The sequence below is a fragment of the Dendrobates tinctorius genome, unplaced genomic scaffold, assembly GCF_039654945.1.
Source record: "Dendrobates tinctorius isolate UK_male_01 unplaced genomic scaffold, ASM3965494v1 ptg000124l, whole genome shotgun sequence".
Lineage (NCBI taxonomy): Eukaryota > Metazoa > Chordata > Amphibia > Anura > Dendrobatidae > Dendrobates > Dendrobates tinctorius.
This window is the reverse complement of record NW_027361792.1, coordinates 412,201-480,191: the sequence shown is the minus strand read 5'-3', so window position 1 is coordinate 480,191 and position 67,991 is coordinate 412,201. Positions and strand designations below refer to the sequence as shown.

Sequence of the window (67,991 nt, the reverse complement as noted above, 5' to 3'; positions counted from 1 at the left end):
GTATTACTGAATGGTAATAGCATAATGGTCGTGGTGGGGCAGTATTATTGGGTGGTAATAGTATAATGGTCGTGGTAGGGCAGTATTACTGGATGGTAATAGTATAATGGTCGTGGTGGGGCAGTATTATTGGGTGGTAATAGTATAATGGTTGTGGTGGGGCAGTATTACTGGATGGTAATAGTATAATGGTCGTGGTGGGGCAGTATTATTAGGTGGTAATAGTATAATGGTCGCGGTAGGGCAGTATTACTGGATGGTAATAGTATAATGGTCGTGGTGGGGCAGTATTATTAGGTGGTAATAGTATAATGGTCGTGGTGGGGCAGTATTATTGGGTGGTAATAGTATAATGGTCGTGGTGGGGCAGTATTATTAGGTGGTAATAGTATAATTGTTGTGGTGGGGCAGTATTATTAGGTGGTAATAGTATAATGGTCGTGGTGGGGCAGTATTACTGGATGGTAATAGTATAATGGTCGTGGTGGGGCAGTATCATTGGGTGGTAAAAGTATAATGGTCGTGGTGGGGCAGAATTATTGGGTGGTAATAGTATAATGGTTGTGGTGGGGCAGTATTATTTTGAGGTAATAGTATAATGGTCATGGTGGGGCAGTATTATTGGGTGGTAATAGTATAATGGTCGTGGTGGGGCTGTATTACTGGATGGTAATAGTATAATGGTTGTGGTGGGGCAGTATTATTGGGTGGTAATAGTATAATGGTCGTGGTGGGGCAGTATTATTAGGTGGTAATAGTATAATGGTCGTGGTGGGGCAGTATTATTGGGTGGTAATAGTATAATGGTCATGGTGGGGCAGTATTACTGGATGGTAATAGTATAATGGCCGTGGTGGGGCAGTATTATTAGGTGGTAATAGTATAATGGTCGTGGTGGGGCAGTATTATTAGGTGGTAATAGTATAATGGTCGTGGTGGGGCAGTATTATTGGGTGGTAATAGTATAATGGTCGTGGTGGGGCAGTATTACTGGATGGTAATAGTATAATGGTCGTGGTGGGGCAGTATTACTGGATGGTAATAGTATAATGGTCGTGGTGGGGCAGTATTATTGGGTGGTAATAGTATAATGGTCGTGGTAGGGCAGTATTACTGGATGGTAATAGTATAATGGTCGTGGTGGGGCTGTATTATTGGGTGGTAATAGTATAATGGTCGTGGTGGGGCAGTATTATTGGGTGGTAATAGTATAATGGTCGTGGTAGGGCAGTATTACTGGATGGTAATAGTATAATGGTCGTGGTGGGGCAGTATTATTGGGTGGTAATAGTATAATGGTCGTGGTGGGGCAGTATTACTGGATGGTAATAGTGTAATGGTCGTGGTGGGGCAGTATTACTGGATGGTAATAGTATAATGGTCGTGGTGGGGCAGTATTATTGGGTGGTAATAGTATAATGGTCGTGGTGGGGCAGTATTATTGGGTGGTAATAGTATAATGGTCGTGGTGGGGCAGTATTACTGGATGGTAATAGTATAATGGTCGTGGTGGGGCAGTAATATTGGGTGGTAATAGTATAATGGTCGTGGTGGGGCAGTATTATTGGGTGGTAATAGTATAATGGTCGTGGTGGGGCAGTATTACTGGGTGGTAATAGTATAATGGTCGTGGTGGGGCAGTATTATTGGGTGGTAATAGTATAATGGTCGCGGTGGGGCAGTATTACTGGATGGTAATAGTATAATGGTCGTGGTGGGGCAGTATTATTAGGTGGTAATAGTATAATGGTCGTGGTGGGGCAGTATTATTAGGTGGTAATAGTATAATGGTCGTGGTGGGGCAGTATTATTGGGTGGTAATAGTATAATGGTCGTGGTGGGGCAGTATTATTAGGTGGTAATAGTATAATGGTCGTGGTGGGGCAGTATTATTGGGTGGTAATAGTATAATGGTCGTGGTGGGGCAGTATTATTAGGTGGCAATAGTATAATGGTCGTGGTGGGGCAGTATTATTAGGTGGTAATAGTATAATGGTCGTGGTGGGGCAGTAATATTGGGTGGTAATAGTATACTGGTCGTGGTGGGGCAGTATTATTAGGTGGTAATAGTATAATGGTCGTGGTGGGGCAGTATTATTGGGTGGTAATAGTATAATGGTCGTGGTGGGGCAGTATTATTGGGTGGTAATCGTATAATGGTCGTGGTGGGGCAGTATTACTGAATGGTAATAGCATAATGGTCGTGATGGGGCAGTATTATTGGGTGGTAATAGTATAGTGGTCATGATAGGGCAATATTATTGGGCCTCATATAATGCTATCTGTGGTAATCTTGGTCTTTATATACTCCATTTTGCTCACTAACAGTAAGGAGGTTACATTTAATGACTGTACTTGAAGTAAAATTCTGAGTTACTCTAGCAGTCATGGTATAGCGGTATTATTTAGGCTTTGTATAGAGGTTTCAGTATCGGTATGGATGAAATAGTTGGTCACTTTATGATGGTAATAATATTGAGTAACTATGTAGTGGTCATTGTGTCGGGGAATTACTTGGGCCTTGTATGGCGGTATAATTGGCAGTATTACTGTAGTTTTGTATAGTGCTTTATGTTCAGTAACAATATGGCGGTGATCCGCTAACACCGTAAGGTAATATTTAGTCCTGATATTTAATAACTATATTTTTGTGTATAGGATATGGTAGTATTATTCGTGGACATTGTATAGCACAATTATTTATGTGCAGTATATGCTTATATGTGATATATACATCTGTGTACAGGTTTGGGAGGGGGCAGCTACACACCTCCATAAAACACAAAGCACCATACAATGGCGGTAGGGGTAAAGTCAGGCTCCCATAGATGTCTGTGGATCCGTCAGCCTTATATGACGGTTGTACTAGACTTGTGCCATGTGTGAAGATCACAGCAGACATGGCGCTTCATCTCCTATAGCGGCGACACGTTATATCGCTGGGTATAAACTGACTCTACAGAATGGACTGAGGACCCGCGTCCATCACTGGCACCTTCATGGCGTGAAATCGATACCGAGGCCTCGTGTAGTACGCCGGGATCCATTACACCGCCGCCTCGGTCCGGGCTCTTTACATTATGATCCATATAATGATATTTTCTATGCAGACCGTGTATAAAATGATCCGACACAAAGGGACGACGACGTCCCGAATTCCTCCATTCACGAAGCCCGCGGCGTCCTCATCCCTTTATCGCTGGAGGTTCGTCTATCGCAGGCTCCGTTTCCACAGCGACCGGAATATCTGGCACAAAAGGAAAAAATGAGAAAAACATAAATAAACCCGCAGGTCGGTGCCCGCTGCCGCCCCTCCGCCAGAGACCTGTCCGTCTTCCATGCGTGCCAGCATTACGTCATCCGTCACCTGGCGCAGAGAGACGGCGTCTCCACCGCCGGCCGGGCAGGGGCTGAACTGGTTAAATAAAAGGGAACCTCCAAATAGACTGGAGGCCTGTCACAACGTGACAATCCATAGACACAACACCCAGAGCACATCTCCATGACTGACAGGCGGCTGAAAAAACACCGCCATGCGCTGTCATTGTGTCACCAACCTGCGCTGCACAGGCAGCCGGCTCCCCTCCCCCACCATCCTGGGCTCAGATATGGGGACAGATGGCACTCTCGCATCTCCACCGCCTCTACGTGGGGGGGGTGGTGGTGGGACGGATGCAGACTGCCCCCCGCCCCCAGACATTTTCCTGCTTAATCATAAATCTGAATTTATTTATTTATTTTTTTTGGGGGGGAGGAGAAATAGGAAAGAAAAGAACATGTGAATAGTGAGCAAAAGCGCAGGCACTACGGGGTTAATGTGGGTCTGGATAGTCCGGACATCCGCCATAGATCGGGGGAGGCCGGGACGTGTATACTGTGCATGTATATATATATATACACCAATGCGGTCCGGCCCACTGATTTGAACCCAGTACCCCAGCGCCGGGTATATATATATATATAAAACACTAAAAACTGCGGAGCAAAAAAAAAAAAACGTAAAAAAAAGTGCAGGTGCAGAAATTGTCCAGAAATTCTTCAGCGTCAAAATCTCACGGTTGTGAACGAAGCCTTAGCGGAATTAGTTTTTTACCTGCATATCTAATACAAGTCTACGGGAAAAATCTGCACCTAAAACTCAGCGCAGCCGCAAGAGAAGCTGACAAGCTGCGGACGCGAAGCGCGCCGTGCAGAGCAAAAACTAAGCACAGCGGGCAGCAGCTCTCCACAAATCCCCCTGGAACTGTAAGGCCACGTTCACACAATGAGTTTTTTAGTGAGTTTTTTAAACTGCATATTTTCAAAAAAAATTGACAGAAACCTCTTTTTACTTAATGGGTCCAGAAAAGATGCAGAATATCTGCAACATCAGAAACTCACCAGCAGCTCATGGCGGGGCGCAGCTTTACATTGTATTAGATACGGGGGAAAACGCATGTCATCCACACAGGACGGTGCCAATAAAGCCGCGTTCACACACTGAGTGTCTGGTGAATTTATTTCCCTCAATATTTGTGTCCCAGAATCAGGAGTGGCTGCAGAACACAGAAGTAGTCAGAGGCGTAGATCGGCGGCGAAACATCTGAGTGGGCCTCTAGCCGGGAACCCAGATTACAACTGTGGTGGCACTGATATTACCGCCATATGGTGAGATATAGTGGTAGATACCAGCGCTGCACAATATACAAGGGCCGTTACATATAGTGACTTACCGCTGACGATCTTTCTGATGGAGTCATTCATTTTTCATGTCTTTTCCATCTGGCCCAGACCGATATGACGACTTCTCCAGCCAGGACTCGTCTGCGGAGATTACAGCACAGACACATCTGACTTCTGCCCCGTCCCCATCTATCCCCGACCTGCACAAACCCCTCATCCTGCTGATACCCCAATACTGAGCCGCTGCCGCCGTATGTGACCCTACTACTGCACCTGCTGTGTGGTACAATAACAGCGCTGCTCTTAGTGCACTGTGTCCCCCACATAATAATGTCCCCACTGTGCCCCCCACAAAATAATGTCCCCACTGTGCCCCCACATAATAATGCCACCGCTGTGCCCCCCACAAAATAATGTCCCCACTGTGCCCCCCACATAATAATGTCCCCACTGTGCCCCCCACATAATAATGCCACCGCTGTGCCCCCCACATAATAATGCCACTGCTGTGCCCCCCACATAATAATGCCACCGCTGTGCCCCTCACATAATAATGCCACCGCTGTGCCCCCCACATAATAGTGCCACTGCTGTGCCCCCCACATAATAATGCCACCGCTGTGCCCCCCACATAATGCCACCGCTGTGCCCCCCACATAATAATGCCACCGCTGTGCCCCGTACATAATAATCTCACCGCTGTGCGCCCAACATAATAATGTCCCCGCTGTGCCCCCCACATAATAATGTCCCCGCTGTGCCCCTCACATAATAATGTCCCCACTGTGCCCCTCACATAATAATGCCACCGCTCTGCCCCCCACATAATAATGCCACCGCTGTGCCCCCCACATAATAATGCCACCGCTGTGCCCCCCACATAATAATGTCCCCACTGTGCCCCCCACAAAATAATGTCCCCACTGTGCCCCCACATAATAATGCCACCGCTGTGCCCCCCACAAAATAATGTCCCCACTGTGCCCCCCACATAATAATGTCCCCACTGTGCCCCCCACATAATAATGCCACCGCTGTGCCCCCCACATAATAATGCCACCGCTGTGCCCCTCACATAATAATGCCACCTCTGTGCCCCCCACATAATAGTGCCACCTCTGTGCCCCCCACATAATAATGCCACCGCTGTGCCCCCCACATAATAATGCCACCGCTGTGCCCCCCACATAATAATGCCACCGCTGTGCCCCGTACATAATAATCTCACCGCTGTGCCCCCCACATAATAATGTCCCCGCTGTGCCCCCCACATAATAATGTCCCCGCTGTGCCCCTCACATAATAATGTCCCCACTGTGCCCCTCACATAATAATGCCACCGCTGTGCCCCCCACATAATAATGCCACCGCTGTGCCCCCCACATAATAATGCCACCGCTGTGCCCCCCACATAATAATGCCACCGCTGTGCCCCCCACATAATAGTGCCACCACTGTGCCCCCCACATAATAATGCCACCGTTGTGCCCCCCACATAATAATGCCACCGCTGTGCCCCGTACATAATAATCTTACCGCTGTGCCCCCCACATAATAATGTCCCCGCTGTGCCCCCCACATAATAATGTCCCCGCTGTGCCCCTCACATAATAATGTCCCCACTGTGCCCCTCACATAATAATGCCACCGCTGTGCCCCCCACATAATAATGCCACCGCTGTGCCCCCCACATAATAATGCCACCGCTGTGCCCCCCCACATAAAAATGGCCCCACTGTGCCCCCCACATAATAATGTCCCCACTGTGCCCCCCACATAATAATGCCACCGCTGTGCCCCATACATAATAATGCCACCGCTGTGCCCCCCACATAATAATGCCACCGCTGTGCCCCCCACATAATAAAGCCAACTCTGTGTCCCCCACATAATAATGCCACTGCTGTGCCCCTTATGTAATAACAATGTCACCATTGTGCCTCTTATATAAAAATACCACGACTGTGCCTCTTACATAATAATATTAATAATAATGCCACCACTGTGCCCCTTAAATAATAGCAATAATGCCACCACTGTTCCCCTTATGTAATAATATTAATGCCCCCACTGTGCCCCATATAATATTAATAATAATAATGTCCCCACTGTGCCCCCCACAAAATAAGGTCCCCACTGTGCCCCCCCATAATAATGTCCCCACTGTGCCTCCCACATAATAATGCCACCGCTGTGCCCCCACATAATAATGCCATCGCTGTGCCCCCACATAATAATGCCACCGCTGTGCCCTGTACATAATGCCACCGCTGTGCCCCCCACATAATAATGCCACCGCTGTGCCCCATACATAATAATGCCATCGCTGTGCCCCCCACATAATAATGCCAACACTGTTCCCCCCCACATAATAATGCCACCACTGTGCCCCCCACATAATAAAGCCAACTCTGTGTCCCCCACATAATAATGCCACTGCTGTGCCCCTTATATAATAACAATGTCACCATTGTGCCTCTTATATGAAAATACCACGACTGTGCCTCTTACATAATAATATTAATAATAATGCCACCACTGTGCCCCTTATATAATATTAATAATAATAATAATAATGCCACCACTGTGCCCCCCACATAATAATGTCCCCACTGTGGTGCCCCCCACGAAATAAGGTCCCCACTGTGCCCCCCCATAATAATGTCCCCACTGTGCCTCCCACATAATAATGCCACCGCTGTGCCCCCACATAATAATGCCATCGCTGTGCCCCCCACATAATAATGCCACCGCTGTGCCCTGTACATAATAATGCCACCGCTGTGCCCCCCACATAATGTCACCGCTGTGCCCCCACAAAATAATGTCCCCACTGTGCCCCCCACATAATAATGCCCCCATTGTGCCTCCCACATAATAATGCCATCGCTGTGCCCCCCACATAATGCCACCGCTGTGCCCTGTACATAATAATGCCACCGCTGTGCCCCCACATAATAATGTCCCCACTGTGCCCCCCCATAATAATGTCCCCACTGTGCCTCCCACATAATAATGCCACCGCTGTGCCCCCACATAATAATGTCCCCACTGTGCCCCCCCATAATAATGTCCCCACTGTGCCTCCCACATAATAATGCCACCGCTGTGCCCCCTACATAATAATGCCACCGCTGTGCCCCGTACATAATAATGTCACCGCTGTGCCCCCCACAAAATAATGTCCCCACTGTGCCCCCCACATAATGCCACCGCTGTGCCCCCCACATAACAATGCCACCGCTGTGCCCCCCACATAATAATGCCACCGCTGTGCCCCTCACATAATGCCACCGCTTTGCCCCCACATAATAAAGCCACCTCTGTGTCCCACACACAATAATGCCACTGCTGTGCCCCTTATATAATAATAATGTCACCACTGTGCCCCTTATGTAATAACAATGTCACCATTGTGCCTCTTATATAATAATACCACGACTGTGCCTCTTACATGATATTAATAATAATGCCACGACTGTGCCCCTTATATAATAACAATAATGCCACCACTGTGCCCCTTATATAATAATAATAATAATAATAATAATAATAATGCCATCACTGTGCCCCATATATAATAACAATAATGCCACCACTGTGCCCCTTATGTAATAATATTAATAATAATAATGCCACCAATGTGCCCCCCACATAATACTGCCACCACTGTGCCCCCCATATAATAATGCCACCACTGTGCCCCTTACATAATATTAATAATAATAATGCCTCCCACATAATAACGTCACCACTGTAACCCCTTATTTAATAATAATGCCACCACTGTGCCCCCCACATATTAACGCCCCCTTATATAAAATAATAATGCCACCACTGTGCCCCTTATGTAATAACAATGTCACCATTGTGCCTCTTATATAATAATACCACGACTGTGCCTCTTACATGATATTAATAATAATGCCACGACTGTGCCCCTTATATAATAACAATAATGCCACCACTGTGCCCCTTATGTAATAATATTAATAATAATAATGCCACCAATGTGCCCCCCACATAATACTGCCACCACTGTGCCCCCCATATAATAATGCCACCACTGTGCCCCTTACATAATATTAATAATAATAATGCCTCCCACATAATAACGTCACCACTGTAACCCCTTATTTAATAATAATGCCACCACTGTGCCCCCACATAATAACGCCCCCTTATATAATAATAATAATGCCACCACTGTGCCCCCCACATAACGCCCCCTTATATAAAATAATAATGCCACCACTGTGCCCCCCACATAATAACGCCCCCTTATATAATAATAATAATAATAATAATGCCACCACTGTGCCCCCCACATAACGCCCCCTTACATAATAATAATAATAATAATGCCACCACTGTGCCCCCCACATAACGCCCCCTTATATAATGATACTAATAATGCCACCACTGTGCCCCCACATAACGCCCCCTTATATAATAATAATAATAATATAATAATGCCACCACTGTGCCCCCCACATAATAACGCCACCTTATATAATAATAATAATGCCACCACTGTGCCCCCCACATAACGCCCCCTTATATAAAATAATAATAATGCCACCACTGTGCCCCCCACATAACGCCCCCTTATATAATAATAATAATAATAATAATAATGCCACCACTGTGCCCCCCACATAACGCCCTCTTATATAATAATAATAATAATAATAATAATAATAATAATAATAATAATGCCACCACTGTGCCCCCCACATAATAACGCCCCCTTATATAATAATAATAATGCCACCACTGTGCCCCCCACATAATAATGCCCCCATATATAATGATACTAATAATGCCACCACTGTGCCCCCACATAATAACGCCCCCTTATATAATAATAATAATAATAATAATAATATAATAATGCCACCACTGTGCCCCCCACATAATAACGCCACCTTATATAATAATAATGCCACCACTGTGCCCCCACATAACGCCCCCTTATATAATAATAATAATAATAATAATAATAATAATAATAATAATAATAATGCCACCACTGTGCCCCCCACATAATAACGCCCCCTTATATAATAATAATAATGCCACCACTGTGCCCCCCACATAATAACGCCCCCTTATATAAAATAATAATAATAATGCCACCACTGTGTCCCCACATAATAACGCCCCTTATATAATAATAATAATGCCACCACTGTGCCCCCCACATAACGCCCCCTTATATAATAATAATAATAATGCCACCACTGTGCCCCCCACATAATAACGCCCCCTTATATACTAATAATAATATTGCCACCACTGTGCCCCCCACATAATAACGCCCCCTTATATAATAATAATAATGCCACCACTGTGCCCCCCACATAATAACTCCCCCTTATATAATAATAACGCCACCACTGTGCCCCCCACATAATAACGCCCCCTTATATAATAATAATAATGCCACCACTGTGCCCCCCACATAATAACGCCCCCTTATATACTAATAATAATATTGCCACCACTGTGCCCCCCACCCCCACATAACTCCCCCTTATATAATAATAATAACGCCACCACTGTGCCCCCCACATAATAACTCCCCCTTATATAATAATAATAACGCCACCACTGTGCCCCCCACATAATAACGCCCCATTGTATAATAATAATATCGCCACCACTGTGCCCCCCACATAATAACGCCCCCTTATATAATAATAATATTGCCACCACTGTGCCCCCCACATAATAACGCCCCCTTATATAATAATAATATTGCCACCACTGTGCCCCCCACATAATAACGCCCCCTTATATAATAATAATTCCACCACTGTGCCCCCACATAATAACGCCCCCTTATATAAAATAATAATAATGCCACCACTGTGCCCCCCACATAACACCCCCTTATATAATAATAATAATATTGCCACCACTGTGCCCCCCACATAATAACGCCCCCTTATATAATAATAATGCCACCACTGTGCCCCTTATATAATAATAGTTATAATGATAATGCTACCACTGTGTACCCCACATAACAACACCACTGTGCCCCGGGGCTGCAGGTGTACACGGCTCGGTGTATGTGGTATCCATGGTTCGGGGCTGCAGGTGTACACGGCTCGGTGTATGCGGCATCCATGGTTCGGGGCTGCAGGTGTACACGGCTCGGTGTATGCGGCATCCATGGTTCGGGGCTGCAGGTGTACACGGCTCGGTGTATGCGGTATCCATGGTTCGGGGCTGCAGGTGTACACGGCTCGGTGTATGCGGTATCCATGGTTCGGGGCTGCAGGTGTATACAGCTCGGTGTATGCGGTATCCATGGTTCGGGGCTGCAGGTGTATACGGCTCGGTGTATGTGGCATCCATGGTTCGGGGCTGCAGGTGTATACGGCTCGGTGTATGCGGTATCCATGTGTATGGGCTGCAGGTGTACACGGCTCGGTGTATGCGGCATCCATGGTTCGGGGCTGCAGGTGTACACGGCTCGGTGTATGTGGCATCCATGGTTCGGGGCTGCAGGTGTACACGGCTCGGTGTATGTGGTATCCATGGTTCGGGGCTGCAGGTGTACACGGCTCGGTGTATGAGACATCCATGGTTCGGGGCTGCAGGTGTACACGGCTTGGTGTATGCGGTATCCATGGTTCGGGGCTGCAAATGTACACGGCTCGGTGTATGCGGTATCCATGGTTCGGGGCTGCAGGTATACACGGCTCGGTGTATGCGGCATCCATGGTTCGGGGCTGCAGGCGTACACGGCTCGGTGTATGCGGCGTCCATGGTTCGGGGCTGCAGGTGTACACGGCTCGGTGTATGTGGTATCCATGTGTCGGGGCTGCAGGTGTACACGGCTCGGTGTATGTGGTATCCATGTGTCGGGGCTGCAGGTGTACACGGCTCGGTGTATGTGGTATCCATGTGTCGGGGCTGCAGGTGTACACGGCTCGGTGTATGCGGCATCCATGGTTCGGGGCTGCAGGTGTACACGGCTCGGTGTATGCGGCGTCCATGGTTCGGGGCTGCAGGTGTACACGGCTCGGTGTATGCGGCGTCCATGGTTCGGGGCTGCAGGTGTACACGGCTCGGTGTATGCGGCGTCCATGGTTCGGGGCTGCAGGTGTACACGGCTCGGTGTATGCGGCGTCCATGGTTCGGGGCTGCAGGTGTACACGGCTCGGTGTATGCGGCGTCCATGGTTCGGGGCTGCAGGTGTACACGGCTCGGTGTATGCGGCATCCATGGTTCGGGGCTGCAGGTGTACACGGCTCGGTGTATGCGGCATCCATGGTTCGGGGCTGCAGGTGTACACGGCTCGGTGTATGCGGCATCCATGGTTCGGCGCTGCAGGTGTACACGGCTCGGTGTATGCGGCATCCATGGTTCGGGGCTGCAGGTGTACACGGCTCGGTGTATGCGGCGTCCATGGTTCGGGGCTGCAGGTGTACACAGCTCGGTGTATGCGGCATCCATGGTTCGGGGCTGCAGGTGTACACGGCTCGGTGTATGCGGCATCCATGGTTCGGCGCTGCAGGTGTACACGGCTCGGTGTATGCGGCATCCATGGTTCGGGGCTGCAGGTGTACACGGCTCGGTGTATGCGGCGTCCATGGTTCGGGGCTGCAGGTGTACACGGCTCGGTGTATGCGGCATCCATGGTTCGGGGCTGCAGGTGTACACGGCTCGGTGTATGCGGCGTCCATGGTTCGGGGCTGCAGGTGTACACGGCTCGGTGTATGCGGCGTCCATGGTTCGGGGCTGCAGGTGTACACGGCTCGGTGTATGCGGCATCCATGGTTCGGGGCTGCAGGTGTACACGGCTCGGTGTATGCGGCGTCCATGGTTCGGGGCTGCAGGTGTACACGGCTCGGTGTATGCGGCATCCATGGTTCGGGGCTGCAGGTGTACACGGCTCGGTGTATGCGGCATCCATGGTTCGGGGCTGCAGGTGTACACGGCTCGGTGTATGCGGTATCCATGTGTATGGGCTGCAGGTGTACACGGCTCGGTGTATGCGGCGTCCATGGTTCGGGGCTGCAGGTGTACACGGCTCGGTGTATGCGGTATCCATGTGTATGGGCTGCAGGTGTACACGGCTCGGTGTATGCGGCGTCCATGGTTCGGGGCTGCAGGTGTACACGGCTCGGTGTATGCGGCGTCCATGGTTCGGGGCTGCAGGTGTACACGGCTCGGTGTATGCGGCATCCATGGTTCGGGGCTGCAGGTGTACACGGCTCGGTGTATGCGGCATCCATGGTTCGGGGCTGCAGGTGTACACGGCTCGGTGTATGCGGTATCCATGTGTATGGGCTGCAGGTGTACACGGCTCGGTGTATGCGGCGTCCATGGTTCGGGGCTGCAGGTGTACACGGCTCGGTGTATGTGGCATCCATGGTTCGGGGCTGCAGGTGTACACGGCTCGGTGTATGCGGCGTCCATGGTTCGGGGCTGCAGGTGTACACGGCTCGGTGTATGCGGCGTCCATGGTTCGGGGCTGCAGGTGTACACGGCTCGGTGTATGTGGCATCCATGGTTCGGGGCTGCAGGTGTACACGGCTCGGTGTATGCGGCATCCATGGTTCGGGGCTGCAGGTGTACACGGCTCGGTGTATGCGGCGTCCATAGTTCGGGGCTGCAGGTGTACACGGCTCGGTGTATGCGGCGTCCATAGTTCGGGGCTGCAGGTGTACATGGCTCGGTGTATGCGGCGTCCATAGTTCGGGGCTGCAGGTGTACACGGCTCGGTGTATGCGGCGTCCATGGTTCGGGGCTGCAGGTGTACACGGCTCGGTGTATGCGGCGTCCATGGTTCGGGGCTGCAGGTGTACACGGCTTGGTGTATGCGGCATCCATGGTTCGGGGCTGCAGGTGTACATGGCTCGGTGTATGCGGCGTCCATGGTTCGGGGCTGCAGGTGTACACGGCTCGGTGTATGTGGCGTCCATGGTTCGGGGCTGCAGGTGTACACGGCTCGGTGTATGCGGCGTCCATGGTTCGGGGCTGCAGGTGTACACGGCTTGGTGTATGCGGCATCCATGGTTCGGGGCTGCAGGTGTACACGGCTCGGTGTATGCGGCGTCCATAGTTCGGGGCTGCAGGTGTACACGGCTCGGTGTATGCGGCGTCCATAGTTCGGGGCTGCAGGTGTACACGGCTCGGTGTATGCGGCGTCCATGGTTCGGGGCTGCAGGTGTACACGGCTCGGTGTATGCGGTATCCATGGTTCGGGGCTGCAGGTGTACACGGCTCGGTGTATGCGGCATCCATGGTTCGGGGCTGCAGGTGTACACGGCTCGGTGTATGCGGCATCCATGGTTCGGGGCTGCAGGTGTACACGGCTCGGTGTATGCGGCGTCCATGGTTCGGGGCTGCAGGTGTACACGGCTCGGTGTATGCGGCGTCCATGGTTCGGGGCTGCAGGTGTACACGGCTCGGTGTATGCGGTATCCATGGTTCGGGGCTGCAGGTGTACACGGCTCGGTGTATGTGGCGTCCATGGTTCGGGGCTGCAGGTGTACACGGCTCGGTGTATGTGGCATCCATGGTTCGGGGCTGCAGGTGTACACGGCTCGGTGTATGTGGCGTCCATGGTTCGGGGCTGCAGGTGTACACGGCTCGGTGTATGTGGCGTCCATGGTTCGGGGCTGCAGGTGTACACGGCTCGGTGTATGCGGTATCCATGGTTCGGGGCTGCAGGTGTACACGGCTCGGTGTATGCGGTATCCATGGTTCGGGGCTGCAGGTGTACACGGCTCGGTGTATGCGGCATCCATGGTTCGGGGCTGCAGGTGTACACGGCTCGGTGTATGCGGCATCCATGGTTCGGGGCTGCAGGTGTACACGGCTCGGTGTATGCGGCGTCCATGGTTGGGGGCTGCAGGTGTACACGGCTCGGTGTATGCGGTATCCATGGTTCGGGGCTGCAGGTGTACACGGCTCGGTGTATGTGGCGTCCATGGTTCGGGGCTGCAGGTGTACACGGCTCGGTGTATGCGGCGTCCATGGTTCGGGGCTGCAGGTGTACACGGCTCGGTGTATGCGGCGTCCATGGTTCGGGGCTGCAGGTGTACACGGCTCGGTGTATGCGGCATCCATGGTTCGGGGCTGCAGGTGTACACGGCTCGGTGTATGCGGCGTCCATAGTTCGGGGCTGCAGGTGTACACGGCTCGGTGTATGCGGCGTCCATGGTTCGGGGCTGCAGGTGTACACGGCTCGGTGTATGCGGCGTCCATGGTTCGGGGCTGCAGGTGTACACGGCTCGGTGTATGCGGCGTCCATGGTTCGGGGCTGCAGGTGTACACGGCTCGGTGTATGCGGCGTCCATGGTTCGGGGCTGCAGGTGTACACGGCTCGGTGTATGCGGCATCCATGGTTCGGGGCTGCAGGTGTACACGGCTCGGTGTATGCGGCGTCCATGGTTCGGGGCTGCAGGTGTACACGGCTCGGTGTATGCGGCATCCATGGTTCGGGGCTGCAGGTGTACACGGCTCGGTGTATGCGGCGTCCATGGTTCGGGGCTGCAGGTGTACACGGCTCGGTGTATGCGGCGTCCATGGTTCGGGGCTGCAGGTGTACACGGCTCGGTGTATGCGGTATCCATGGTTCGGGGCTGCAGGTGTACACGGCTCGGTGTATGTGGCGTCCATGGTTCGGGGCTGCAGGTGTACACGGCTCGGTGTATGTGGCATCCATGGTTCGGGGCTGCAGGTGTACACGGCTCGGTGTATGTGGCGTCCATGGTTCGGGGCTGCAGGTGTACACGGCTCGGTGTATGTGGCGTCCATGGTTCGGGGCTGCAGGTGTACACGGCTCGGTGTATGCGGTATCCATGGTTCGGGGCTGCAGGTGTACACGGCTCGGTGTATGCGGTATCCATGGTTCGGGGCTGCAGGTGTACACGGCTCGGTGTATGCGGCATCCATGGTTCGGGGCTGCAGGTGTACACGGCTCGGTGTATGCGGCATCCATGGTTCGGGGCTGCAGGTGTACACGGCTCGGTGTATGCGGCGTCCATGGTTGGGGGCTGCAGGTGTACACGGCTCGGTGTATGCGGTATCCATGGTTCGGGGCTGCAGGTGTACACGGCTCGGTGTATGTGGCGTCCATGGTTCGGGGCTGCAGGTGTACACGGCTCGGTGTATGCGGCGTCCATGGTTCGGGGCTGCAGGTGTACACGGCTCGGTGTATGCGGCGTCCATGGTTCGGGGCTGCAGGTGTACACGGCTCGGTGTATGCGGCATCCATGGTTCGGGGCTGCAGGTGTACACGGCTCGGTGTATGCGGCGTCCATGGTTCGGGGCTGCAGGTGTACACGGCTCGGTGTATGCGGCGTCCATGGTTCGGGGCTGCAGGTGTACACGGCTCGGTGTATGCGGCGTCCATAGTTCGGGGCTGCAGGTGTACACGGCTCGGTGTATGCGGCGTCCATAGTTCGGGGCTGCAGGTGTACACGGCTCGGTGTATGCGGCATCCATGGTTCGGGGCTGCAGGTGTACACGGCTCGGTGTATGCGGCGTCCATGGTTCGGGGCTGCAGGTGTACACGGCTCGGTGTATGCGGCGTCCATGGTTCGGGGCTGCAGGTGTACACGGCTCGGTGTATGCGGCATCCATGGTTCGGGGCTGCAGGTGTACACGGCTCGGTGTATGCGGCATCCATGGTTCGGGGCTGCAGGTGTACACGGCTCGGTGTATGCGGCGTCCATGGTTCGGGGCTGCAGGTGTACACGGCTCGGTGTATGCGGCGTCCATGGTTCGGGGCTGCAGGTGTACACGGCTCGGTGTATGCGGCGTCCATGGTTCGGGGCTGCAGGTGTACACGGCTCGGTGTATGCGGCGTCCATGGTTCGGGGCTGCAGGTGTACACGGCTCGGTGTATGCGGCGTCCATGGTTCGGGGCTGCAGGTGTACACGGCTCGGTGTATGCGGCGTCCATGGTTCGGGGCTGCAGGTGTACACGGCTCGGTGTATGCGGCGTCCATGGTTCGGGGCTGCAGGTGTACACGGCTCGGTGTATGCGGCGTCCATGGTTCGGGGCTGCAGGTGTACACGGCTCGGTGTATGCGGCGTCCATGGTTCGGGGCTGCAGGTGTACACGGCTCGGTGTATGCGGCGTCCATGGTTCGGGGCTGCAGGTGTACACGGCTCGGTGTATGCGGCGTCCATGGTTCGGGGCTGCAGGTGTACACGGCTCGGTGTATGCGGCGTCCATAGTTCGGGGCTGCAGGTGTACACGGCTCGGTGTATGCGGCGTCCATAGTTCGGGGCTGCAGGTGTACACGGCTCGGTGTATGCGGCATCCATGGTTCGGGGCTGCAGGTGTACACGGCTCGGTGTATGCGGCGTCCATGGTTCGGGGCTGCAGGTGTACACGGCTCGGTGTATGCGGCGTCCATGGTTCGGGGCTGCAGGTGTACACGGCTCGGTGTATGCGGCGTCCATGGTTCGGGGCTGCAGGTGTACACGGCTCGGTGTATGCGGCGTCCATGGTTCGGGGCTGCAGGTGTACACGGCTCGGTGTATGCGGCGTCCATGGTTCGGGGCTGCAGGTGTACACGGCTCGGTGTATGCGGCGTCCATGGTTCGGGGCTGCAGGTGTACACGGCTCGGTGTATGCGGCGTCCATGGTTCGGGGCTGCAGGTGTACACGGCTCGGTGTATGCGGCGTCCATGGTTCGGGGCTGCAGGTGTACACGGCTCGGTGTATGCGGCGTCCATGGTTCGGGGCTGCAGGTGTACACGGCTCGGTGTATGCGGCGTCCATGGTTCGGGGCTGCAGGTGTACACGGCTCGGTGTATGCGGCGTCCATGGTTCGGGGCTGCAGGTGTACACGGCTCGGTGTATGCGGCGTCCATGGTTCGGGGCTGCAGGTGTACACGGCTCGGTGTATGCGGCGTCCATGGTTCGGGGCTGCAGGTGTACACGGCTCGGTGTATGCGGCGTCCATGGTTGGGGGCTGCAGGTGTACACGGCTCGGTGTATGCGGTATCCATGGTTCGGGGCTGCAGGTGTACACGGCTCGGTGTATGCGGTATCCATGGTTCGGGGCTGCAGGTGTACACGGCTCGGTGTATGCGGTATCCATGGTTCGGGGCTGCAGGTGTACACGGCTCGGTGTATGCGGCGTCCATGGTTCGGGGCTGCAGGTGTACACGGCTCGGTGTATGCGGCGTCCATGGTTCGGGGCTGCAGGTGTACACGGCTCGGTGTATGTGGCGTCCATGGTTCGGGGCTGCAGGTGTACACTGCTCGGTGTATGCGGTATCCATGGTTCGGGGCTGCAGGTGTACACGGCTCGGTGTATGTGGCATCCATGGTTCGGGGCTGCAGGTGTACACGGCTCGGTGTATGCGGCATCCATGGTTCGGGGCTGCAGGTGTACACGGCTCGGTGTATGCGGTATCCATGGTTCGGGGCTGCAGGTGTACACGGCTCGGTGTATGCGGTGTCCATGGTTCGGGGCTGCAGGTGTACACGGCTCGGTGTATGCGGTATCCATGGTTCGGGGCTGCAGGTGTACACGGCTCGGTGTATGCGGCGTCCATGGTTCGGGGCTGCAGGTGTACACGGCTCGGTGTATGCGGTGTCCATGGTTCGGGGCTGCAGGTGTACACGGCTCGGTGTATGCGGTATCCATGGTTCGGGGCTGCAGGTGTACACGGCTCGGTGTATGCGGCGTCCATGGTTCGGGGCTGCAGGTGTATACGGCTCGGTGTATGTGGTATCCATGGTTCGGGGCTGCAGGTGTACACGGCTCGGTGTATGCGGTATCCATGGTTCGGGGCTGCAGGTGTACACGGCTCGGTGTATGCGGCGTCCATGGTTCGGGGCTGCAGGTGTACACGGCTCGGTGTATGCGGCGTCCATGGTTCGGGGCTGCAGGTGTACACGGCTCGGTGTATGCGGCGTCCATGGTTCGGGGCTGCAGGTGTACACGGCTCGGTGTATGCGGTGTCCATGGTTCGGGGATGCAGGTGTACACGGCTCGGTGTATGCGGTATCCATGGTTCGGGGCTGCAGGTGTACACGGCTCGGTGTATGCGGCGTCCATGGTTCGGGGCTGCAGGTGTACACGGCTCGGTGTATGCGGCGTCCATGGTTCGGGGCTGCAGGTGTACACGGCTCGGTGTATGCGGCGTCCATGGTTCGGGGCTGCAGGTGTACACAGCTCGGTGTATGCGGTATCCATGGTTCGGGGCTGCAGGTGTACACGGCTCGGTGTATGCGGCGTCCATGGTTCGGGGCTGCAGGTGTACACGGCTCGGTGTATGCGGCGTCCATGGTTCGGGGCTGCAGGTGTACACGGCTCGGTGTATGCGGCGTCCATGGTTCGGGGCTGCAGGTGTACACGGCTCGGTGTATGCGGCGTCCATGGTTCGGGGCTGCAGGTGTACACGGCTCGGTGTATGCGGCGTCCATGGTTCGGGGCTGCAGGTGTACACGGCTCGGTGTATGTGGCGTCCATGGTTCGGGGCTGCAGGTGTACACGGCTCGGTGTATGTGGCGTCCATGGTTCGGGGCTGCAGGTGTACACGGCTCGGTGTATGCGGCGTCCATGGTTCGGGGCTGCAGGTGTACACGGCTCGGTGTATGTGGCGTCCATGGTTCGGGGCTGCAGGTGTACACGGCTCGGTGTATGTGGCGTCCATGGTTCGGGGCTGCAGGTGTACACGGCTCGGTGTATGCGGTGTCCATGGTTCGGGGCTGCAGGTGTACACGGCTCGGTGTATGCGGTATCCATGGTTCGGGGCTGCAGGTGTACACGGCTCGGTGTATGCGGCGTCCATGGTTCGGGGCTGCAGGTGTACACGGCTCGGTGTATGCGGTGTCCATGGTTCGGGGCTGCAGGTGTACACGGCTCGGTGTATGCGGTATCCATGGTTCGGGGCTGCAGGTGTACACGGCTCGGTGTATGCGGCGTCCATGGTTCGGGGCTGCAGGTGTATACGGCTCGGTGTATGTGGTATCCATGGTTCGGGGCTGCAGGTGTACACGGCTCGGTGTATGCGGTATCCATGGTTCGGGGCTGCAGGTGTACACGGCTCGGTGTATGCGGCGTCCATGGTTCGGGGCTGCAGGTGTACACGGCTCGGTGTATGCGGCGTCCATGGTTCGGGGCTGCAGGTGTACACGGCTCGGTGTATGCGGCGTCCATGGTTCGGGGCTGCAGGTGTACACGGCTCGGTGTATGCGGTGTCCATGGTTCGGGGATGCAGGTGTACACGGCTCGGTGTATGCGGTATCCATGGTTCGGGGCTGCAGGTGTACACGGCTCGGTGTATGCGGCGTCCATGGTTCGGGGCTGCAGGTGTACACGGCTCGGTGTATGCGGCGTCCATGGTTCGGGGCTGCAGGTGTACACGGCTCGGTGTATGCGGCGTCCATGGTTCGGGGCTGCAGGTGTACACAGCTCGGTGTATGCGGTATCCATGGTTCGGGGCTGCAGGTGTACACGGCTCGGTGTATGCGGCGTCCATGGTTCGGGGCTGCAGGTGTACACGGCTCGGTGTATGCGGCGTCCATGGTTCGGGGCTGCAGGTGTACACGGCTCGGTGTATGCGGCGTCCATGGTTCGGGGCTGCAGGTGTACACGGCTCGGTGTATGCGGCGTCCATGGTTCGGGGCTGCAGGTGTACACGGCTCGGTGTATGCGGCGTCCATGGTTCGGGGCTGCAGGTGTACACGGCTCGGTGTATGTGGCGTCCATGGTTCGGGGCTGCAGGTGTACACGGCTCGGTGTATGTGGCGTCCATGGTTCGGGGCTGCAGGTGTACACGGCTCGGTGTATGCGGCGTCCATGGTTCGGGGCTGCAGGTGTACACGGCTCGGTGTATGTGGCGTCCATGGTTCGGGGCTGCAGGTGTACACGGCTCGGTGTATGCGGCGTCCATGGTTCGGGGCTGCAGGTGTACACGGCTCGGTGTATGTGGCGTCCATGGTTCGGGGCTGCAGGTGTACACGGCTCGGTGTATGCGGTATCCATGGTTCGGGGCTGCAGGCTCCTCCCCGGCCTCCTCTCCTCTCCTCCACTCTCGGAGCCGTGTCGGTGGCGGGGCTGATGCTGGGGCCGGTGCCCGGGGTGTGATCCCCGGTGTCGCCATGAGGCTGCTGGCCGGTGCCGGGCTGTGTCTCGCCCTGGCCGCTCTCGCTCTTCTGGCCGTAGCTCTGTGCACCGATCACTGGTACGAGACCGACGCCCGGAGACACCGGGACCGCTGCAGGAAACCGGGAGGCAAGCGGAGCGACCCGGGCTACATGTACACCCCCGGGCAGCAGCTGCCGCTGCGGGGAGGCGGAGAGTCCCGGAGCCGGGGAGAGCTGCTGCAGAGGGGGCTGCGGGTCATCTCCAGAGCCGGGGGGCCGGAGCCGGGGAGCCGGGAGGTGGCCGCTCCCCGACACTACCTGGCCGGGGACTCGCACTGCACCCGCCGCTTCAACTCCACCGTGTCCGGGCTGTGGAGGAAATGTCACCGGGAGGGGTTCGACAAGGACACGGAGGAGCTGATCCTGAAAGGTAGGGACCGTCTGTTACCGGGACCCCCAGTGTCATAACTGGGACCCCCCCCTGTCATTACCGGGAGCATCAGTTACCGGGACCCCCATGTGTCATTACTGGGACCCCCTGTGTCATTACCGGGAGCATCAGTTACTGGGACCCCCCATGTGTCATTACCGGCAGCATCAGTTACCGGGACCCCCATGTGTCATTACTGGGACCCCCCGTGTCATTACCGGGAGCATCAGTTACTGGGACCCCCCATGTGTCATTACTGGGACCCCTGTGTCATTACCAGGAGCATCAGTTACTGGGACCCCCCATTGTGTCATTACTGGGACCACCTGTGTCATTACCAGGAGCATCAGTTACTGGGACCCCCCATTGTGTCATTACTGGGACCCCCTGTGTCATTACCAGGAGCATCAGTTACTGGGACCCCCCATGTGTCATTACTGGGACCCCCTGTGTCATTACCAGGAGCATCAGTTACTGGGACCCCCCATGTGTCATTACTGGGACCCCCTGTGTCATTACCAGGAGCATCAGTTACTGGGACCCCCCATTGTGTCATTACTGGGACCCCCTGTGTCATTACCAGGAGCATCAGTTACTGGGACCCCCCATATGTCATTACTGGGACCCCTGTGTCATTACCAGGAGCATCAGTTACTGGGACCCCCCATGTGTCATTACTGGGACCCCCTGTGTCATTACCAGGAGCATCAGTTACTGGGACCCCCCATTGTGTCATTACTGGGACCCCCTGTGTCATTACCAGGAGCATCAGTTACTGGGACCCCCCATGTGTCATTACCGGCAGCATCAGTTACTGGGACCCCCCATGTGTCATTACTGGGACCCCCTGTGTCATTACCGGGAGCATCAGTTACTGGGACCCCCCATGTGTCATTACCGGCAGCATCAGTTACTGGGACCCCCCATGTGTCATTACTGGGACCCCTGTGTCATTACCAGGAGCATCAGTTACTGGGACCCCCCATTGTGTCATTACTGGGACCCCCTGTGTCATTACCAGGAGCATCAGTTACTGGGACCCCCCATGTGTCATTACCGGCAGCATCAGTTACTGGGACCCCCCATGTGTCATTACTGGGACCCCTGTGTCATTACCAGGAGCATCAGTTACTGGGACCCCCCATTGTGTCATTACTGGGACCCCCTGTGTCATTACCGGCAGCATCAGTTACTGGGACCCCCCATGTGTCATTACTGGGACCCCTGTGTCATTACCAGGAGCATCAGTTACTGGGACCCCCCATTGTGTCATTACTGGGACCACCTGTGTCATTACCAGGAGCATCAGTTACTGGGACCCCCCATTGTGTCATTACTGGGACCCCCTGTGTCATTACCAGGAGCATCAGTTACTGGGACCCCCCATTGTGTCATTACTGGGACCCCCTGTGTCATTACCAGGAGCATCAGTTACTGGGACCCCCCATTGTGTCATTACTGGGACCACCTGTGTCATTACCAGGAGCATCAGTTACTGGGACCCCCCATGTGTCATTACTGGGACCCCCTGTGTCATTACCAGGAGCATCAGTTACTGGGACCCCCCATTGTGTCATTACTGGGACCCCCTGTGTCATTACCAGGAGCATCAGTTACTGGGACCCCCCATGTGTCATTACCGGCAGCATCAGTTACTGGGACCCCCCATGTGTCATTTCTGGGACCCCCTGTGTCATTACCGGGAGCATCAGTTACTGGGACCCCCCCATGTGTCATTACCGGCAGCATCAGTTACTGGGACCCCCTATGTGTCATTACTGGGACCCCCTGTGTCATTACCGGGAGCATCAGTTACTGGGACCCCCCATTGTGTCATTACTGGGACCCCCCATTGTGTCATTACTGGGACCCCCTGTGTCATTACCAGGAGCATCAGTTACTGGGACCCCCCATTGTGTCATTACTGGGACCCCCTGTGTCATTACCAGGAGCATCAGTTACTGGGACCCCCCATTGTGTCATTACTGGGACCCCCTGTGTCATTACCAGGAGCATCAGTTACTGGGACCCCCCATGTGTCATTACCGGCAGCATCAGTTACCGGGACCCCCATGTGTCATTACTGGGACCCCCTGTGTCATTACCGGGAGCATCAGTTACTGGGACCCCCCATGTGTCATTACCGGGAGCATCAGTTACCGGGACCCCCCATGTGTCATTACTGGGACCCCCTGTGTCATTACCGGGACCCCCCATGTGTCATTACTGGGACCCCCTGTGTCATTACCGGGAGCATCAGTTACTGGGACCCCCCATGTGTCATTACTGGGACCCCCTGTGTCATTACCGGCAGCATCAGTTACTGGGACCCCCCATTGTGTCATTACTGGGACCCCTGTGTCATTACCAGGAGCATCAGTTACTGGGACCCCCCCATGTGTCATTACTGGGACCCCCTGTGTCATTACCAGGAGCATCAGTTACTGGGACCCCCCATTGTGTCATTACTGGGACCCCCTGTGTCATTACCAGGAGCATCAGTTACTGGGACCCCCCATGTGTCATTACCGGCAGCATCAGTTACTGGGACCCCCCATGTGTCATTACTGGGACCCCCTGTGTCATTACCGGGAGCATCAGTTACTGGGACCCCCCATGTGTCATTACTGGGACCCCCCATTGTGTCATTACTGGGACCCCCTGTGTCATTACCAGGAGCATCAGTTACTGGGACCCCCCATTGTGTCATTACTGGGACCCCCTGTGTCATTACCAGGAGCATCAGTTACTGGGACCCCCCATGTGTCATTACCGGCAGCATCAGTTACCGGGACCCCCATGTGTCATTACTGGGACCCCCTGTGTCATTACCGGGAGCATCAGTTACTGGGACCCCCCATGTGTCATTACCGGCAGCATCAGTTACTGGGACCCCCCATGTGTCATTACTGGGACCCCCTGTGTCATTACCGGGAGCATCAGTTACTGGGACCCCCATGTGTCATTACTGGGACCCCTTGTGTCATTACCGGGAGCATCAGTTACTGAGGCCCCCTGTGTCATTACCGGGAGCATCAGTTACCGGGACCCCCATGTGTCATTACTGGGACCCCTTGTGTCATTACCGGGAGCATCAGTTACCGGGACCCCCATGTGTCATTACTGGGACCCCCCTTGTCATTTCTGGGAGCATCAGTTACTGGGACCCCCCTGTGTCATTACCGGGAGCATCAGTTACCGGGACCCCCGGTGTCATTACTGGGAGCATCAGTTACTGGGACCCCCCGTATCATTACCGGGAGCATCAATTACTGGGACCCCCATGTGTCATTACTGGGAGCATCAGTTACTGGGACCCCCATGTGTCATTACTGGGAGCATCAGTTACTGGGACCCCCCTGTATCATTACCGGGAGCATCAGTTACCGGGACCCCCATGTGTCATTACTGGGACCCCTTGTGTCATTACCGGGAGCATCAGTTACTGGGACCCCCATGTGTCATTACTGGGACCCCTTGTGTCATTACCGGGAGCATCAGTTACTGGGACCCCCCGTGTCATTACCGGGAGCATCAGTGACTGGGACCCCCATGTGTCATTACTGGGACCCCCTGTGTCATTACCGGGAGCATCAGTTACCGGGACCCCCATGTGTCATTACTGGGACCCCCGGTGTCATTACTGGGAGCATCAGTGACTGGGACCCCCATGTGTCATTACTGAGACCCCCCTTATCATTACTGGGAGCATCAGTTACTGGGACCCCCCTGTGTCATTACCGGGAGCATCAGTTACCGGGACCCCCATGTGTCATTACTGGGACCCCCCTTGTCATTTCTGGGAGCATCAGTTACTGGGACCCCCTGTATCATTACCGGGAGCATCAGTTACCGGGACCCCCATGTGTCATTACTGGGACCCCCGGTGTCATTACTAGGAGCATCAGTTACTGGGACCCCCTGTATCATTACCGGGAGCATCAGTTACCGGGACCCCCATGTGTCATTACTGGGACCCCCCGGTGTCATTACTAGGAGCATCAGTTACTGGGACCCCCTGTATCATTACCGGGAGCATCAGTTACCGGGACCCCCATGTGTCATTACTGGGACCCCCTGTGTCATTACCAGGAGCATCAGTTACCGGGACCCCCATGTGTCATTACTGGGACCCCCGGTGTCATTACTGGGAGCATCAGTGACTGGGACCCCCATGTGTCATTACTGAGACCCCCCTTATCATTACTGGGAGCATCAGTTACTGGGACCCCCCTGTGTCATTACCGGGAGCATCAGTTACCGGGACCCCCATGTGTCATTACTGGGACCCCCCTTGTCATTTCTGGGAGCATCAGTTACTGGGACCCCCTGTATCATTACCGGGAGCATCAGTTACCGGGACCCCCATGTGTCATTACTGGGACCCCCGGTGTCATTACTAGGAGCATCAGTTACTGGGACCCCCTGTATCATTACCGGGAGCATCAGTTACCGGGACCCCCATGTGTCATTACTGGGACCCCCGGTGTCATTACTAGGAGCATCAGTTACTGGGACCCCCTGTATCATTACCGGGAGCATCAGTTACCGGGACCCCCATGTGTCATTACTGGGACCCCCGGTGTCATTACTAGGAGCATCAGTTACCGGGACCCCCTGTATCATTACCGGGAGCATCAGTTACTGGGACCCCCTGTATCATTACCGGGAGCATCAGTTACTGGGACCCCCGGTGTCATTACTAGGAGCATCAGTTACCGGGACCCCCATGTGTCATTACTGGGACCCCTGTGTCATTACCGGAAACATCAGTGACTGAGACCCCTCATTGTAAAAAAGAAACAGCCAACAGCACACGAACTTGATGGAATACACGCTCCAAAGATCCCAGGACCCAATAGGATCAAAAGACAGCCAAGTAGCAAAAATGGAGCAGCATCCGTTCCAGGTGAAAAATAGCTTTAATTGCCAATCAGAAATACAACGTTTCGACCAAAAAGGTCTTTATCAAGCATAACAAATGGCAAAGGGAGCGACCATATATAGTGTGGATAACCAATCACCATCATGGAAACGCCCCTCAATCACAAAGTATACATCACATTTACAAACAAAACATCCAGTGCGGCGCCACCGCCAGCTACTGGTTAAGCTCCTGCACAGGTACCTATGTCTGCTATTCTGTAATACATGTGAGGATTGGTCACAATTTTGGCGCTAATGTGATATGTCGCTTCTATTGGTAGGAATATGTGGGCCATGTTAAGATAATGGGGATTGGTGAGATATCACCATAACAATGACCATGCCATGTGCTGATTGGGGGATCGCTGTATGTCCTTTGTTTACATTTATTTGTTGTTTTGAAACAATGTGATTTCTCAGGTTTGAGCGATTGTATATTGTATTTATGACACTATATTGTTTTTATATGCACTGGATGTTTTGTTTGTAAATGTGATGTATACTATGTGATTGAGGGGCGTTTCCATGATGGTGATTGGTTATCCACACTATATATGGTCGCTCCCTTTGCCATTTGTTATGCTTGATAAAGACCTTTTTGGTCGAAACGTTGTATTTCTGATTGGCAATTAAAGCTATTTTTCACCTGGAACGGATGCTACTCCCCTTTTTGCTACTGGGACCCCCTGTGTCATTACCAGGAGCATCAGTGACTGGGACCCCCCTGTGTCATTACTGGGACCCCCTGTGTCATTACCGGGAGCATCAGTTACCGGGACCCCCCATATGTCATTACTGGGATCCCCTGTGTCATTACTGGGAGCATCAGTGACTGGGACCCCCCATTGTGTCATTACCAGGAGCATCAGTTACTGGGACCCCCCATTGTGTCGTTACTGGGAGCATCAGTGACAAGGACCCCCTGTGTCATTACTGGGAGCATCAGTGACAAGGACCCCCTGTGTCATTACTGGGCGCATCAGTGACAAGGACCCCCTGTGTCATTACTGGGCGCATCAGTGACTGGGACCCCCCTGTGTCATTACCGGGAGCATCAGTTACTGGGACCCCCTGAGTCATTACTGGGAGCATCAGTGACTGGGACCCCCCTGTGTCATTACTGGGACCCCCTGTGTCATTACTGGGAGCATCAGTGACTGGGATCCCCCATTGTGTCATTACCAGGAGCATCAGTGACTGGGACCCCCCTGTGTCATTACTGGGACCCCCTGTGTCATTACTGGGAGCATCAGTGACAAGGACCCCCTGTGTCATTACCGGGAGCATCAGTTACTGGGACCCCCTGTGTCATTACTGGGAGCATCAGTGACTGGGACCCCCCTGTGTCATTACTGGGACCCCCTGTGTCATTACTGGGAGCATCAGTTACTGGGACCCCCCTGTGTCATTACCGGGAGCATCAGTTACCGGGACCCCCCATATGTCATTACTGGGACCCCCTGTGTCATTACTGGGAGCATCAGTGACTGGGACCCCCCTGTGTCATTACTGGGACCCCCTGTGTCATTACTGGGTGCATCAGTGACTGGGACCCCCTTGTGTCATTACTGGGAGCATCAGTGACTGGGACCCCCCCATTGTGTCATTACCGGGAGCATCAGTTACTGGGACCCCCCTGTGTCATTACCGGGACCCCCGTGTCATTACTGGGAACATCGGTGACAAGGACCCCCCTGTGACATTACCGGGAGCATCAGTGACCGGGAACCCCCATGTGTCATTACTGGGACCCCCTGTGTCATTACTGGGAGCATCAGTTACTGGGACCCCCCATTGTGTCATTACCAGGAGCATCAGTTACTGGGACCCCTGTGTCATTACTGGGAGCATCAGTGACTGGGACCCCCCCTGTGTCATTACCGGGAGCATCAGTTACTGGGAGCATCAGTGACTGGGACCCCCCCTGTGTCATTACTGGGACCCCCTGTGTCATTACTGGGAGCATCAGTTACTGGGACCCCCTGTGTCATTACTGGGAGCATCAGTGACTGGGACCCCCCTGTGTCATTACTGGGACCCCCTGTGGCATTACTGGGAGCATCAGTGACTGGGACCCCCCTGTGTCATTACTGGGAGCATCAGTGACTGGGACCCCCCATTGTGTCATTACCGGGAGCATCAGTTACTGGGACCCCCCTGTGTCATTACCGGGACCCCCTGTGTCATTAATGGGAGCATCGGTGACAAGGACCCCCCTGTGTCATTACCGGGAGCATCAGTGACCGGGAACCCCCCTGTGTCATTACTGGGAGCATCAGTGACTGGGACCCCCCTGTGTCATTACTGGGAGCATCAGTGACTGGGACCCCCCATTGTGTCATTACCGGGAGCATCAGTTACTGGGACCCCCCTGTGTCATTACTGGGACCCCCTGTGTCATTACTGGGAGCATCGGTGACAAGGACCCCCCTGTGTCATTACTGGGAGCATCAGTGACTGGGACCCCCCTGTATCATTACCGGGAGCATCAGTGACCGGGACCCCCCATGTGTCATTACTGGGACCCCTTGTGTCATTACCGGGAGCATCAGTGACCGGGACCCCCCATGTGTCATTACTGGGACCGCCTGTGTCATTACCGGGAGCATCTGTTACCATGACCCCCTGTGTTATCACTGCCCCCCCATCTTTCATTACCGGGAGCATCAATCACTGGGACACTCCTCTATTATTATTATTATTGGGAGCATCAAATATCTGGACCCCCCCCTCTATTACTGGGACTCCCCTGTGTTGTTATAGGGACCCCCCTTCTGTCATTACTGGAAACTCCTCAATTAAAAAGACCACACCTCTGTTATTACTGGGACCAGCTCTATCATAACCGGGACCACCTCAAATACCAAGACCCCCTCTATTGCCAGGGGTGTTCATTATTGGGACCCCGCTTCATATATCGGAGGACCCCTTTATCATTACTGGGGCCCTTTTCTAGTATTACCACAATCCCCCTCTATCATTACTGGGACCCCCTTCAATTAATACCGGGGTCATCAACTACCCCTACCACCCCTATTACTGGGCTTTGCCCATTATCGGGGGGCTACATGACAATAATCGGGTGCATTTTGTAATCGATTCCCCCTGGTCAGTTCACCTGATTATCGCTCTATCCATTGATCGCGGTCACATGACCTTACAGGGGTTCATCAATGAGGGGATGATGGGGGACGCCTCCTTCACTTGTGGCCTGAGCGAAGGGGGTCCCAGCATAGGACCCTCACCCAGTGCTGTAAACCAAGGGTCTTGGTGTGCTGAGGGGACCCTGTCAGTGTGGAGCCCCCTGCATATGTGCTCGTCATGTCAGATCAGAGGGTCCAGACATTGCTCGGTGTCGGGACCCCTGTGAAATTGAAATGACAGGGCCCCTAGTAGCCCCTTTTATTGCCATATCGGGGGGGCTTTTATTGACTAAGTGCTAACTCCCCTCTGGGGAGTGCACTGTTGGACCCCTTTATGTGTGAGCTTGGCCGGGGTCCTTTTATATTATCACAGTGACCCCCCCGGGCAATTACATGGCGTTTACCTAATCCCCTTATTCAGAGCTGAAGTACCCGGACCCCCGTGTTCAGAGCCCACCTCCACGTTTACATGCCATTTGGTGCCTGTCAGCCCCCCGAGATCTGGGTAATAATCCACCTTTAGGACCAGTGACTTTCCCAGTGTTTGATCTCTGACCTCCTGTGCGGGCGCTAATATTAATGCACAATCCATCAGCTCAAAGAGGGTCTGCTGTGTCTGTGTATGGGGGGAGGCCTTGACTGTAGGGGGTAATAAATGAAGATTTAACGGGCAGAGGGAGATGGATGGATGACTTTATACCCTACAGCCTCGAAATAAGATGCTGGTGATAATAAATCATAGCCGGGGCCCCCAGGGGCGACATGCGGCCATCCAGTGTAATGATGGTGGAACTACAGTGCCCAGCACACACTGAGGGTACACTGACTGTCATGGCATGCTGGGAGTTTAGGTTCTCCAACTACAGGAGAGCAAATTGACATACAGTGCCTTGAAAAAGTCTTCACACCCTGTGAACTGTTCCACATTTTTGCACGTTCCACCCACAAACTTAATGTATGTTATTTGGATATTCTGTAATACTAAGTGGTGAGTGTCAGTCACATGTAAAGGAAATGATACATTGTTTTCTAATAATTGTAAAATTATAAGTTTGAGAATTGTGAGGTGCATTATTATTCATCCCCCCCCCCCCCCCCTGTAGTCTGATGCCCCTAAATAATGATGAGTGACCAATCGTCCCCAGAAGTCACATAACTAGAGCATTACGTCTCCCTGGGTGTGGTTACTTCTCAGTATAACTACAGCTGTTCTGTGTGAGAACATTAGGGATAAAACAGCATCAAAACCAAGGAGCCCACCAGACATGTCAGGGATAAAGTTGTGGAGAAAAGGAAAGCAGGGTTAGGTTATGAAAAAAATAGCCCAAGCTTTCAGGGAGGACTGATGAATCCATTATCCAAACATGAAAGGTGTATGGCACAACTGCAAACCTTCTAAGACAAGTCTGTGCATAATCCACACAGTCTCCCCGGCATCGCGCTCCGGCGCAGGCGTACTTATCTGCCCTGTTGACAGCAGAGTACTGCATTACACAGGCACTGGGCCTCTCTGACCTTTCCCGGCGCCTGCGCACTGCTGGACTTTGCTCTGCCCTCAACAGGGGGGAGAAGTACGCCTGCGCAGGAGCGTGATGCCGGGGAGACTGTGTGGATGATGCAGGGATGCGTCTTCCACACGAAGCAAGCAGGAGGACGGCAATCATAAGAAGATGGGAGGTGCCGGACCAAGAAGATTGACACACCTTGGACCACCCCGCAGGTGACTATAATAAAAGTTATTTTTCAGTTCTTCCAGGTCGGGTTAGTTTCAGATATACAGCATTATAGAATGCTGTATATAAGCCCTGAAAGGGGGTGGCCGCATCTCATGTCGGCCTATATTGGTGACAGGTTCCCTTTAAGAAGTCTCATGTAAGGGACACAGCGAGCATGTGGAAGAAGGAGCTCTGCTCAGATTAGAGGAAAGGACAACTTTTTGGGAAAAATGTGGTGAACGTCTACACCATTCCCACTGTCGCACATGGTGGCAGCCTCCTGCTGTGAGGAGGCTTTTCTTCAGCAGGGGCAGGGAAGCTGGTCAGAGGGGATGGGAAGATGGATAGAGCTAAATACAGGAAAATCCTGGAGGAAAACCTGTTAGAGGCTGCAGAAGATGTGAGACTGGGGTGTAGGTTCACCTTCCAGAAGGACAATGACCCTCAACATCCTACTAGAGCTACAATGGAGGGTTCAGATCAGAACATATTCCTGTGTGTGATCGGCGCAGTCACCGTCCAGACCCAAATCCTATGGAATCTGTGACAAGACGTGAGAACTGCTGATCACAGACGTCTCCATCCAATGTCACAGAGTGCAAAGAAGAGGGGGCAAAATGTCACCTCTAGATGTGCAAAGATGGGGAGACAGACCCCAAAAGACTGCAGAGAAAGGTGGGAGAGACAGACCCCAAAAGACTGCAGAGAAAGGTGGAAGAGACAGACCCCAAAAGACTGCAGAGAAAGGAGGAGAGACAGACCCCAAAAGACTACAGCAGAGAAAGGTGGGAGAGACAGACCCCAAAAGACTACAGCAGAGAAAGGTGGGAGAGACAGACCCCAAAAGACTACAGCAGAGAAAGGTGGGAGAGACAGACCCCAAAAGACTACAGCAGAGAAAGGTGGGAGAGACAGACCCCAAAAGACTACAGCAGAGAAAGGTGGGAGAGACAGACCCCAAAAGACTACAGCAGAGAAAGGTGGGAGAGACAGACCCCAAAAGACTACAGAGAAAGGTGGGAGAGACAGACCCCAAAAGACTACAGAGAAAGGTGGGAGAGACAGACCCCAAAAGACTACAGAGAAAGGTGGGAGAGAGACAGACCCCAAAAGACTACAGAGAAAGGTGGGAGAGAGACAGACCCCAAAAGACTACAGAGAAAGGTGGGAGAGAGACAGACCCCAAAAGACTACAGAGAAAGGTGGGAGAGAGACAGACCCCAAAAGACTACAGAGAAAGATGGGAGAGAGACAGACCCCAAAAGACTACAGAGAAAGGTGGGAGAGAGACAGACCCCAAAAGACTACAGAGAAAGGTGGGAGAGAGACAGACCCCAAAAGACTACAGAGAAAGGTGGGAGAGAGACAGACCCCAAAAGACTACAGAGAAAGGTGGGAGAGACAGACCCCAAAAGACTACAGAGAAAGGTGGAGAGAGACAGACCCCAAAAGACTGCAGAGAAAGGTGGGAGAGAGACAGACCCCAAAAGACTACAGAGAAAGGTGGGAGAGACAGACCCCAAAAGACTGCAGAGAAAGGTGGGAGAGACAGACCCCAAAAGACTAGAGAGAAAGGTGGGAGAGACAGACCCCAAAAGACTACAGAGAAAGGTGGGAGAGACAGACCCCAAAAGACTGCAGAGAAAGGTGGAGAGAGACAGACCCCAAAAGACTACAGAGAAAGGTGGGAGAGACAGACCCCAAAAGACTGCAGAGAAAGGTGGGAGAGAGACAGACCCCAAAAGACTACAGAGAAAGGTGGGAGAGACAGACCCCAAAAGACTACAGAGAAAGGTGGGAGAGAGACAGACCCCAAAAGACTACAGAGAAAGGTGGGAGAGAGACAGACCCCAAAAGACTACAGAGAAAGGTGGGAGAGAGACAGACCCCAAAAGACTACAGAGAAAGGTGGGAGAGAGACAGACCCCAAAAGACTACAGAGAAAGGTGGGAGAGAGACAGACCCCAAAAGACTACAGAGAAAGGTGGGAGAGAGACAGACCCCAAAAGACTACAGAGAAAGGTGGGAGAGAGACAGACCCCAAAAGACTACAGAGAAAGGTGGAGAGAGACAGACCCCAAAAGACTGCAGAGAAAGGTGGGAGAGAGACAGACCCCAAAAGACTACAGAGAAAGGTGGAGAGAGACAGACCCCAAAAGACTGCAGAGAAAGGTGGGAGAGAGACAGACCCCAAAAGACTACAGAGAAAGGTGGGAGAGACAGACCCCAAAAGACTGCAGAGAAAGGTGGAGAGACAGACCCCAAAAGACTGCAGAGAAAGGTGGGAGAGAGACAGACCCCAAAAGACTACAGAGAAAGGTGGGAGAGACAGACCCCAAAAGACTACAGAGAAAGGTGGGAGAGACAGACCCCAAAAGACTACAGAGAAAGGTGGGAGAGACGTATCCCAACAGACTGCAACAGTGACTAGGTGATCCTACAAAGTACTGACTCAGGGGGGCTGAATACAAATGCACGGCACAATTCTCAGATGTACACTTGCAGAATACTCAGTACACCCCGTATCATCTCCTTTTCTCGTCACTGACACTTGTCACTTTGTGTTGGTGTCACATAAAATCCTGATAAAATACTGTTAAGTTTGTGGGTGTAACAGGAAAAATGTGGGAAAAGTTGACAGGGTGTGAAAACCTTTTCAAGGCTCTGCATGTAATATATATATAATTATACACCGATCTATTACACGTATCCAGGATCATATGAGACCCTCCAAATATCAGTCATTGAGCGGCACAGACGGCGATCACGCTGCGGTGGTCTCGCCCACTAATATTGCTGATCACATAGTGCACGGGATCAGTGAGCAAAGCGCTGGCGGTAGCCTGGAGCGTAAGCCGCGAGCCTCCGGCTGAATGGCGACACGGCTACTAATGATTGGTGACGTCTCTCGCTGCATCCTGGGGCCGTCACCAAAAATCTGTGGCCGTTCTAGACCGCCGCAGTGTACTAATGGTTGTCACGTCAGTGTACGGAGAGAGGGCGCAAACCGGGGCTCGAAGTCACCCGAAAGAAGGCGCCGCGAGCAGAGGTACTGCAATCCCTGAAATTGCGAAAATGGCGGCAAACTTTTTTACTATTTCTACAAGATTGTGAGTAATATTGGTGAGAGCCCATGTAAAGGGGTCCTCCAAACATATCAGGGTAAAGGGGTCCTCCAGACAAATCAGGGTAAAGGGGTCCTCCAGACATATCAGGGTAAAGGGGTCCTCCAGACATATCAGGGTAAAGGGGTCCTCCAGACAAATCAGGGTAAAGGGGTCCTCCAGACAAATCAGGGTAAAGTGGTCCTCCAGACATATCAGGGTAAAGGGGTCCTCCAAACAAATCAGGGTAAAGGGGTCCTCCAGACAAATCAGGGTAAAGGGGTCCTCCAGACATATCAGGGTAAAGGGGTCCTCCAGACAAATCAGGGTAAAGGGGTCCTCCAGACAAATCAGGGTAAAGGGGTCCTCCAGACAAATCAGGGTAAAGGGGTCCTCCAGACAAATCAGGGTAAAGGGGTCCTCCAGACAAATCAGGGTAAAGGGGTCCTCCAGACAAATCAGGGTAAAGGGGTCCTCCAGACAAATCGGGGTAAAGGGGTCCTCCAGACATATCAGGGTAAAGGGGTCCTCCGGACAAATCAGGGTAAAGGGGTCCTCCGGACAAATCAGGGTAAAGGGGTCCTCCGGACATATCAGGGTAAAGGGGTCCTCCAGTCAAATCAGGGTAAAGGGGTCCTCCAGACATATCAGGGTAAAGGGGTCCTCCAGACATATCAGGGTAAAGGGGTCCTCCAAACAAATCAGGGTAAAGGGGTCTTCCAGACATACCAGGGTAAAGGGGTCCTCCAGACAAATCAGGGTAAAGGGGTCCTCCAAACAAATCAGGGTAAAGGGGTCCTCCAAACAAATCAGGGTAAAGGGGTCCTCCAAACAAATCAGGGTAAAGGGGTCCTCCAAACAAATCAGGGTAAAGGGGTCCTCCAAACAAATCAAGGTAAAGGGGTCTTCCAGACATACCAGGGTAAAGGGGTCTTCCAGACATACCAGGGTAAAGGGGTCCTCCAAACAAATCAGGGTAAAGGGGTCCTCCAGAAATCTATCACTAATTCTGCTGCATTACCTTAAAGGGATACTAAACTTTATAATAATGTCCTGTAGGTGGAGCTGCAACCTTCTAAGAAGCCCCCGTCACCCGGCTTATATAGTGAGGGGCTCCTGCACTGCAGCGGTATGTGGCCGCAGACTAGCGCCAGGTTGGATGGAGCAGTAATAGGGCTGCCATAGTGATCTATGGGACCCTCCCATCCGTACTGTGGACCCCTGGGACTCCACTGTTGCACCCTGCACCCATCTCCGGCCGCACCCTGCACCCATCTCTGGCTGCACAGCAGCACTTTATACTGCGCCCATAGATTATAATCTATACCCCAATACCCCAATATACCCAATACCCCAATATGATTTTGGCGCAAAGGAGTTAAAAGTACAATTCAGAATTTAGGTCTGGTTTGCAGCAAAACTACAACTCCCAGCATGCTCTGACAGCCTTGCGCTGTATGTAGTATGTGTATATAATATATAATGTCCTGGAGCGGCGCTGCTTATAGTGATAGATGGAGGTGCTGCCCGCCGCTGTCCATGGTGCTGAATATGAGGTGCAGGGTGAGCGCAGCATCCCTAGGGCCGGTGAGGGGTTATGGATGTGGCGGCTCATTGCTGGCACTGCATGCTGGGATTTGTAGTTTTGCAGCACTTGGAGAGCAATGCAAGACTGTGCAAAAGTCTTAGGCAGGTGAGAAATAATGCAGCAGAGTCAAAAGCTTCAGCCATCGAAGGGTTAAAGATATAAATAAACCAAATAAAATATGAAGAAAAGAGAAATGTAAATCCCTTCAGTATCTGGTGACTGCCCGTCTCCTCCATCATCAGTATCTGGTGACTGCCCGTCGCCTCCATCATCAGTATCTGGTGACCGCCCATCGCCTCCACCATCAGTGTCTGGTGACCGTCGGTCGCCTCCATCATCAGTACCTGGTGACTGCCCGTAGCCTCCATCATCAGTGTCTGCTGACAGCCTGTCACCTCCATCATCAGTATCAGGTGACCGTCCGTGGCCTCCATCATCAGTATCAGGTGACTGCCGGTCTCCTCCATCATCAGTATCAGGTGACTGCCGGTCTCCTCCATCATCAGTATCTGGTGACCGCCCATCGCCTCCATCATCAGTATCTGGTGAGCGCCGGTCACCTCCATCATCAGTATCTGGTGACCGCCCATCATCTCCATCATCAGTGTCTGCTGACAGCCTGTCACCTCCATCATCAGTATCTGGTGACCGTCCGTGGCCTCCATCATCAGTATCAGGTGACTGTCGGTCTCCTCCATCATCAGTATCTGGTGACCGCCCATCGCCTCCATCATCAGTGTCTGCTGACAGCCTGTCACCTCCATCATCAGTATCTGGTGACCGTCCGTGGCCTCCATCATCAGTGTCTGCTGACAGCCTGTCACCTCCATCATCAGTATCTGGTGACCGTCCGTGGCCTCCATCATCAGTATCAGGTGACTGTCGGTCTCCTCCATCATCAGTATCTGGTGACCGCCCATCGCCTCCATCATCAGTATCTGGTGACCACCGATCGCCTCCATCATCAGTATCAGGTGACTGCCGGTCTCCTCCATCATCAGTATCTGAGGACCGCCCATCGCCTCCATCAGTATCTGGTGACCGCCCGTCCCCTCCATCATCAGTATCTGGTGACAGCCTGTCACCTCCATCATCCGTATCTGGTGACCGTCCGTGGCCTCCATCATCAGTATCTGGTGACCACCGATCGCCTCCACCATCAGTATCTGGTGACCGTCCGTGGCCTCCATCATCAGTATCTGGTGACCACCGATCGCCTCCATCATCAGTATCTGGTGACCACCCATCGCCTCCATCATCAGTATCTGGTAACCGCCCGTCACCTCCATCATCAGTATCTGGTGACCGCCCGTCCCCTTCATCAGTATCAGGTGACCGCCACCACCAAATATTGATTACGGGGCGTCGGGCGGTCACCAGAAACTGTTGACGGAGGCGTCTGGTGTTCAATACGTACTGATGATGGAGGCGACGGGCGGACGCCACGTACTGATGGCGGAGGCGTCGGGCGGTCACCGTACACTGATGACAGATGCTTCGGACGGATACCACATACTGATGGAGGCGTCGGGGGGGGGGGTCATCGGACACCGATGACGGAGTAGTCGGGCGGACACCATTTACTGATGGCGGAGGAGTTGGGCGGTCACCGGCCTCTGATGACGAAGGCGTCGGATGGACACCATGTACTGATGGCGGAGGCGTCGCGCGGTCACCGGACACTGATGACGGAGGCGTTGGATGGACACCACGTACTGATGGCGGAGGCGTTGGGCGGTCACCAGACACTGATGATGGAGGCGTTGGATGGACACCACGTACTGATGGCGGAGAAGTTGGGCGGTCACCGGACACTGATGACGGAGGCGTTGGATGGACACCACGTACTGATGGCGGAGGAGTTGGGCGGTTACCGGCCTCTGATGATGGAGGCGTTGGATGGACACCATGTACTGATGGCGGAGGCGTCGGGTGGTCACCAGACACTGATGACAGAGGCGTTGGATGGACACCATGTACTGATGGCGGAGGCGTCAGGCGGTCACCGGACACTGATGACGGAGGCGTTGGATGGACACCACGTACTGATGGTGGAGAAGTTGGGTGGTCACCGGACACTGATGACGGAGGCGTTGGATGGACACCACGTACTGATGGCGGAGGCGTTGGGCGGTAACCAGACACTGATGACGGAGGCGTTGGATGGACACCATGTACTGATGGCGGAGGAGTTGGGCGGTCACCGGACACTGATGACGGAGGCGTTGGATGGACACCACGTACTGATGGCGGAGGAGTTGGGCGGTTACCGGCCTCTGATGACGAAGGCGTTGGATGGACACCATGTACTGATGGCGGAGGAGTTGGGCGGTCACCAGACACTGATGATGGCGGCGTTGGATGGACACCATGTACTGATGGCGGAGGCGTCGGGCGGTCACCAGACACTGATGACAGAGGCGTTGGATGGACACCACGTACTGATGGCGGAGGCGTCAGGCGGTCACCGATGACGGAGGCGTTGGATGGACACCACGTACTGATGGCGGAGAAGTTGGGTGGTCACCGGACACTGATGACGGAGGCGTTGGATGGACACCACGTACTGATGGCGGAGGAGTTGGGCGGTTACCGTCCTCTGATGACGAAGGCGTTGGATGGACACCATGTACTGATGGCGGAGGCGTTGGGCGGTCACCAGACACTGATGATGGCGGCGTTGGATGGACACCATGTACTGATGGCGGAGGCGTCAGGCGGTCACCGGACACTGATGACGGAGGCGTTGGATGGACACCACGTACTGATGGTGGAGAAGTTGGGTGGTCACCGGACACTGATGACGGAGGCGTTGGATGGACACCACGTACTGATGGCGGAGGCGTTGGGCGGTAACCAGACACTGATGACGGAGGCGTTGGATGGACACCATGTACTGATGGCGGAGGAGTTGGGCGGTCACCGGACACTGATGACGGAGGCGTTGGATGGACACCACGTACTGATGGCGGAGGAGTTGGGCGGTTACCGGCCTCTGATGACGAAGGCGTTGGATGGACACCATGTACTGATGGCGGAGGAGTTGGGCGGTCACCAGACACTGATGATGGCGGCGTTGGATGGACACCATGTACTGATGGCGGAGGCGTCGGGCGGTCACCAGACACTGATGACAGAGGCGTTGGATGGACACCACGTACTGATGGCGGAGGCGTCAGGCGGTCACCGATGACGGAGGCGTTGGATGGACACCACGTACTGATGGCGGAGAAGTTGGGTGGTCACCGGACACTGATGACGGAGGCGTTGGATGGACACCACGTACTGATGGCGGAGGCGTTGGGCGGTCACCAGACACTGATGACGGAGGCGTTGGATGGACACCATGTACTGATGGCGGAGGAGTTGGGCGGTCACCGGACACTGATGACGGAGGCGTTGGATGGACACCACATACTGATGGCGGAGGAGTTGGGCGGTTACCGTCCTCTGATGACGAAGGCGTTGGATGGACACCATGTACTGATGGCGGAGGCGTTGGGCGGTCACCAGACACTGATGATGGCGGCGTTGGATGGACACCATGTACTGATGGCGGAGGAGTTGGGCGGTCACTGGACACTGATGACGAAGGCATCGGATGGACACCATGTACCGATGGCGGAGGCGTCGTGCGGTCACCGGACGCCGATGGCGGAGGCGTCGTGCGGTCACCGGACGCCGATGGCGGAGGCGTCGTGCGGTCACCGGACGCCGATGGCGGAGGCGTCGTGCGGTCACCGGACGCCGATGGCGGAGGCGTCGGGCGGTCACCGGACGCCGATGGCGGAGGCGTCGGGCGGTCACCGGACGCCGATGGAGGCGTCGGGCGGTCACCGGACGCCGATGGCGGAGGCGATGGGCGGTCACCGGACGCCGATGGCGGAGGCGTCGGGCGGTCACCGGACGCCGATGGCGGAGGCGTCGTGCGGTCACCGGACGCCGATGGCGGAGGCGTCGTGCGGTCACCGGACGCCGATGGCGGAGGCGTCGTGCGGTCACCGGACGCCGATGGCGGAGGCGTCGGGCGGTCACCGGACGCCGATGGCGGAGGCGTCGGGCGGTCACCGGACGCCGATGGAGGCGTCGGGCGGTCACCGGACGCCGATGGCGGAGGCGATGGGCGGTCACCGGACGCCGATGGCGGAGGCGTCGGGCGGTCACCGGACGCCGATGGCGGAGGCGATGGGCGGTCACCGGACGCTGATAGGATTTTTATTTCTCTTCAGTTTCTTTTGTATTTTGATTGACCACAGATCATTAACCCTTCTATTACTGGAAGCTTTTGACTCTGCAGCATTTTCTCCCCCTGCCTAACACTTTTGCACGGCCCTGTACACACACGTGTCCTGGAGCGGCGCTGCTCATAGTGATAGATGGAGGTGCTGCCCGTCGCTGTCCATGGTGCTGAATGTGAACCTCATCTCCTCACTTCTGGCACTGGTGAGGGGTGACGGATGTGCCGGCCCATAAACGAGCCCCTCGGAAGGGTCACACGGCCATTCTCCGGAGCTGATTAACCCCTCGCACCCCACACACAGCAGAGAGGCCACTTTCGCCATGCTAATAATATGATTCACACACACGTGCTATATTTATTTCTAGAGAAAATTGTGCGCGGTGCTGAGAAGTCACATTCCTTAGCAGGGGGGCTGCGCGCAAAATCTAATGACTGAGACGACTCGAGGTGTGAAGCGAGCGCGGGATTGACTCTTTCAGTGCCAGACGGGATGAGGAGCTAGTTGGATACTGAAATAGTTCACAAGATTAAGATTAGTTCAGCAGAGGGATGTACCGCCACGTTACTAGGACGGGGGAGGGCTGGGGTGACGGAACAGCCAAATTGGTTGTCGTCTGAAGAGTTGTCAGAACCTTCTGAGACCTGCGGTTCCCACGCTGTCAAAAGACAGCGAGAGAGCCGATCCGTGATCGGAGCTATAAGGTTTACCTCCGGTCACTGGTGTCAGCTGATGGGACTACTGATCCCATCATCCCACACCTGCTGCCACTACTAACAGTGAGAGCAGGAGCGGCGGATGGGAGTATTCATTAGCCGCTCCTGCACTGTAAATAAATAATTAAAAAAAAAAAAAATCTGCGTGGGTTCCCCTGTATTTTTGACAACCAGCCAGGCAAAATTCTCATCCGGGGGCTACAACCCTCAGCTGTCTGCTTCAGCAAGGCTGGTTATCAAGAATAGAGGGGTCCCCACATTTTTGACAACCAACCTTGCTAAATCAGACAGGTGAGGGCTGGTATTCTCAGGCTGGTAAGGGTCCGTGGATATGGCCCCTCTCCAGCCTAAAAATAGCAGCCTGCAGCTGCCCGGAAAAGGCACATTTGAGATGCGCTAGTTCTGGTGCTTGGCCCGCCTCTTCCCACTTGCCCTGTAGCGGTTCATATTTGTGGGGTTGATGTCACCTTTGTATTGTCAGGTGACATCATGCCCACGGCTTAGTAATGGCGCGGCGCTATAAGAGACCCATGCATTACTAATCCTATAGTGATATGGTAAATAAAGACACAGCCAGAATAAAGTCCTTTATTAGAAATAAAACAAAACACAATTTTACTTTTTTTATTTAAAAATAACAAACACAGTTATACTCGCCTAACGCCTAATTCCAGCGAAGCCCTCGTCTCCTGTGATAAAACGAAAATACAACACTATCCCTCACCTGTCCGACGTTCTGTCCCACGCCGTAATCCGTGTCTGGGGGATAAACCGTTCTCAACCTGGATGTTGCCAAGATGCGACCGTCCAGGCTGAGAACACCTGGTGAAGGAGCTGCTGTGAGCGCAGTGTCAGTGACCGGCGGTGATGTCATCGAGGTTACCTCCGGTCACTGAGGCTCCGTTCCCAGCCGGGCTGAACTGCCGTGACCTCGCTGAGATCCCCGGTAGCACTGTGAGAAAACTTGCGCTGCTAAAATATTGTGGATTTTCCATTAAAAAAAACCTCCCTGGATTCAGTGCAGCTGTTTGTCATTTTTGTTGCCATTTTTTTCAGCAGAAAATCCCCGTTGGTCGATATAGGTGACCTGACCGGCCGTACAGTGCGCTTGTGACTCTTTCCACTTTTTGTTTTCTGCCCTCAGACTTGACCTGATTTTTATTGTATCCATTGTCTCTAGTAAAGGCTTTAATTGGGAAATGGTTAATTTATACAGATATCAGTGCGATCGATTCCAATCCTGCCTGCCCCCTTATACCGCCGCCCCCCCATAACCTGCTGCCTCACTTAATGGGTATTGGAGACATTGAGGACACCGTTATCAGTATCTGTACGGGTCCGACCTCCGGGACCCCCGCTGTCAGCACAATGACGCGCCCTCCTCTGCTTCAGTGTCGGACAGACGGCTGTTGTTGGACCCCGCTAGCCCCATGAATGACCCGGGGGCTCTGTCTGCCCTCCCCATATGCAGTGATTGCTATATTCCCTATGAAGTAACAGGGCGGCGTATCGGACGAGTCAGGAGGGCGGCGTATCGGACGGGAATGTAAGCGCCACCTGGCGGGGAGGAAGGGAGGGTAGTGGGAATGTAAGGGCCACCTGGCGGGGAGGAAGGGAGGGTAGTGGGAATGTAAGCGCCACCTGGCGGGGAGGAAGGGAGGGTAGTGGGAATGTAAGGGCCACCTGGCGGGGAGGAAGGGAGGGTAGTGGGAATGTAAGCGCCACCTGGCGGGGAGGAAGGGAGGGTAGTGGGAATGTAAGCGCCACCTGGCGGGGTGGAAGGGAGGGTAGTGGGAATGTAAGGGCCACCTGGCGGGGAGGAAGGGAGGGTAGTGGGAATGTAAGGGCCACCTGGCGGGGAGGAAGGGAGGGTAGTGGGAATGTAAGCGCCACCTGGCGGGGAGGAAGGGAGGGTAGTGGGAATGTAAGCGCCACCTGGCGGGGAGGAAGGGAGGGTAGTGGGAATGTAAGCGCCACCTGGCGGGGAGGAAGGGAGGGTAGTGGGAATGTAAGGGCCACCTGGCGGGGAGGAAGGGAGGGTAGTGGGATTGTAAGGGCCACCTGGCGGGGAGGAAGGGAGGGTAGTGGGAATGTAAGGGCCACCTGGCGGGGAGGAAGGGAGGGTAGTGGGATTGTAAGGGCCACCTGGCGGGGAGGAAGGGAGGGTAGTGGGAATGTAAGCGCCACCTGGCGGGGAGGAAGGGAGGGTAGTGGGAATGTAAGCGCCACCTGGCGGGGAGGAAGGGAGGGTAGTGGGATTGTAAGGGCCACCTGGCGGGGAGGGAGGGAGGGTAGTGGGAATGTAAGCGCCACCTGGCGGGGTGGAAGGGAGGGTAGTGGGAATGTAAGCGCCACATGGCGGGGTGGAAGGGAGGGTAGTGGGAATGTAAGCGCCACCTGGCGGGGAGGAAGGGAGGGTAGTGGGATTGTAAGGGCCACCTGGCGGGGAGGAAGGGAGGGTAGTGGGAATGTAAGCGCCACCTGGCGGGGAGGAATCGAGGGTAGTGGGAATGTAAGCGCCACCTGGCGGGGTGGAAGGGAGGGTAGTGGGAATGTAAGGGCCACCTGGCGGGGAGGAAGGGAGGGTAGTGGGAATGTAAGCGCCACCTGGCGGGGAGGAATCGAGGGTAGTGGGAATGTAAGCGCCACCTGGCGGGGTGGAAGGGAGGGTAGTGGGAATGTAAGCGCCACCTGGCGGGGTGGAAGGGAGGGTAGTGGGAATGTAAGCGCCACCTGGCGGGGAGGAAGGGAGGGTAGTGGGAATGTAAGGACCACCTGGCGGGGTGGAAGGGAGGGTAGTGGGAATGTAAGCGCCACCTGGCGGGGAGGAAGGGAGGGTAGTGGGAATGTAAGGACCACCTGGCGGGGAGGAAGGGAGGGTAGTGGGAATGTAAGCGCCACCTGGCGGGGAGGAAGGGAGGGTAGAGGGAATGTAAGGACCACCTGGCGGGGAGGAAGGGAGGGTAGTGGGAATGTAAGGGCCACCTGGCGGGGAGGAAGGGAGGGTAGTGGGAATGTAAGCGCCACCTGGCGGGGAGGAAGGGAGGGTAGTGGGAATGTAAGGACCACCTGGCGGGGAGGAAGGGAGGGTAGTGGGAATGTAAGCGCCTCCTGGCGGGGAGGGACGGTTGCTGATCGCTTTTACAAATTCTCTGCAACAAAATCTGAAGCTGAAAAAGTCTTACTGCAGATTTTGGGGCTGAAATGCAGCAGATTTTGGGGCACTTTGCGCTGTGAGGAGTGACTTCTGCGTCCGCGCCTCGTGTGCGCACTGTCACAATGTAACCCTTGTTAGTTTTTGTTAATGGAGACGTATTAATCGTTTACCTTCCTGACTGTTGTGCGCAGCCCTGACATCGCTCCCGCACAGATCTCCCTGCCCAGAGCCTTTAATCCCCCCTAATCCACTAACCGCTATCCCTGTACCCTGGATGCCGGATGCCAATGCTTTGTGCGGCTGCCAGGCTCTCGTTGGCTCTCGTAGCCCCTCGCCGGACTATACGGGGTCCGTACATGCAGCAATGTTGTGTTCATGGACTCGGCAATGTAATACGGCCACGTGAGGCCACAGAAGTCAATGGAAATTTCTCCCGCCAAGCCCCAAATGTTTTTGCTATAGGGCTCGTCCATTTTCCCTTATATAGACCCCCTACACCTCTGCCATGGGGGTCTGTCCTTGGATTTGCTTAGTTGCGGGGGTCCGACCTTTGAGACCTCAGCAATGAATGACGCTTTGCGTGCAGGACCGTGTATAGCAGAGGGGTTGGGGTCCGCTCCTGGATGTCCCACGTGTCTGGCCGGAGGGGGATGATGACTGTGACCCTCCATCTGCTCCGGGCATTTGGGGGCACTTTGCTTCTTTTCTGGTGAATCCCACCTGTTTCGCCATCTGCTGTCAGTAATGAGGCGAGGGGCTGCGGAGGACGGGGGTCGTGCACGGCGGCCATATGGACACAGACGTAGATTTATGCCAGGGCTCATGAGACCATATAGCAAATTTACGGGACCACTGGTACCAACCCTGAAAGCTTCTATTGCTGGACCACCCTGGCGGTAGACGGAGGTGTCAGCGCCTCGTGACTGGCGGCAGCACTGTAGTATGCGGCCCCCTTCGCTGCAGTTTTGCTTTTTTTTTTTTTTTTTTTTAACTTAAATGCAACTGAATTTCAGTAAAAATGTTTCACTCTTCGCCCTCCATCGCCTCCGTACTGCCGGCTGCAGAAAGAGTTAACTGAGCCTCGGTCAGTGAGCTCATTTGACGTATTGCGCTCATTTCCTCTGTTTTAGTGTCTCTGCAGATTTATGACCACACAACAGCAGAACTGAACTTTTTATACTGTCAAATATCAGCAGAGAGGAGAGAAGTCCTAATCTCTCCTGTCTGAGGAGCTCACTAACACATTTTCACTTAACTCCTTCCGCAGACAAAAGTGCAGGGCGGCACAAAGGCGATAAATGTGCATCATTTTTACTGAAACACAACTCAACACAACTCGATTGCAATTTTTTTTGTCATTTGCAAAAACATATATAATGTAACAACATTTGCTGCAAGTTCAACTTGGTGCAAAGTTTTCAACTTTTTTCCCTTTTGCACCTCTTTTTAAAAAGTGAGCAGACTCAGTAAAAGGAGGGTCCCGGGCCACCCCGGTGCCATGGAGGCTGACGCGCGTCGTGGCCGCAGACTGCGCGGCTACTGGATGTTTCATTTCCCAGGGCACAAACTGTAACCGTGTGATCACTTACGCAGAGTGCGTTATTGCGCTTCCCCTTTAAGACGGCCCCATCTTTCTGACACGTCCGGGATGTAATGCCTTATTGTCTTTCTTTCCATGGAGGGTGGCGCACGTCGTGGCCGCAGCCTGCGCGGCTACTGGATGTTTCATTTCCCAGGGCACAAACTAACCGTGTGATCACTTACGCAGAGTGCGTTATTGCGCTTCCCCTTTAAGACGGCCCCATCTTTCTGACACATCCGGGATGTAATGCCTTATTGTCTTTCTTTCCATGGAGGGTGGCGCGCGTCGTGGCCGCAGCCTGCGCGGCTACTGGATGTTTCATTTCCCAGGGCACAAACTAACCGTGTGATCACTTACGCAGAGTGCGTTATTGCGCTTCCCCTTTAAGACGGCCCCATCTTTCTGACACATCCGGGATGTAATGCCTTATTGTCTTTCTTTCCATGGAGGGTGGCGCGCGTCGTGGCCGCAGCCTGCGTGGCTACTGGATGTTTCATTTCCCAGGGCACAAACTAACCGTTTGATCACTTACGCCGTGTGCGTTATTGCGCTTCCCCTTTAAGACGGCGCCATCTTTCTGACACGTCCGGGACATAATGCCTTATTGTCTTTCTTTCCTTGGACTCATTAAATATTAACCCTGCGGTTACAGGATGATGTCAGAGTTTCACAAGCTGAGGCTTCGGGGAAGCATTTCCTATAGATCAGTGGTTCATTAGGGGCCGCAGTCATTCACATGAGCGCGGGCACACGTCCGGCCCAGACAGCGCGCGGCTGTGTCTGATGGGGGGGAACCGTGCCAGATATTGGGGGCGATGAATGAGTGTGACGGAGCCAGCATTTAAAGGGACAGTACACCCATGATAAATGTCATCCTGCTTGGGTCTCATACATGACGGCATGTTGGCGAGGATCACCGTCCCTTTAATTGGCAAGTGGCATGGTGGCCACCAGATAAGGGTGTGGAGTAACTCTGTCATCAACGCTCGCCCTCTAAATTTCTGCCCGCCCCTGAGGTTCACCCATGAGTCTCCCAGCCCTGTACACTGCACATCCAGCCACCACCGGAGCTGCTGGAGACCCCCGGTGTCACCTCTGATGTGTCCTGCAGATAAGACAAGAACTAAACAAGACCAACTTATAGTCTTATTGGCAGTGCACCATGGGAAAAAACATGCAAATTAGCAACAAAGTCCCTCGCTGCTGCCACCTGTTGGTGGAAATTACCTGTATGTTAGTTTTGTATCTGAGCAGTAACTTGCTGGTCACCAGCAGGTGGCAGCAGCGAGGGCTAATTTGCTAGTAAGCCACCAGAGTGTCCTCCGCACCCCAGAGAGGCCCGAATGTGCGGAGGCCGCCATGACTGTCCCCCGTGTGACAGGAGGAGCAGATGAGGAGGGATGGTGTCTGCTAGATCCCGGACCCCAATCAGGGGTCTTCTCACGTTCTCTCCTTCTGTTTTGCAGGCATCGTTCAGCGCTGCGCTCCCGTCCGGTATCATTACACCTCGTCCTCGCTGCCGACCAACCTGCCAATCAACGTCACCAAGACCATCCGCCAGGACGAGTGGCACGCTCTGCGTAAGTGCAGGAACCCCGCGAGGCCAGAGAGGGCGGTGTGGGCCTGTTAATGTAGGATGTCAGCATGATGTCTTGTTCTTAAAGGGACGGGTGGTGTCTGATCAGTGGGGTCCGCACCGATCCCAAGAAGCGAGGCCTGTGTGACCACAGCTGTATGCACCGTCAGGTGTCACCGTAGAAGTGAACGGAGCGGTGGCCACACGCGCACAGGGTGCTGGGGTCCGACCTTCCCCGATCCTACATTTATCACCTGTCACCAGAGAGAACCCATGCACGCTCGGTAAAGTGAGTGTGCATGGGGTCAGAGGATTTGGGATTTCTTACTGGGCTGCTCCTAAGCTGCATTCACAGGTCTGCAGACTTCGGAGCTGTAATCCCCCAGCGTCCCCTGCCTCTTCACCGTCTGCTGTGCCGACATCATTTGCACCTTTTCCTTTATCTACTACAGAAAAAAATCAAACTTCTTTCTGAATTCCAGGAAGCCGCGACTGTCGCCCTGCCTGCTGACTGTTTCCAGCAGTCTCTCAGCTGTGACTGATATTTTTCTGTCTCCATACCTGCTGACTGTTTCCAGCAGTCTCTCAGATGTGACTGATCCTTTTTCTGTCTCCAGCAGTCTCTCAGCCGTGACTGATACTTTTTCTGTCTCCATGCCTGCTGACTGTTTCCAGCAGTCTCTCAGCTGTGACTGATACTTTTTCTGTCTCCATGCCTGCTGACTGTTTCCAGCAGTCTCTCAGCTGTGACTGATACTTTTTCTGTTTCCAGCAGTCTCCCAGCTGTGACTGATACTTTTTCTGTCTCCATGCCTGCTGACTGTTTCTGGCAGTCTCTCGGCTGTGACTGATACTTTTTCTGTCTCCAGCAGTCTCTCAGCTGTGACTGATCCTTTTTGTGTTGCCCTGCCTGCTGACTGTTTCCAGCAGTCTCTCAGCTGTGACTGATATTTTTCTGTCTCCATACCTGCTGACTGTTTCCAGCAGTCTCTCAGATGTGACTGATCCTTTTTCTGTCTCCAGCAGTCTCTCAGCCGTGACTGATACTTTTTCTGTTTCCAGCAGTCTCTCAGCTGTGACTGATACTTTTTCTGTCTCCATGCCTGCTGACTGTTTCCAGCAGTCTCTCAGCTGTGACTGATACTTTTTCTGTTTCCAGCAGTCTCCCAGCTGTGACTGATACTTTTTCTGTCTCCATGCCTGCTGACTGTTTCTGGCAGTCTCTCGGCTGTGACTGATACTTTTTCTGTCTCCAGCAGTCTCTCAGCTGTGACTGATCCTTTTTGTGTTGCCCTGCCTGCTGACTGTTTCCAGCAGTCTCTCGGCTGTGACTGATACTTTTTCTGTCTCCATGCCTGCTGACTGTTTCCAGCAGTCTCTCAGCTGTGACTGATACTTTTTCTGTCTCCAGCAGTCTCTCAGCTGTGACTGATACTTTTTCTGTCTCCATGCCTGCTGACTGTTTCCAGCAGTCTCTCGGCTGTGACTGATACTTCTTCTGTCGCCATGCCTGCTGACTGTTTCCGGCCGTCTCTCGCTGATGCTTTTTCTGCAGTGTTGTGGTGTGATGTCCGGTCCTCACATCTGATATCTATTATTTCCTTTCCTCTCCCCTCCAGATCTGCGGCGGATGACGGCCGGCTTCATCGGGATGGCGGTCTCCATCATCCTGTTCGGGTGGCTGATCGGCGTGCTGGGCTGCTGTAAGGAGCACGACCTGATGCAGTACGTGGCCGGGCTGCTGTTTCTCATGGGAGGTGAGACCGCTTTTCTCTCCCCTTCAGGTCATGGATTGGGCTAATTATCTGCTACTGACAGTCTCCCTGCAGAGAGACCGGAGATCGATGAGCGGCTCCGCAGCTGAGGACGCGGGAGCGGGGCTCCAGATTCATCGCTAGGAGGTCTTCTGGGACCCCTCACATACGACCTTGTCTCGCAGGTGCAGGCTGATTTATTATGTCTGGAGATGCATGAAATTTAAAGGGCAAGGAGTACAATAGAGCGAGGGGACGGCAGAGCTGGAGTGGCGGCCATAGGGATCGTTGCAGCGGGGTGTGAACGGGGCCCAGGGGTGTGTGCACACGGTGCGTTTCTGCTGCACGTCTCACGCTCTGCACTGGAAGGGAAGAAACCCGGACTGACGGCCGCGGCAGAAAGGAACATGCTGCAGATCTGCTGTGGCGTGTAAAGAAGATTTCCTAAAATCCCGAGCCGAGCAGTGGGACTGTAACAGCCAGCGGACCCCCCACCAATAGATCTGAGAGTGAGAAGAACCACAAAGTTCAGCTCAACTTTTACATGGTCGTGAATGAGGTCGGAAGATAAGAATCATAAACCCAGCAGAAAGGGCTCACTGATGGATTCTCAGTTGGCTCATTCTGCAGCCAGCCATGGTACAGAAGCGATAGAAGGCAAACGGTGCAAAATTTATAGTTCATGGCTCAGTCATCATTCACGCTGTTGTGCGCCCGCAGGAAGCCGCTATATCTGTGCGGTTATTCTGAGATTAACCCCTTTATGACTAATCTAAGAAAAAAATGAGATGGAAGATTATAGTTTATCATCATTCTCCATCCGTGAGATTCAGGTTGTCGTCCAATGACTTTGGATTTATCTCGTATACACAGCTTTCAATCTAAGTGAGTGTGGCTGCAGTGTAGAGCATAGGGGCGCTGCAGCCTGAGGTGGATGTCCTTTTGCCTTAGACTTATAGACAGTGCAGGTAAGATGGGTTTTCTCCAGTATTGGTCACAGCATAAGGTCTCCACTTCGGAGGATCTGGGATTGGAAGCCTCTCAGCGATGAGATTTCCCGGGATCCGCTCTAATTTGTGGCAGAACTTTACAATCCGTGTTCTGTTTCCTGCAGTGCCCCCACAGGGGAAATGAAGCATTACACATTCTCATTAAAACCAATAGACTGTGTAATGCGCTGACACTCGGGCTCCCCGGCAGCCACAGAGGCTTCCAGAGCTGCCGACTGCTCTAATGATGATCGATGAGGATCCCGGCGACTTCTCCATTAACTTAGGACAAAGAAGTGAAACCTGAGCGGCCGTGATTGCTGAAAGCTGTGATTCCAACCTCACATGCAGAAAGTATATGCACCCCTCCACTGTCAGCGAATGTTGATGGCATCTGTAAGCAATTATCGAGGGTATAGGAAGATGATTGTCGGGGTCTGACCATTGGGACCCCCTGCAATGCGCTGGTTGGTGGAGCGACGGCCGGCACCGCACTCGGCAATCTCCAGCCGTCCCATAGACGGTAAGTGGAGTGGTGGAAGCCATCCCTCTGTTCAAGCAGGGCACATTAGGGCCGTTCTCTTGCACCAGGGCAATGGCGTAACTTTGGGCCCCCAATGGTCTATCATATATAGTGCCAAGTATTCGGCTCCCTGGAACTTTCCAACCTTTTCCCACATATCAGGCTTCAAACATAAGATACCAAATGTAAATTTTTGGTGAAGAATCAACAACCAGTGGGACACAATTGTGAAGTTGAACGCAATTTATTGGTTATTTTAAATTTTTGTGGAAATTCAAAAACTGAAAAGTGGGGCGTGCAGTATTATTCAGCCCCTTTAATACTTTGTTGCGCCTCCTTTTGCTGCGATTACAGCTGCAGTCTCTTGGGGTTTGTCTCTATCAGTTTTGTACATCGAGAGACTGAAATTCTTGCCTGTTCCTCCTTGGCAAACAGCTCGAGCTCAGTGAGGTTGGATGGAGATCGCTTGTGAACAGCAGTTTTCAGCTCTTTCCACAGATTCTCGATTGGATTCAGGTCTGGACTGTGACTTGGCCATTCTAACACCTGGAGACGTTTATTTGTGAACCATTCCATTGTAGATTTTGCTTTATGTTTGGGATCATTCACTTGTTGGAAGACAAATCTCCGTCCCAGTCTCAGGTCTTTTGCAGACTCCAACAGGTTTTCTTCAAGAACGGTCCTGTATTTGGCTCCATCCATCTTCCGTGTCCCTGCTGAAGAAAAGCAGCCCCAAACTATGATGCTGCCACCACCATGTTTGACAGTGGGCATGGTGTGCTCAGGGTGATGAGCTGTGTTGCCTTTACGCCAAACATCGTTTGGTATTGTTGCCAAAAAGTTCAATTGTGGTTTCATCTGACCAGAGCACCTTCTTCCACATGTTTGGTGTGTCTCCCAGGTGGCTTGTTGCAAACTTTAAACGACACTTTTTATGGATATCTTTGAGAAATGGCTTTCTTCTTGCCACTCTTCCATAAAGGCCAGATTTGTGCAGTGTATGACTGATTGTTGACTGACTGTCCCACCTCAGCTGTAGATCTCTGCAGTTCATCCAGAGTGATCATGGGCCTCTTGGCTGCATCTCTGATCAGTCTTCTCCTTGCTTGAGATGAAAGTTTAGAGGGACGGCCGGGTCTTGGTAGATTTGCAGGTATGATACTCCTTCCTTTTCAGTATGATCGCTTGCACAGTGCTCCTTTGGATGTTTAATGTTTTGGAAATCATTTTGTATCCAAATCCGGCTTTAAACTTCTCCACAACAGTATCACGGACCTGCCTGTTGTGTTCCTTGGTCTTCATGATGCTCTCTGTGCTTCAAACAGAACCCTGAGACTATCACAGAGCAGGTGCATTTATACGGAGACTTGATTACACACAGGTGGATTATATTTATCATCATTAGTCATTTAGGACAACATTGGATCATTCAGAGATCCACAATGAACTTCTGGAGTGAGTCTGCTGCACTGAAAGGAAAGGGGCTGAATATTATTGCACGTCCCACTTTTCAGTTTTTGAATTTCCACAAAAATTTAAAATAACCAATACATTTCGTTGAACTTCACAATTGTCCCACTTGTTGTTGATTCTTCACCAAAGATTTACATTTGGTATCTTTATGTTTAAAGCCTGATATGTGGGAAAAGGTCCGAATACTTTTGCAAGGCACTGTAGGCCAAAGGGACCTTTTGGGCCCCCTAGGCTCCAGGGCTTGGCTGCGATTGCAACCCCGGCACCGATTATAGTTACACCCCAGCACATGGGTCAGGTATGGTGCTGGAAGATTGGCCATCAAGGCCTTGGATAACACAAACTGGAAATCCTAATTCTCAAGAAGTCCTGATGGTAGGATCCATCGAGTGCCACCAGGAATGGGACAGCAGCGATTACTGGTTGGTTTGTGTGCCAGTCCGCATACTTTTCTGGGGAAAGTCCAATCATATAGTGCGGTGTTATGGAGCAGGGGTGGACGCACTATTGGTGCAACCTGTGCAAATTCACTGAGGTCAGAGAGGTAAAGGGTCCACTGCCACCTCCTAAGCAGGGGGAATTGAGCATTATAAGGGGCCATGCGCCGGTCTCCGTGTCCGCTCCTGTGATGGCGCACGCACATTGGCCGCAGTGTCCTCCATATTTCACAGCTCTAGAACTTCACCACGCTCTGATTTTGCAATTCTCTACTGATCCTTTCTTCTTTTTAGGAACGTGCTGTATCATCTCCCTCTGCACCTGCGTAGCCGGCATCAATTTCGAGCTGTCCCGCTATCCACGCTCCGTGTACGGTTTACCAGAAGACATCAGTCACGGGTACGGCTGGTCGATGTTCTGTGCCTGGGGCGGGCTGGGACTCACCCTTCTCTCCGGATTTCTCTGCACTTTGGCTCCATCGCTTAGTGCTTCCCAGTCCGCCGTCCACAAGCCACGGCAGGAGAATGGGGCGGTGTGACCGAATAGTCACAGGTGCGGATATGAATACCCCCCCTCGAAAAAAAAAAAAAAAATTCCAGAAAAAGGACAATCCACCAGACTGAGGCTCTCGTATCCGGCTCCGGAAAGTTGTTCTGTTCGACTTGTGTGTCTGACCATGTGATTGCTTGTGAAACTAACAAACGGGAATTCTGGGGATGCTGTGGCTGGGGGACATGGCCAGAAGGGAAGTGGGGGGCTCTCACTACTGGGGCCATGGCCAGAAGGGAAGTGGGGGGCTCTCACCACTGGAGCCTGGCCAGACGGGAATCGGGGGCTCTCACTACTGGGGCCATGGCCAGAAGGGAATCGGGGGGGCTCTCACTACTGGGGCCATGGCCAGAAGGGAATGTGGGGGGCTCTCACCACTGGAGCCTGGCCAGATGGGAATCGGGGGCTCTCACTACTGGGGCCATGGCCAGAAGGGAAGTGGGGGGCTCTCACCACTGGAGCCTGGCCAGACGGGAATCGGGGGCTCTCACTACTGGGGCCATGGCCAGAAGGGAATCGGGGGGGCTCTCACTACTGGAGCCATGGCCAGAAGGGAATCGGGGGGGCTCTCACTACTGGAGCCATGGCCAGAAGGGAATCGGGGGGGCTCTCACTACTGGGGCCATGGCCAGAAGGGAATCGGGGGGGCTCTCACTACTGGGGCCATGGCCAGAAGGGAATCGGGGGGGCTCTCACTACTGGAGCCTGGCCAGAAAGGAATCGGGGGCTCTCACTACTGGAGCCATGGCCAGAAGGGAATCGGGGGGGCTCTCACTACTGGGGCCATGGCCAGAAGGGAATCGGGGGGGCTCTCACTACTGGGGCCATGGCCAGAAGGGAATCGGGGGGGCTCTCACTACTGGGGCCATGGCCAGAAGGGAATCGGGGGGGCTCTCACTACTGGGGCCATGGCCAGAAGGGAATCGGGGGGGCTCTCACTACTGGGGCCATGGCCAGAAGGGAATCGGGGGGGCTCTCACTACTGGGGCCATGGCCAGAAGGGAATCGGGGGGGCTCTCACTACTGGGGCCATGGCCAGAAGGGAATCGGGGGGGCTCTCACTACTGGGAACACATCACAGAAGATCGACTTTTGGGTGCCGTCATGGGAAAGTGACTTTAATGGCCGGAGTCTAAAGGTTTCACGTGGTTCTACGGGAATCCATCCCAGAGATGATCCTCTCCTCCGTGTACAGACTTTCATCAGTTCGGTGCAGCTAAATGACCATTGCCTGATTGTTCAGTGTTTTGGGGGATTTTCTACGCTCAGATCTAGAATATACAACAGGTAACTAATTTTTACATGTTTTAATATGGTCCACAAAAAACAACCGCCCGCCTTACACGTCTATAATCGGCCCCGCAAATAATATTCCAGACCGCGCCGGGGCTGAGGGCACGTAAGAAAACATCCGGACCTCCGGCCGTGCCTTCCGGGTCAGTCTCCATCAGAAATAATCTGTACGATATCGGCGTCTCCAGGAGATGGGAAGGACGGAGGTCTAGACGCCTTCATGAGGGGACATAATCATGTACACGTGATCCCATCACCAGTTCTAAAAAGCACAGGATAAATCCAATTATTGTATTTCGCTTTTCTTTTTTTTTTTAACCTAATTTATTGAATAAATAGATTAAACCGTTCTCTGCCGAAGTTTGCGCCTTTCATCCCCGCACAGATAATGGGTCCGGACTGTAATTATATTTTATGGGGGGGAGTTTCATCGCAACAATAAAAATGAGGAGCTTTCCAGGAGCTGATTGACACCAACACACTGCTGACAACCCTGGAGAGATGCCGAAGTCTAGAGGAGGGGAACCGACCGTGAAGAGGTAAGGCAAGATGGCTGGAGCGGCCGAAAATGCGTACCCACGTTATATATGCTCATGTATACTAACACCTGTGTATGTGGGGCTATATGTACACACGTGTATATATTACACACATTATATATGTACATATATATATACACACGTGCATAACAGACACCATGTATGTGTGTATATATATTCTCATGTATACTGACACCTATGTATGTGGGGCTATATATACACACAATTATATACACACACATAATCTCTACATATATAATCACCAGTTGGCCGCTGTCACTGAATCCCATAAGGCACCGAGGCAGTCCCACTTGCGCAGGCGCAGTTTGTGAACAGCCTTGTCGCCACGATCTGCGCCTGTCCAAGTGATGCCACTGCTATATTCGCGCATGTGTAGTAACGACGCGGCTGTTACTGCGCCTGCACGAGAAAAGCGGTGACGTGAATGTCACTTGGACAGGCGCAGATTGTGGCGACAAGGATGTTCACAAACTGCGCCTGCGTGGGGATTACCTCAGGCAGCAGTACATTCCGCCAGCCCCACATACACACCTGTTTTTTAAAAATCTACATACCACACGTCCCACTAGCATTCATGGATGAAGGAATCTAACCGCAGTGCCACTTACTGGAGTGCAGGGTTTTCACTTCCTTTCTGTTTATTTCATTCACTTTGGAAACAATCACACAAACTGCATAAAACAACGCACCAATTATAGTCACAACAGCTTCCAAGAGACAACATGGGGTAAAGAGACGCAGCACACAGGGGAGAGACCACACAGCGAGCACCGCGCAGGAACCACCAGATACCATAAAGAGACGCAGCACACAGGGGAGAGACCACACAGCGAGCACCGCGCAGGAACCACCAGATACCATAAAGAGACGCAGCACACGGGAGAGACCACACAGCGAGCACCGCGCAGGAACCACCAGATACCATAAAGAGACGCAGCACACAGGGGAGAGACCACACAGCGAGCACCGCGCAGGAACCACCAGATACCATAAAGAGACGCAGCACACGGGAGAGACCACACAGCGAGCACCGCGCAGGAACCACCAGATACCATAAAGAGACGCAGCACACGGGAGAGACCACACAGCGAGCACCGCGCAGGAACCACCAGATACCATAAAGAGACGCAGCACACAGGGGAGAGACCACACAGCGAGCACCGCGCAGGAACCACCAGATACCATAAAGAGACGCAGCACACGGGAGAGACCACACAGCGAGCACCGCGCAGGAACCACCAGATACCATAAAGAGACGCAGCACACAGGGGAGAGACCACACAGCGAGCACCGCGCAGGAACCACCAGATACCATAAAGAGACGCAGCACACGGGAGAGACCACACAGCGAGCACCGCGCAAGAAACACCAGATACCATAAAGAGACACAGCACACGGGAGAGACCACACAGCGAGCACCGCGCAAGAAACACCAGATACCATAAAGAGACGCAGCACACAGTGGAGAGACCACACAGCGAGCACCGCGCAAGAAACACCAGATACCATAAAGAGACGCAGCACACAGGGGAGAGACCACACAACGAGCACCGCGCAAGAAACACCAGATACCATAAAGAGACGCTGCACACAGGAGAGACCACACAGCGAGTACCGCGCAAGAAACACCAGATACCATAAAGAGACGCAGCACACAGGGGAGAGACCACACAGCGAGCACCGCGCAAGAAACACCAGATACCATAAAGAGACGCAGCACACAGGGGAGAGACCACACAGCGAGCACCGCGCAAGAAACACCAGATACCATAAAGAGACGCAGCACACAGGGGAGAGACCAAACCGAGCACCACGCAGGAACCACCAGATACCATAAAGAGACGCAGCACACAGGGGAGAGACCACACAGCGAGCACCACGCAGGAACCACCAGATACCATAAAGAGACGCAGCACACAGGGGAGAGACCACACAGCGAGCACCGTGCAAGAAACACCAGATACCATAAAGAGACGCAGCACACGGGAGAGACCACACAGCGAGCACCGCGCAGGAACCACCAGATACCATAAAGAGACGCAGCACACAGTGGAGAGACCACACAGCGAGCACCGCACAAGAAACACCAGATACCATGAAGAGACGCAGCACACGGGGGAGACCACACAGCGAGCACCGCGCAGGAACCACCAGATACCATAAAGAGACGCAGCACACGGGGGAGAGACCACACAGCGAGCACCGCGCAAGAAACACCAGATACCATAAAGAGACGCAGCACACAGGGGAGAGACCACACAGCGAGCACCGCGCAAGAAACACCAGATACCATAAAGAGACGCAGCACACGGGAGAGACCACACAGCGAGCACCGCGCAGGAACCACCAGATACCATAAAGAGACGCAGCACACGGGGGAGAGACCACACAGCGAGCACCGCGCAAGAAACACCAGATACCATAAAGAGACGCAGCACACAGGGGAGAGACCACACAGCGAGCACCGCGCAAGAAACACCAGATACCATAAAGAGACGCAGCACACAGGAGAGACCACACAGCGAGCACCGCGCAGGAACCACCAGATACCATAAAGAGACGCAGCACACGGGGGAGAGACCACACAGCGAGCACCGCGCAAGAAACACCAGATACCATAAAGAGACGCAGCACACAGGGGAGAGACCACACAGCGAGCACCGCGCAAAAAACACCAGATACCATAAAGAGACGCAGCACACAGGGGAGAGACCACACAGCGAGCACCGCGCAAGAAACACCAGATACCATAAAGAGACGCAGCACACAGGGGAGAGACCACACAGCGAGCACCGCGCAAGAAACACCAGATACCATAAAGAGACGCAGCACACAGGGGAGAGACCACACAGCGAGCACCGCGCAAGAAACACCAGATCCCATAAAGAGACGCAGCACCTGGGAAAGACCACACAGCGAGCAACGCGCAAGAAACACCAGATACCATAAAGAGACGCAGCGCACGGGAGAGACCACACAGCGAGCACCGCGCAGGAACCACCAGATACCATAAAGAGACGCAGCGCACAGGGGAGAGACCACACAGCGAGCACCGCGCAAGAACCACCAGATACCATATAGAGACGCAGCACACAGGGGAGAGACCACACAGCGAGCACCGCGCAGGAACCACCAGATACCATAAAGAGACGCAGCGCACAGGGGAGAGACCACACAGCGAGCACCGCGCAGGAACCACCAGATACCATAAAGAGACGCAGCACACAGGGGAGAGACCACACAACGAGCACCGCGCAGGAACCACCAGATACCATAAAGAGACGCAGCGCACAGGGGAGAGACCACACACCGAGCACCGCGCAAGAAACACCAGATACCATAAAGAGACGCAGCACACGGGGGAGAGACCACACAGCGAGCAACGCGCAAGAAACACCAGATACCATAAAGAGACGCAGCACACAGGGGAGAGACCACACAGCGAGCACCGCCGAAGAAACACCAGATACCATAAAGAGACGCAGCGCACAGGGGAGAGACCACACAGCGAGCACCGCGCAGGAACCACCAGATACCATAAAGAGACGCAGCGCACAGGGGAGAGACCACACAGCGAGCACCACGCAAGAAACACCAGATACCATAAAGAGACGCAGCACACAGGGGAGAGACCACACAGCGAGCACCGCGCAAGAAACACCAGATACCAAAATACAGCAGCAGTGCACAGGGGAGAGACCACACAGCGAGCACCGCGCAAGAAACACCAGATACCATAAAGAGACGCAGCACACAGTGGAGAGACCACACAGCGAGCATCGCGCAAGAAACACCAGATACCATAAAGAGACGCAGCACACAGGGGAGAGACCACACAGCGAGCACCGCGCAGGAACCACCAGATACCATAAAGAGACGCAGCGCACAGGGGAGAGACCACACAGTGAGCACCGCGCAAGAAACACCAGATACCATAAAGAGACGCAGCACACAGGGGAGAGACCACACAGTGAGCACCGCGCAAGAAACACCAGATACCAAAATACAGCAACAGTGCACAGGTGAGAGACCACACAGCGAGCACCGCGCAAGAAACACCAGATCCCGTGAAGAGACGCAGCACCCGGGAGAGACCACACAGCGAGCACCGCGCAAGAAACACCAGATACCATAAAGAGACGCAGCGCACGGGAGAGACCACACAGCGAGCACCGCGCAGGAACCACCAGATACCATAAAGAGACGCAGCGCACAGGGGAGAGACCACACAGCGAGCACCGCGCAGGAACCACCAGATACCATAAAGAGACGCAGCGCACAGGGGAGAGACCACACAGCAAGCACCGCGCAAGAAACACCAGATACCATAAAGAGACGCAGCACACGGGGGAGAGACCACACAGCGAGCACCGCCGAAGAAACACCAGATACCATATAGAGACGCGGCACACCGGGGAGAGACCACACAGCGAGCACCGCGCAAGAAACACCAGATACCATAAAGAGACGCAGCACACAGTGGAGAGACCACACAGCGAGCACCGCGCAAGAAACACCAGATACCATAAAGAGACGCAGCACACAGGGGAGAGACCACACAGCGAGCACCGCTCAAGAAACACCAAATACCATATAGAGACGCAGCACACAGGGGAGAGACCACACAGCGAGCACCGCGCAAGAAACACCAGATACCATAAAGAGACGCAGCACACAGGGGAGAGACCACACAGCGAGCACCGCGCAGGAACCACGAGATACCATAAAGAGACGCAGCACACAGGGGAGAGACCACACAGCGAGCACCGCGCAAGAAACACCAGATACCATAAAGAGACGCAGCACACAGGGGAGAGACCACACAGCGAGCACCGCGCAAGAAACACCAGATACCATAAAGAGACGCCGCACACAGGGGAGAGACCACACAGCGAGCACCGCGCAGGAACCACCAGATACCATAAAGAGACGCAGCACACAGGGGAGAGACCACACAGCGAGCACCGCGCAAGAAACACCAGATACCATAAAGAGACGCCGCACACAGGGTTGAGACCACACAGCGAGCACCGCGCAAGAAACACCAGATACCATAAAGAGACGCAGCACACAGGGGAGAGACCACACAGCGAGCACCGCGCAGGAACCACCAGATACCATAAAGAGACGCAGCACACAGTGGAGAGACCACACAGCGAGCATCGCGCAAGAAACATCAGATACCATAAAGAGACGCAGCACACAGGGGAGAGACCACACAGCGAGCACCGCGCAGGAACCACCAGATACCATAAAGAGACGCAGCACACAGTGGAGAGACCACACAGCGAGCACCGTGCAAGAAACACCAGATACCATGAAGAGACGCCGCACACAGGGGAGAGACCACACAGCGAGCACCGCGCAGGAACCACCAGATACCATAAAGAGACGCAGCACACAGTGGAGAGACCACACAGCGAGCATCGCGCAAGAAACACCAGATACCATAAAGAGACGCAGCACACAGGGGAGAGACCACACAGCGAGCACCGCGCAGGAACCACCAGATACCATAAAGAGACGCAGCACACAGTGGAGAGACCACACAGCGAGCACCGCGCAGGAACCACCAGATACCATAAAGAGACGCAGCACACAGTGGAGAGACCACACAGCGAGCACCGTGCAAGAAACACCAGATACCATAAAGAGACGCCGCACACAGGGGAGAGACCACACAGCGAGCACCGCGCAGGAACCACCAGATACCATAAAGAGACGCAGCACACAGTGGAGAGACCACACAGCGAGCACCGCGCAAGAAACACCAGATACCATAAAGAGACGCGGCACACAGGGGAGAGACCACACAGCGAGCACCGCGCAGGAACCACCAGATACCATAAAGAGACGCAGCACACAGTGGAGAGACCACACAGCAAGCACCGCGCAAGAAACACCAGATACCATAAAGAGACGCAGCACACAGTGGAGAGACCACACAGCGAGCACCGCGCAAGAAACACCAGATACCATAAAGAGACGCAGCACACAGTGGAGAGACCACACAGCGAGCACCGCGCAAGAAACACCAGATACCATAAAGAGACGCAGCACACAGTGGAGAGACCACACAGCGAGCACCGCGCAAGAAACACCAGATACCATAAAGAGACGCAGCACACAGTGGAGAGACCACACAGCGAGCACCGCCCAAGAAACTCCAGATACCATAAAGAGACACAGCACACAGTGGAGAGACCACACAGCGAGCACCGCGTAGGAACCACCAGATACCATAAAGAGACGCAGCACACAGGGGAGAGACCACACAGCGAGCACCGCGCAGGAACCACCAGATACCATAAAGAGACGCAGCACACAGGGGAGAGACCACACAGCGAGCACCGCACAAGAAACACCAGATACCATAAAGAGACGCAGCACACAGTGGAGAGACCACACAGCGAGCACCGCGCAAGCAACACCAGATACCATAAAGAGACGCAGCACACAGGGGAGAGACCACACAGCGAGCACCGCGCAAGAAACACCAGATACCATAAAGAGACGCAGCACACAGGGGAGAGACCACACAGCGAGCACCGCGCAAGAAACACCAGATACCATAAAGAGACGCAGCACACAGGGGAGAGACCACACAGCGAGCACCGCGCAAGAAACACCAGATACCATAAAGAGACGCAGCACACAGGGGAGAGACCACACAGCGAGCACCGCGCAAGAAACACCAGATACCATAAAGAGACGCAGCACACAGGGGAGAGACCACACAGCGAGCACCGCACAAGAAACACCAGATACCATAAAGAGACGCAGCACACAGGGGAGAGACCACACAGCGAGCACCGCGCAGGAACCACCAGATACCATAAAGAGACGCAGCACACAGGGGAGAGACCACACAGCGAGCACCGCGCAAGAAACACCAGATACCATAAAGAGACGCAGCACACAGGGGAGAGACCACACAGCGAGCACCGCACAAGAAACACCAGATACCATAAAGAGACGCAGCACACGGGGGAGAGACCACACAGCGAGCACCGCGCAGGAACCACCAGATACCATAAAGAGACGCCGCACACAGGGGAGAGACCACACAGCGAGCACCGCACAAGAAACACCAGATACCATAAAGAGACGCAGCACACAGTGGAGAGACCACACAGCGAGCACCGCGCAGGAACCACCAGATACCATAAAGAGACGCCGCACACAGGGGAGAGACCACACAGCGAGCACCGCACAAGAAACACCAGATACCATAAAGAGACGCAGCACAGTGGAGAGACCACACAGCGAGCACCGCACAAGAAACACCAGATACCATAAAGAGACGCAGCGCACAGGGGAGAGACCACACAGCGAGCACCGCGCAGGAACCACCAGATACCATAAAGAGACGCCGCACACAGGGGAGAGACCACACAGCGAGCACCGCACAAGAAACACCAGATACCATAAAGAGACGCAGCACACAGTGGAGAGACCACACAGCGAGCACCGCGCAGGAACCACCAGATACCATAAAGAGACGCAGCGCACAGGGGAGAGACCACACAGCGAGCACCGCGCAAGAAACACCAGATACCATAAAGAGACGCAGCACACAGGGGAGAGACCACACAGCGAGCACCGCGCAAGAAACACCAGATACCATAAAGAGACGCAGCACACAGTGGAGAGACCACACAGCGAGCACCGCGCAGGAACCACCAGATACCATAAAGAGACGCAGCACACGGGGGAGAGACCACACAGCGAGCACCGCGCAAGAAACACCAGATACCATAAAGAGACACAGCACACAGGGGAGAGACCACACAGCGAGCAACGTGCAAGAAACACCAGATATCATAAAGAGACGCAGCACACAGGGGAGAGACCACACAGCGAGCACCGCGCAAGAAACACCAGATACCATAAAGAGACGCAGCACACAGTGGAGAGACCACACAGCGAGCACCGCGCAGGAACCACCAGATACCATAAAGAGACGCCGCACACAGGGGAGAGACCACACAGCGAGCACCGCACAAGAAACACCAGATACCATAAAGAGACGCAGCACACAGTGGAGAGACCACACAGCGAGCACCGCGCAGGAACCACCAGATACCATAAAGAGACGCAGCACACAGGGGAGAGACCACACAGCGAGCACCGCGCAAGAAACACCAGATACCATAAAGAGACGCAGCACACAGTGGAGAGACCACACAGCGAGCACCGCGCAGGAACCACCAGATACCATAAAGAGACGCCGCACACAGTGGAGAGACCACACAGCGAGCACCGCGCAAGAAACACCAGATACCATAAAGAGACGCAGCACACAGTGGAGAGACCACACAGCGAGCACCGCGCAAGAAACACCAGATACCATAAAGAGACGCAGCACACAGGGGAGAGACCACACAGCGAGCACCGCGCAAGAAACACCAGATACCATAAAGAGACGCAGCACACAGTGGAGAGACCACACAGCGAGCACCGCGCAAGAAACACCAGATACCATAAAGAGACGCAGCACACAGTGGAGAGACCACACAGCGAGCACCGCGCAAGAAACACCAGATACCATAAAGAGACGCAGCACACAGTGGAGAGACCACACAGCGAGCACCGCGCAAGAAACACCAGATACCATAAAGAGACGCAGCACACAGTGGAGAGACCACACAGCGAGCACCGCGCAAGAAACACCAGATACCATAAAGAGACGCAGCACACAGTGGAGAGACCACACAGCGAGCACCGCACAAGAAACACCAGATACCATAAAGAGACGCAGCACACAGGGGAGAGACCACACAGCGAGCACCGCGCAAGAAACACCAGATACCATAAAGAGACGCAGCACACAGTGGAGAGACCACACAGCGAGCACCGCACAAGAAACACCAGATACCATAAAGAGACGCAGCACACAGTGGAGAGACCACACAGCGAGCACCGCACAAGAAACACCAAATACCATAAAGAGACGCAGCACACAGTGGAGAGACCACACAGCGAGCACCGCACAAGAAACACCAGATACCATAAAGAGACGCAGCACACAGTGGAGAGACCACAGAGCGAGCACCGCACAAGAAACACCAGATACCATAAAGAGACACAGCACACGGGGGAGAGACCACAGAGCGAGCACCGCGCAAGAAACACTAGATACCATAAAGAGACGCAGCACACAGTGGAGAGACCACACAGCGAGCACCGCACAAGAAACACCAGATACCATAAAGAGACACAGCACACGGGGGAGAGACCACAGAGCGAGCACCGCGCAAGAAACACCAGATACCATAAAGAGACGCAGCACACAGTGGAGAGACCACACAGCGAGCACCGCGCAAGAAACATCAGATACCATAAAGAGACACAGCACACGGGGGAGAGACCACAGAGCGAGCACCGCGCAAGAAACACCAGATACCATAAAGAGACGCAGCACACAGTGGAGAGACCACACAGCGAGCACCGCGCAAGAAACACCAGATACCATAAAGAGACGCAGCACACAGGGGAGAGACCACACAGCGAGCACCGCCCAAGAAACACCAGATACCATATAGAGACGCAGCACACGGGGGAGAGACCACACAGCGAGCACCGCGCAGGAACCACCAGATACCATAAAGAGACGCAGCACACAGGGGAGAGACCACACAGCGAGCACCGCCCAAGAAACACCAGATACCATAAAGAGACGCAGCACACAGTGGAGAGACCACACAGCGAGCACCGCGCAAGAAACACCAGATACCATATAGAGACGCAGCACACAGGGGAGAGACCACACAGCGAGCACCGCGCAAGAAACACCAGATACCATAAAGAGACGCAGCGCACAGGGGAGAGACCACACAGCGAGCACCGCGCAGGAACCACCAGATACCATAAAGAGACGCAGCACACAGGGGAGAGACCACACAGCGAGCACCGCGCAAGAAACACCAGATACAATAAAGAGACGCAGCACACAGGGGAGAGACCACACAGCGAGCACCGCGCAGGAACCACCAGATACCATAAAGAGACGCAGCACACAGGGGAGAGACCACACAGCGAGCACCGCGCAAGAAACACCAGATACCATAAAGAGACGCAGCACACAGTGGAGAGACCACACAGCGAGCACCGCGCAAGAAACGCCAGATACCATAAAGAGACGCAGCGCACAGGGGAGAGACCACACAGCGAGCACCGCGCAGGAAACACCAGATACCATAAAGAGACGCAGCACACAGGGGAGAGACCACACAGCGAGCACCGCGCAAGAAACACCAGATACCATAAAGAGACGCAGCGCACAGGGGAGAGACCACACAGCGAGCACCGCGCAGGAAACACCAGATACCATAAAGAGACGCAGCACACAGGGGAGAGACCACACAGCGAGCACCGCGCAAGAAACACCAGATACCATAAAGAGACGCAGCACACAGGGGAGAGACCACACAGCGAGCACCGCGCAGGAACCACCAGATACCATAAAGAGACGCAGCACACAGGGGAGAGACCACACAGCGAGCACCGCGCAAGAAACGCCAGATACCAAAATACAGCAACAGTGCACAAAGGGTAAAAGACATCACATGACCCCTCACATACAATCCAAAAATGCAGAGGAATGATATAGAACAGATGGAAAGCGCTAAGGGTGTGAGACCTGTCCGCTGCTCCTGTCAGCACCACTAAGCATACACCGATGGTAAATTCACCGCACTCCCATTGCGTTAGCATCAGGCCTAGCTCTAGTATATATATATATATACACACACACACTTTGTATAACTTCCATCTGTATCGCACACAAGTGTCTATAGAATACCTTTATTATGTCTACACCTGTTGCTATGGGCCTCTGACTTGGTGCCCTTAGCAACCAATCACTGCCTGGCATTCATTTTATCACAATTGTTTGAAAAATGAAATCTGCGCTGTGATTGGTTGCTAATGCAGCAAGTCAGCCTTGATGAATCTCACTGGTCTGCCCAGCACCAGACTGGTTTTGTAGGCGCTAGGGCCACTGGTACAACACTGATCCCAGTATAGTACACGAGGCATCCCAGCGCCCCACCCGGCCCCAGTAAGACATGAGCATCTTGTTATGTGGTGGAGCCATACTTGCCAACATTGGACATATAAGCTCTATTGCCCGGGGCACCCAAGAAGGCCCCAAAATGCCCAGAAACTCCTCAAAACACCAACTTCAGGCCGGATCCACGTGGTTCTGCCTGTGGTCTCACCTGGCACAGTCAGGACTGTATGCGGATGGCAGTAATTCTGTCCACTTACATTTACCGTTCCTGCCAAAAACATTGGCACCCTCTGCTTTTTTTTAAAAAGATTGTCCATCAACAGAAAACAAGAGCAATTAACCGGCATCATGTGGTTGTACGCAGCGGCCCATGGCTGTACACACAGCGGCCCATGGCTGTACACACAGCGGCCCATGGCTCTACACACAGCGGCCCATGGCTCTACACAGTATTCTAGTCCATGGCTCTACACAGTATTCTAGCCCATGGCTGTACGCAGTATTCTATCCCATGGACCTGACTGTAGCTGAGTTGCAGTACCGCTCTTGGCCTGTGGACAGGTGTGGCGCATGTGACGCCTCCACTTTCCATGTAATTAAAGCCCCTCGTATTCACGGCTTAGACATTAGAGGGACCCGTATTCCTTACAAACTTTAGGAGGTCCTGTCTGTTGCTCCCAGCTGGCGAGGTCCCAGAGTGATTAATAACAAAGACAGAAGTGTGAAACGATGGCGCAGATTTTGTGCACGGGTGTAAACAGCAGGTGTGCGGCTCATAAAATCCACCGATACACGGCGCATCAATTACAGAGCCCTACCGTGGGTGAAATGCCAGCTCCTCCACCCCGGGTGTCTGCTCCAATACATTGCTGCAGATGAACGACCATTACTCATCAGTCTCATGTGTAGAACCTCGTGGTCCATAGCTCCCCGCACTCTTCCCAAAAAGTGCACGAAGTGCTTGTGACCGTCACTAAGGCCGCGCTTTGTACCTGTACACACACGGGGTAACATCACGCGCTGAGTACTGAGCAGTTGTCACATCCAGGATCGGAGATACATACAGTCCCGGCTGTTTAACCCCCTAGATGCCACAGTCAATAGCAACTGCGGTACCTAAGGGGTTTAACAAAAAGACTGACACCCCGTTCATCCGTCCCTCCATGTAATCACAGCTCCTGCCCCTGGACTGACATTTTCGTACCCCCCGTTCAGCCCTGCTGTCATATCAGGCATATTACAGTGGTGATACGGTAAAAAATGAAAATACAAAATTGTACTAAATATTTAATAAAAACTGATTTTTAATAAAACAAAAAGTTAAATTATACAAATAGTTATCATGGCCGCGACCCCAACTATCAGGGACACACAGTCCTCATATACACGACGATAAGCGCCGTCGCCATCTCCAGGCCCCTGACCGGAGGAGCCCAGGAGACTGCAGCATTCAGATTCCCTATTAGCTGCAGGCGACATTTCCAATTTAGAGAACAGTTTGATTTTCCTATTTTGTAATGGTGACAACTTGTCACTTAAGAAAAAAAAAAAAAAGTAAAGTCAGGAAAAGCGAGAAACATGGAAAAAAAAGAAAAAGGGTACTAAGCTGCAGATCACGAAGGGACCGGGAGCAGACAAGCGCCCATATACAACTGGGCAGTGATGGACGCTCCCACGGATGAGCGCGCCAATGTTTCTGGAAAGAAGCAGCTGAACATTGCCTCTTAGGCTGGTTTAACATGGCAGGCGCATGGTCTAGCGTTTGCACGCTCACGTATGCTTTTTTTTGTAGTGTGCGCCTAGGAGCACCCGACGCAACCTGTTGCATTTTTGGGTCCGTCCAACGGTGTAAAAAAAACGCATGCGCACGGAATGCACAAAAATAACACATTGCAGTCTATGGGAACGCAGGCGTGCGATCAATCCGTCATTCTTACCCCAAAATTTTGTAAAATAAAAAAATACTACAGCTTAATATGCAAAAATAAAAAACCTTGTCGAAAAGCTATGGGTCTTGGAAGAAGGAGAAAGGAAATAAAGTGCAGGGATGAAGAGGTTAATGTCTTCAGATGCCTTTTCCCATTGTATGTGATAATAGATGAGGAATACTCGGCCTCCTGTTGTGGGGCAGCAGATTTTGTAATCCACCGTAAATCCGCAGGAATTAGAGCGCCAGGTCAGGAGCCACGAGCCGCCTGCGCCCGCCGGGGCCGCGCACGTAAATCAGCACAATGGTATTTACCGCAGATGAGAATTTGGAGAATTAGACAAATAACTCCGACGTCCTGGAGGTAGACAGGATGACCTTTTACATTGTGCCAAACGCCTGTCCGTCCAGCTGCGCGCCCGGGATGAATGCTGACATTTCTGCAGCTCACAAGGGACGGCGCGTCCAGGCGGCTTCGTACCCCATTCCCACAAATGTAGACCGTGGCTCATACACAGACTTATGGGGTACGAGGGTGGCGGAGGCTTTCTAA

General features: G+C 53.9%; 1 protein-coding gene across 1 annotated transcript; it reads left to right on the top strand.

The window, feature by feature from the left end:
- The first annotated feature begins 20,632 nt into the window (after positions 1 to 20,632).
- Positions 20,633 to 54,287, top strand: LOC141046878 (transmembrane protein 178B-like). The gene is made up of 4 exons (XM_073541590.1): positions 20,633 to 21,173; positions 46,809 to 46,922; positions 48,538 to 48,675; positions 52,389 to 54,287. The coding sequence occupies exons 1-4, from the start codon at positions 20,759 to 20,761 to the stop codon at positions 52,631 to 52,633; spliced, it is 912 nt and encodes a 303-aa protein (XP_073397691.1). The 5' UTR covers positions 20,633 to 20,758; the 3' UTR covers positions 52,634 to 54,287.
- Positions 54,288 to 67,991: the final 13,704 nt, after the last annotated feature.

What these genes read in the sequence shown, in the direction of transcription:
- LOC141046878 (XM_073541590.1), top strand. Translation starts at nt 20,759, where the DNA reads ATGAGGCTGCTGGCCGGTGCCGGGCTGTGTCTCGCCCTGGCCGCTCTC. An exon ending in GGACGAGTGGCACGCTCTGC is followed by an intron (nt 46,923 to 48,537) that starts GTAAGTGCAGGA and finishes TCTCCCCTCCAG; the next exon opens with ATCTGCGGCGGATGACGGCC. An exon ending in GCTGCTGTTTCTCATGGGAG is followed by an intron (nt 48,676 to 52,388) that starts GTGAGACCGCTT and finishes TCTTCTTTTTAG; the next exon opens with GAACGTGCTGTATCATCTCC.